Source organism: Epinephelus moara, chromosome 23 (genome assembly GCF_006386435.1).
Source record: "Epinephelus moara isolate mb chromosome 23, YSFRI_EMoa_1.0, whole genome shotgun sequence".
Taxonomy (NCBI): domain Eukaryota; kingdom Metazoa; phylum Chordata; class Actinopteri; order Perciformes; family Serranidae; genus Epinephelus; species Epinephelus moara.
Genome location: NC_065528.1, coordinates 8,139,584 through 8,211,373, shown reverse-complemented (window position 1 = coordinate 8,211,373; position 71,790 = coordinate 8,139,584). Strand labels below are relative to the sequence as shown.

The following is a 71,790-nucleotide window of genomic DNA, read 5'->3' as shown; positions in this document are numbered from 1 at the left end:
TTATTTTATTTATTTATTTTTCATTTGTTGTGTAAGGAATTTCGTTGACAAGTCAGCTTAGATGCTGTGTTCAGTCAGCTTCCTGTTACTTGAGCACTGTGAGAAACCCTGAAGCTTAAGTCCTATTTGTTTTAACAGTATAACATCTAAGAGATTATCGACTGCTGGCTTTGACAATGTTTACAAAGGCGGATGTGGTGGCCAAGAGGGTGTGACATATTTTGTAAGGCACATGAGTTGGGTAAAAGAAAAAAAAGCACATTTTAAACAAGACCTAGGGTATACACATGCATTAATGTAGGGATGTCAAACTGAGAGGCTGCCCATAGACAGTTGGCCAGAGCACTTGGGGTTTCGCTACTAAATTGCACCTCGGCAGCACCCAAGAGGTAAACCGGCACTTCTCTGGCTACTAGTCCACACTCTGTACTCAGTCCTCTTGGGGTGACCCTCCAGTTCCCAAGCCTTGTCCCCATGGACTGAGCTACTGCCGCTTTTCAAAAGTGTCCTTTGAGTTTTAAAAAGGGCAAGGTCAGTGGACCAACATGTTTTGGAAATAAATACATGGCTGATTGTGTCTTCTGTTTGACTGAAGGACAACCTTGTGTGGCAGCTCTCATGCCTGAGGCAGTGTGCTGCAGACTGATGGACTCTTAACACTGGCCTGGAATCAGCCTGCATCCTTGCCTCTGCTGTTCAAGGTTATGGATGGCTGGGCAGGAAGCCTGATCCTGAGTCAGCAGCGAGGGGCTTTGAAAGCCCGGGGATGACATGGTGGCGTGTAGTGAGCTGCGGATTAGCATCAACAAATCAAAATGGGATTGGCAGGTGGCTCCCTCTCATTCAAGCCTTTAAGATGGACTTTACTCACAGTGTCTCACCTCTAAGGAGAGACGGCTCCAACAAGGACAGGAGGAAGGAGGCCAAGAAATAGCTTAATCCAGCTTGAAAGGCAGAAAGTCTTTTACAATGGATAACCATGATGAGCAAGCTTGTACAGGCCCAGGGGCGACTCCATTGCTTTAGAAAATGAGGTTTGATTGAAAATGTTGTGCTGAGTTTGACAACAGACCGTTGACGTATATTTACTTTTTCATTCTCCTCAACTGAATGAATTTCCCTCTTGAAACAGTGCAGCAGGGCCCCATCTGTAATGAAAAGGGGGAGTCGGGGCTCTAAATGAAATGCTCCTCCGACAGGGTAATTAAGTCCAGACACAAAGGGCTCAGCAGGAAGGAGTTTAATAGAGGAGGAGTTAGTATTCTCCAGGGGGAAGTTTGGCCCAGCAGAACCTTTTTGGACTGCAGGGAAGGGGAAAGGCGCAGGAGGTTCACTGGCCCGCAGCCACTTCACACCGCGGGTACTGGGTACACACACACAAAGATATTACTCATCCGTTTCTGTCTGCTCAAGTTATCACATTAAGTGCCTAAAAATAGGGCCAGTTTTTCACATCAGAAGCCTCTCAGATAGATTGTGTTCAGTAGAGTCCTAACTGAGAAGCTTTCAGGTGTAAAATATATCATGCAAATTAAGCTGTCTGAAGGCCGAGCTGTGCTAGAAAAAAATGGTGTCATATGACCTGCCTGCCATGACACAAATGGGGATGACGGTGCACACTTTCGGACAGTCTCGTCTTGAAGGCAGTCATATGCACAAAAAGTGATGGAAGTTGTGTGAAGAATAAAAGACAGCTTGAGAGATAGTTAGAATCTTGATAATGTTTAGCCATGCACAATTGGCCAAATATTGTCCTAAATAGCCAAGTTTGTTGAATTGTTGGTTTAAGAAAGTTACAGAAATTGTTGGACTATGAAAGGTGTTGGGGGGGAGGGGTTTCAGGTGCTTTTATAATATTCGACAAGCACTTTAGATGAAACATACTGACCCCTTACAGGTAAAGTTTGGATTTTTTAAGTGGGCATGTACTGTATGAGGGATTCAATAGTCAATGTATTGCCTACAGTAGATGGTCGTGAGCATGCTCCCAGTTTGGAGAAGCAGACAGAGGTACCACCACAGAAGCTAAGCTGCTGCTAAAACGTATTTTAGCCACCTAAAATAAATCTATATCAGTTAAAGTGTATGCAATATTAAGAATATTTTCACTGTTTTACCATGCCGTCAAACAGTGATTTCTGATAGTAAATTCTGATAGTAAATTGAACTGAAACCGAAACTTATCTATACTTTTTTGACAAAAAAAATGTAATTTTACCTCTCAGAACATGGGAGTTGGTGGGCCTCCACTGCCACGATTGGTTAGATTGTGTTAGTGTGTGACTTTGGTGTTTTAAATGGTTATTTCAGAGTCACCAAAGTCACACAATAGCATAAACAAACTAGCCAGTTGAACAGCGGTAGACCGGCAGCTCCTGTGTTCTGTGAGGTAAAATGATAGTGTTTGCCAGTGGGATCTGGTGGCTTTGAAGGGCGCATCGATGGATGTAACTACTTCAGTTTCCTGTCTAAAAGGACTGTCTGATGGAAAGATAAAGTGGTAAAATGTTTTTTTTTTAGATGGCTAAAATTCGTTTTGCTGCTGCCCCTGTTCACAGGTGTACGTTGCTTAGCTCCTGTGGTGGTACTCCTGCCTGCTTCTCTTAACTGGGGGCCTGCTGACTGTGAGTTATTAAAAGCAGCTAAAAACTATTTAGTACTCAAAAATAAGCTTTCAGGCAATAGTAGATTAGAAATTTGTGTAGTAGAAATGTTTTTCCCTGTGAAAGTCCCTTTGGGTGTCCTGATCTCCAGGCTCAGAGTGGCTGGTTTGATATACAAACAAGGTGGGGGAGGGAAAGCTGAGTGGAGCACATGTCATCTGTAACACATGCTCCAATTGTGCCAGCTTCCAGAGAATTAAATTATGATATAAAACTTAAAATATTAGTTTCTCTGTGGACCCTCCCCCCCCCAAAAAAAACACCTCAAAGACTCCTGGAGGTTCTATAAACGGCACATGGCCGACTTTGGTTTTATTTTTGACTCATGTTTACTGTTTATTCCCCCGACACACGGACAATACCATGTGGTGGAAAATCAAAAGGACATCGCCGCCTGAACATTCTACATTTAACTCATTACATAATGCGTTCTCATTTCTTTTTTGCACTTATGCACGGGTGCTCGCATGCACTGGCGGAGCGCCGCAGGCTGCATGCGTGTGCCACGTGCTGTGTGTGTTGTGATGACGGAGCGTCGTAGAAGTGGATGCGCTCTGCTGTCTGGAATAGAGCTGATCCTCTTAAATGATTACTAGCTGCGACCAGAGAGAGGCGACCTGCATGGGGAACATGCGGACAGATGTCTCACCCCCACCCTCAACAAAACACACACACACAGCATTTATGTTTAGTTCAGGATACAGGGAAGCTCGTACTAGATCCTTTTCCTTTAATAGACTCTGAGTCTATTATACCGCTCATTTGAACTCTGACAAAGGCGGTTCCTTTAATTTATTCGGCACCTTTTCCTGGCAGGAAGTGGATTATGGGTTGAGCACTATAAGGAGAAAACAGGACTCTTAATGAGGACAGTTAGCTATATTAGTTGTGGCGATTTGTTTATATGGATACATCACTTGAAATCGAATTTGTTCAGTTGGAAATGTTCTTAAAAAATATGTCTTTGTGAATCACTAACACAAATTAACACTGTCATCATTTAATTCATTATTTTCTGTTTGTGGTCAGACACTACGTCAACTTTGAAATGATCTTGTGGAAATGCACACAGTACCTGAAATCTGCAGTTTTTAGAAATGAAACATCTGGAAACACCATCTGAAGTTAAGGCTTAAAAATGGCTGAGTCCATTCAGTCTGGAAATAGCAGTTTTCCTGAGGGGATAAAACCTGTGACAAAGTTTTTATTTCACTCATAACGAGAAATACAGGTTAGTCAACCCAAACCTGACCAGGGTCTTTTGTGTACCAGGTTTCTGTGCCTCATTTACTCACTTAATCCTAATGTGGCTTTAGAAATAAAGGAATGGCTCAAATGTGCACCTGAAGACAAGCTAATGTTTGTAGGAAGTAAACTAAAGGGGGAATTGGGGTTCTTGGAGAGTTGTAAATTTCCAATCTGTTCTGTGAACGCAGCTTTCTCAGAGCAGCCAAAAATAACAACAGCTGCAAGAAATCTAAGAACATAATCAGAAACTGGTGCATCTTCTGCATACAAAATCTTGTTTTCTGACAGATGCAGGGAGGTGTTTGAGGAAACTGCGCATTGCAGATGGATTGAAGAAGAGTGCCGGCATTGTCAGACGTCTTTTCTCCGGGCAACCGCTGGGGAATGTGTGTGGTAGTGCTCAGTGTCACAGTGTCGCGCCCTGGCCTTTCCAGCATGCCACTCCCAAGTTCAGCGCCATTATAAAATGTGTTTTGTCTTCGCCTCCCCTCTTTGGCTCTGATTCTCTCGCCCTCCTCTGTGCTTGACATTTCAATGTGTGTGGGTGCCTTTGGTCCCTGTAGGGAGTCACGCTCTCAGGCTTTGCCGGGGCCCCAGATGCACACAACTGGAGTCCAGAGCCAAAGATTTGCCCTTTTGTCCTGTGTTGTTGAGTGCGACCCTTCTCGCACGCCTGCGTGCTGAAAAGAAGCAGAGCCATTCTGGATTGTTTCCCTCCTCTGAAATCCTTAATGTCGTCGTTCCGTCACTTTTTCTAGTTTCTGCATTATAGCCTTGAGGACATTGCTTTAAAAGACTTCAATGGTTCTTTGAAATCATCTCAGGCTCGGGCCTATGCGTCATAAGTCAAGCTTGATAAGTCAGTGATATTTCCATCCTCTTTCCTTTGCGCTTGCAGAATAACGTTTTAAACAAGGGTTATTCTCCTGAATTTCAGTTCCTAAAAACTTCCATTGAACGCAGAGCAAGTTGTGATTTTGATTCTTAATTTCAGTGGTTTGATCTATTGTTCATATTAAGGATGTCAATTTTGGTTAATTTTGCTTTTGATAGCCCCACACCCTTTAACCAGTAACTATCCAGATATTACAGATACAGATACAGAAAAACTTTATTTATCCCCGAAGGGCAATTCAGCTCGGGGATAAATAAAGTTTTTCTGTATCTGTAATATCTGGATAGTTACTGGTATATATTAAGAAAATAAAAATACAAGAGACCTTTCCTTTTTTAGACCGTTGCTCCACAGACTCAGTGAGCTTTAGCACCACATTTCAAAGTGCTATCCATTTAGAGGTAGTGAAATTTAATATGTTGTGGTGTAAATGTCTTGCCTTTATTTAATTTTTTGTTGGCTTTGCTGACAGACAGCCGGCTAGCCATTTTAACATACAGAAACCGAAACATTGCCCAGCCTCCAGTCTCTTAGCCTTGGCCACTCTGCACTGTACACACCTGGTTTGCATGGGAGTCAGCAAGCGGAGCGGCACATTTGCAAATACTGCTGGTAGTGGTCCTGGTGGCAGAATGGCGTGCTTCAGAAATATGTTGCCTACTCTGTCGTGCGCCCACCCCACCCCTCTGGAACCCGTTTAAACCCGTTAAAACGTTGCGTTTTCAGGCACCCAAAACGCCGCTGTCATGTAAATAATCGGCCAAAACGCAACTAAAGTTTACGGTTTTCAGTTGAAATCATATAAACGGGACCTAAGCTGCAAAATGCCCTATAGCATTGCTTAACAATGTTAGCACCACTAGCTGTGTTGACCCTGCTAACGGTGCTAACAGAGCTAGCAGTGATGACGTAGTTAACAATGGTAAAGGTGGGGAGACACAATGGAATGGCCATAATAGAGTGCCCCTGGGATGATGTTCGTTGCCTTTCGGCTGATGTGGAAGTCAGCGTTGCCCTGGTTCATTCGTCCAAAAGCTTATGTGATTCTTTTCATTAGATTTTGGATTATTGCAGAAACTACACTACTATTCTCAGTGGTTAACCAATTAACCGTTAACTGTTGACATCTCTGGTTCAAAACTATGTACCATATACCATGAATAGAAGAGCTTGCGCAGTGGTCTTGAAGACTGTCAAATGTCATTGAAGACTTTAGGCTAGTTTCAGGGATGCACTTGCTCTCATGTTTCTAAGTGTTCGGTCTCATGCATGACTTTGTGCCTCAGGATGGTTGATGTAATATCTAATGCAGTATGTTCACAAAATGAGCCCCGTTACTGGTTCATCTCAGTCAAACAACACTGTCGTCATTAGAACAGAGCGGTCAGAACAGCTGTGGAGAAACCAACATCTGTCAGGAGTAGATAGTATGATGTCATGTGTTCTGTTCTTTGCTTTCTCTTTCTCTGAATTTGCTCTCTCCAAGGCAAACTTGTTGCAACACTTTGCACATGGATGCAGATGTTGTCTCTTGATACTGCCTTGAGAAACCAGAGGAACAAGCTTATTGTTTTCCTTCTTCCTACCCCAAACTTTGTGCTGAGTGCTGGTTTGGGAGGTTGGGGGAGTGCTTTGTTGGGACCAGAGGGAGGCGGGGGATGAAAAGGAAGTGGAGGTAACCCCCTTCCTCACCTCCTCTATCCCATCTCATTCCATTTCATTGCACCCTGGTTGGGGAGTTCCTGGTTTGGTTGCTGGCTCGAAGATGAGAAGTGTGTTTTGTATGTGTGTGTGTGTATGGTGGGGAGGGTGGCAAGCTAACAAAACAATGGAGGCTTTGTGAAAGGGTCCCGCCGTGATAGGATTGTTGGGGGGAAAAGCAGGGGAGGGGGCAGTCAGGGCTTAGCGAAGCGTAGCCACTTCATTAGTCAGGGCTCTCCTTTTGCACCTCCTCCTCCTCCCATCCATCCTCCCTCCCTGTCATTCTCTCGCTGCCTTTCCTTCCCCACTCACTCGTGGAGCCACAGAGGCAGGAGCCGCTCTGAGCGCAGCGCAGGGTTTTTGACTCAGCATTGAGGAGGATGTGCTTTTGAGGCCGATCGCAGTTGTTTGGTGCAGCTTCCTCGCTCAGTACCATACCATTTTTGCTCTGAGGTAAGTTGTCTTGTGTTGTCATCCTTCTTGTCCCATCCCGTCCTTGACCGCTGACTTGCATCTTCTCTCCCCTGAGCTGCAGTTTTGGTGTCGGATGACTGCACTCAGGCCTTTGAAGAACAACTGATGTGATTTTTAGAGGTTGTAAAGGCATTTCTAGATGTGGACGCATAAGTGTTTCTGCTTTCATATCAATTTCATCACTGTGCATGATGACATCAGTGGAAAATACCACTTGTCTAGAAGTTTCATAAACCCATTTTGGGGTAGAACGTTAGGTTTATATGAGGTGATGCTCATGTGTCCGCGGAGGATGGGGGGATGGTGGTTGTAAGGAGACTATTGCCTCAGCTGTGTTGGCCAAATTATCAGTGTTATTAGGATCTAGGTGCTTGTGATTGCTTCTGCCCCCACCCACCGCCTCTCTTTGTCAAACACACACCCTCGGGGACAGTAGAGCATCAGGGTAATCCTTCACATCCTGTGTGGGAGAGGGCAGAGAGGAGCACTCTGACTAACGTCATCACTTCCTCGTGAGAAAGTCTGATCCACTAAAACTCACTGCGCGTTCAGAAAAAACAACAACATCCCGGCTGGTTCGCAGCATCCTGAGTGCCTATTTGCAGCTTATATCCTGTCCAACTGACCTCTTTGATGTTCCTCTATAACTACTTTACCATACACGGGACATCATGGCTTCATGTTCGTCAACTTTCCCAGCTGATTCACCAGGACACTTTGCAAAATTTGAATTTAATGTCTTGTAAATTTGATTACACACTCATTACACAGTGAATTGGAAGAAGACTGTAATTTTCCCTGCTGATAATTGAGGCTTTTTGCAGAGGAATTGGTGCGACAGTGAGGGCGCATGTGTACTGTAGATAGAAGAGCCACATGTCTGAAATTAGTGTAAAAGACTTCATTGACTTGATGGGATAATCAGGGTATGTCCTCCTGATTGAATGACACTTCAAAGGCATTGTGTGGGACCAGTTAGGCTTACAGGTCATTCACAGGGTTTTTTAATGTCTTTCTCTGGTCCCAGGAGTTGGAAGGCTTCAGTGTAGAGCTTGACAATAAACCAAATATATCATTATATATCATTAATCTCTTACTGACCTAACATAACTCTCATGGCAGTTGAGTTTTCAGTAGATAAATTGAAGTTTGTATTCTTGAACTCAATACGAACGTAGATGTGAACATGAGAAAGAACATATTATATACTGATGTATAAGAAAAAAATACTGTACTGTACTCGATCCCACTCCCATGTTAAGTACGGAGCCAGAACTGGCGTGATGAGCTTAGTTCAGCATGGGGAAAGGGCTAACTGGCTCTCTCAAAAGACCTTGTTTTGTCGTGGAGCCACTATTTCCTTACAAACAGACAGTTTATCCTTTCGTTCAGCATTTCTGCTGGTTGTCTGGTAACTCCAAGGTGATGACAAGACTATGAGTAGTCTCAGTGTCTGGCTGTTGTTAGCCAGGTGTGTAGTGCTGCAGTGCTCATAATTTGGTTGAAATTCATTTACATTTAGCCACTTTGTTAATATACAGGTAACGATAATATTAGACATACTAGCTAGAAAAAAAATACTTTGCAGGACTGAGCTGTTCCTTTGCAGTTTTAGGTGAATTGCCAAAGTAGTTGTAGGTTTGTGATATGCCAGTTTCCTTGGCATACCTGGCACTTTGCAAATTTTGAAACTATTCCAGACATTTGACTTTTCAACATCTTGCTAGCGTATCTGTAAGACTGTTGTGGGTAGTCAACTGTCGTAGTTACAAAACTAAGCCTAACACTAAGTCTAAATGTCCTCGTCTGAAAATAACTAATAATTAATGTTCACGCATAGTGAATTATGTTGAATTTACTATTTGGTCATTTATGGGCTATTTGAGATTTCGGGGGTAATGGTATAAAACAGTGGTTCCCAACTGGTCCAGGGGTCTAGATTTCTCCCTAGTCATTAGTTCAAGGTCCACAAATTTTAATAAATTGTGAGTAATACTTGAGTTTGGCGATGTCGTCTAGCAAGTTTGTTGTCTCTGTCAAGTAATTGTCCATTATTCACTTACGCTACAGTAGGAAATGGCACCATTAAATACAGGCTCTACACTGGAAATGTACTGTACTTCAAAATAAAGTGTGTTCTTTACAAACTTGACACATTCTCAACTCACTTGTGGTTCATTCAGAATGGACCAGTGGCCCACTTTTGGACCGACTCACCAGTTGGGAACCACTGGTACAAAAAAGCATAGCATTCAAATACTGATGTAGCCATTGATTGCCATTGCAGTGATATAAGCTTCAAAGCATTTGGGTCAGACCTAAAAGAGAGACAGTAAAAACAAATGGAATGGTCGAACTTGTCATATTGACATTTATGGTGTGTTTGATTTGCTGAGTAATGTGCAAGAAAACATACCATCTTAAAAGTTGCTGGTAGCTGCTGGTGGTAGCCTTTGAGCAGCACAGTGAATTTAATTATTTTTTTCTCTGCTGTTAACTGGTAAAGATGAAAAGGCAGCGAAACACCCTTACATTTTATTGATGCGGTTGACGAATGTATGTAAACCTGCCACTGTAGGAACCGGAGCTCAACCATGCATGTGTCATAGTTGCGCTCAAACAAATAACACTACATCCATGTTCTTCACCAAGAAATAGTTACATTATCCAAATCCCTTGTTTTCCCCTGCTTATAGCCTTTAGTAAAAGCTAAGCTAATCACTATCTGGCTTTACTTGAACACAGACATGACACTGGTATCGATTTTCTTGTCTAACTCTTGGCAAGAAAATAACAAAGGATTTTTTTTAACATCAAACTGTCTCTGTAGAACTGCCTGCCTAGCCCACAATCAGATAACATGAGAAGAAACCCAGAGGCAACAATCTGAACATTCTTATTCACACTGTCTGAACTACAGCTTGAAAGAAGTACGTCTGATATTTTTGATATGATCTTGTTTTGAACCAAGTCTCTGTCTTATCTCTCCACAGAATGAAGAAGTGAATCATCTGTGATCGCAGTCATGGCTGTCCAGACTGGCATCCAGGTAGGTTCATCACCATCTAGACTGGATTAGATGTACTTTGATTGGCCAGAGGAGAAATTTAGTTTTTCAGCCCATTGTGAGCAGAAGAAACCTTCACACAGCTGTGATTTCTTCAAGTCTCAACACAACAGTAGATTAGATTCAAATCTCCACATTGCAGTGGGGCTGAACTTGACTTTGAGTCCTTGTTATGGAGCCTTCTTGTGGTCAATCAGTACCGTTCTTAGTGTCCAGGCAGTGAGTCACCAATCTGTGTGCCAAATTGGGGGAAAGGTTTTGAGACAGTGCTGGAGTTGTTCCACTTAAATAAAGAAGCACAGACATTTGTCTTCAACTCAACAACTGCGGGAGCCCACCTGTGTTACAGCATGCCATCTTGTTTTTGTTATGCATGTCTGACGTTCCTCCCCTCGGACCCCGAGGAGTTTCTCCGCACATTTTTTACGGGGAGTGGGTGGAATGTGCAACACTTTTTCCCTTTCCCTCCCAGCAACGACATCTCAGCCATCCCAAAACCCAAAACAACAAACGTATCGTGTTACAGATTTGTCACATGGCAGCACCTCATTGAGGAGGGCTTTCCTCTGTCATCTGGTTTGGAAAGTCCTGGCTCTCCCCACCCGTCTTGGACTGTGGGTATGCAAAATATGCATCCCAGTGCTGTGCACATAACATGTGGCAGGAAACGTCTCAGACTGATGCCGATGTGTTGACGAGGCTGTGAAGAGCTTCTACAGAGTTGTTGATGAGCTGCGGTTGGATGCTCGAGCTTCAGATGCTCCGGATTAACCCCAAAAGATAGTTTTAATTAGGTTTGTCTGTGCCAGGAGATATTTAGATCGGTTTATATGGTGCATTATCTCTGTAGGTTGCCATATGTTTCCCCAAATCGCTGTTATTTAATCTTAAATATTGGTAAGAGTAGTAACCCCTAAAGGACACTTACTGTTTTTTTTCTTGTCTTTCTTCCCTTTTTTGTTGAACTTGTTTTTACACAAGTACTCCTTATTCCCATTCAATACTAAAGAAATAACAGTGACTGTCTGCAATTGTGCGCACAATTAATGTGTGTTTGAGAAACACATAAAACAAAAGAAGAAATCTAGAACAAAGTGGATGATATTGCCTGTTATCAAAGGCACCCTGTGAGGGTATTGATCCATATCAGTCTGTTGGGATGCTGCAGAGACAGTAACACTGCAGCTACTTCCCCAGCTCAGCTCAGAGCTTCAGTGCCCATGTAGCGCACAGTCACATTCGATAACCGGTCACACTCTGACTGCTCCGTTCACCCATGCTGAAAATGGATGCACTCATGGAAGTATAAGTAGCATATGCGCACATCTATTTAGCAACACTAAAACCCATTGTAATATATAATGTCTGCTGGTTTTGATCTTTTGATCTTGTGGATGTCTGAGAAAACCTTTGAAATCTTTTGTGTTGGCTCCAAATTGTTGCTGTGTGGTTAAAACCTTGTGAAACAAAGCTAAGAAAAAAATCCTTGTTTTTAGTTTGACAGTGTTTCTGAGTTTAGCTGATGCTGTTAAGATTTTGTCAACATGTCATCCTTTAGTTCAAGTTCACAGAGTATATACTAGGGCTGAAAGATATGGAGAAAATCAGCTATCACAATGTTTTTGACCAAATACCTTTTATTGATATTACAGCAATATTGTAATATTGGCACTAAGAGCCAATCCTACAATATTACGGCAATGTCAATAGAGGTATTTGGTCAAAACATTGTGATAGCTGTTTCAGTTAATTTTGCTTTTGTTGGCCCAACACCCATAGCCCATAACTAATCAGATCTTTTTTAAGAAAAAAAAAAAAAGACATGAAATTGGCACTCCTTTGACTCAGTGAGCTTTAGTGCCAAACTTTAAAGCAATTCCCATTTATAGGTGATGAAATTTTTATGTTTGATGTAAATGTCTTGCCTATTTATTTTATTTTCTGTTGGCTTTATTGAAATAGCCCACTAGTACCCAATACCCACCCTCCCGTATCCACTGGCTAGCTTACGTTAGCTTTGGCTGCTCTGCACTGCGCATCACCTGGGTCGGGTGAGAGCTAGCTAGCAGCGCTGCTTATTATTACTGCTGGTAATGTGTTGCGGCAGAAACATGGTAGCCACCCTTCAGTCTCCACCCAGGTCACCGCTATGAGGTAGTGGCCTCATTTTGACCTGCTAAACCCCATTAGCATTGTTAACAATGTTAGCACCACTTGCTGTGCTGACACTGCTAACAGAGCTAACAGTGATAACACATAAAAAGGGGGTTTGCGGCTCAAAATTGAGCTGCTTTACTCACCGGTGTGACCTGGAGGGACACTGGACGGTGGGTACATTATTTCCACAGTGATGCTGCTGAGTCCAGATGACGTTACTAGCGGTAATTGCTGAATGAGCTAGCTTCTACCAGACCTGGGTGGTACACAGTGCTGTAAACTGAAGAGTAGCAAAATTTATTTACAGACTTGACATGCGTAACCTCTCAAAAATATTCTCTATGGTTAGCTGAATAATGGAACCTTTGACATCCCTATTTTACACATTGAAATTTATTGATATATTGCCCAGCCTCAGTTCATACAGATGTGCATCAATGAGCAGGACTGTGGGGGTGGTGTTGTCTCCTTGTAGCGTCTCTTATCAGGTAGCAGTAAAAACTCTCTCTCTCACTCATTCACACACACACACACACACACACACACACACACACACACACACACTTACCAATTCGAATGCCCAAGGAGCTCTCAGTATTTGAAGAGCAACATGACCTCGTTATTTCAGCTTGGCCAAACCAAACAGCTCTGGGTTTAGTGATGACCCTGAAAGGTCAAAGGTAACCACCAGGCCATGGGAAGTCAGAAAATTGGAATAGCTGAAGTAATTGCAAAGATGGAAACAATACTTTATATTTAATAAAGTAGTGGGAGGGCATGCTGGTATCATTTAACTTGTGCTGTGCTGACAAGCTTCATAAACATCATTGACATATGGTGTGACGAACATGTTTTGTACTAATGTGAACATATGATACGGTCATGAGAACAGCTTATATAATGAGGAAGAAGAGAAAATCATAATACTACAAGAAAACCTGACGAATATGTTTATTCTCTAAATGTCAACAGTGGATTTTTGGAATATTACTACATCCTGCTTTGCCCTGTTACCTTCCTGCTATTGACTATTGTTTCAGGGAGTTTAGTCATCCTTGGTGTAAGTGGCTCAGGTTAAGAGTATCAGTTAAACTCCTAAAGCGTAAATAAACATACAGGCCTTTCAGTATGTTGCATTTCACACCAGGATTACCCACATTCCAGCACCTCATGAGGCCAAAGTAGTGAAAGAAAAAAAGATTAATGTAGTGCAGGTTTAAGTTTACAAAACTATTGTGCTGTAAAGCCGAATGTTCTCTGTGAACCTTCATACAGTCAGGTGACAGAGTGAGAGACTGGATTATCTCACTGTTCAGTCATCTTTTACATAACCTCAATATGCTACACTACGCGGCCTTATTTTCTGATTAGCTGGATGTCGAGAAAAACACATATGTTGTTGTGAACCCGACATTCACCGCAGGCAGCTTGCCCTTCTGAACCGTGTTATGTAATGTGCATGTGCGTACAAGTGTCAGTGTGTACGTGTGGGTCAGCTCATCCCTTTTGAAGTGAGGTAACCTTTTCGGTTTCGAACATCAGGTGTTTTATGTGCAGGTTCCCTCAGCCCCTTGTGGGTTCAAAGGTCACCCCAATGGGGACGAGTTTGGAATTTAAAAAAAAAAAAAACTTTCCCAAGGCAGTGATGTCCCCTTTTGACGTTTATTCTAAACATTAGTCCCGAATACTTAGCTAACCAAGTGCCCTGAGGACTTTTCTCCAGACAATCAAATTACACATTGAATTTATTAAATTAGTCAAATGAGTCAAAGTTCCCTCAAGTTGAATGTTAAAGGGGCTTGAAGTTCAGTTTACTTGTCATGATGAGTACAACTCACCCTGGGAAAACGGCCCTATAATGATCATGTCATCATAGTAATCTCGACTTGGGCCGGAGACCTAAATTTTTTAATGAAAAGACTGCTTTATAAGCTAGAGAAGTAGGGTTTGAAAGAAGTGGGTATTTAGGACGTGGACGACTTGAGAATCCCCCAATTTTTATAGAAGTGCAATAATAAGTCATTGGAGTAGCCCCTTGAAGTTAAAATGTCTTCGCTATTTGCAGTTAATCTGTCTCTGTAAAATAAAAACCCCTTATTAGGCTGAAACGTTTAGCTTTAAAGGGTCACCTTGGTATTTTTCAACCTAGACCCAATTTTCCCATGTCTTCGTAACTAAGTGACTAGTGGGAACAACAATTTTTGAAATTTGTCCGATATTGACTCAGACTGCTGCAGCCAGCAGCTGCAAAACAGTAAACACTAAAGGTGCTTGTTTTTGCCACTGACAGGCTCAGATTATTATTCGATAGTATATAGTGTGTATATGCACACACAGTCAAAGCATCACATGCAGTATGTGGGGCGGCTCTGATTATCAGCAACAGTACATTACTGTATAACAGTCTCTCTGTTCGACTAGCCACAAGGTTTCCTGTTTGTTGGCCGAACCAACACTATGACTTTAAGTCCCCAACAAGACGGAGCCTTGTTTTAAGCACAATGGCCCATTCACCACAGTGGATGCAATGTCTCATTATTGCTCGATGACATGTGATGGATGCAAAGATTAAGGGCTGTATCTTAAACAGATGTCAACAAACTGGACGGGAGGAGGGGGTCATCCAGAAGAGAGTTATGTAATGTCTGGACAAGAAGTGCACATCTGCTGCTGGTTTCTAGATTGCCCCTCCTGTCTCCTGCAAACAATTAAAAAGTTGATATGAAACAACATAGCTATTTTGTAAATATAAAGTACATGCATTTTTCGAGGAATAGAAGCCCTTATCATTCAGTATCCCAGTATTATTTTCCACCTCTCCTTCATATCAAAGCCTTAGTGAATTGTCAGTGTAAAAGACAGTGCAGGGCTGGAGTATGAGAGAGAAGGGAATGGGAGGGAAGGGTGTGACAATAGAGATGGATATGATGGGACATCAGTGATCAGCAGCTCGCTCCAGGCACTGAGCTGTGCATTGTGAACCATTGCAAGACACCCATTTAAGCAGTCAAGTGCAAAAGCCTTTAAAAAGGAAAGCAGAGACTGTAGGATTTGCAACGAAAGAAAAAATAATAATGTCTGAGGTAGTGACTCTTACAGTGGACAATGAAAGATGTTAAAAAATATAATAGTGGGGTTAGAGATAAAGCTGAGGCTGTGGTTTTTACTCCGAGTAAACCACAGTGGTTAGCAGGCCCAGTGGCAGTGTTAGAGCGCGCTGCAGAGCATAGAAGTGAAGTGTGGTATGACGGCATCCCTGACACGTCCTCTCTGCATGGATGGGTCACTAAAATTCCTCTGATATTCTCACAGAGCAAAGCTGAGTGGTAACTAGAGTATGATAATGCGTTGGCTCATAGAGACTGCTGCCTGTGGAGAAACTGCAAAGCTATACTCAGGGTTAAATAAAAACCATCCATACCAATATATTCTATAGGTTTGTCAACGTCTGTTGTACAGTGAAGTGAGGACATGCCCAGACTTATCTCACAACGCCTCAGTGAAGAGAGTAAATTGGTTCTGCAAGTATTTCTTTAATATCTTAAAACCATGACTAAGTGAGGGAGTAGCACTCAGATCAGATTAGTGTGGCCGCCCACTTACTGCGACTAATCTGTTCTAAACATTCTGTCAGAGTTTCGGGTTTGTGTTTCTAATCCTTTGAGTCATACAGGGAGATGATGTAGACCGTATTAATTTGATCCTCCTCCGAGATCTTGGTGGTTACTTCCATTTTTTCCCATAGAACACCTTAAAGTTGTCAAATACTACAACTACGACAGTTTTTTGATACCTTGGTTCTAAAAAGATACGATCTCTGTTGATTATACATTTGATAGTATCGAAAGTACCGAAGCTATTTAAAGAAAAGACAGATCAACAATGAGATTTTCAACCTAAGGCTACATCTATGGCTGTTACGTTGTTCTCTTCAGCAACGAACCCACCACCTGACTGGAGGCGTGTGTTCAGTGACTTTTCTGTTAATAAAGAATAAAGAAAGAAAGTGTGCCTAGGACAAGGATTGCATCGAAGTTTAAAATTCTGGTATCATGACAACCCTAGAACACCTTGATTTTTGTTGAATCCATAAACGGTTACCAATCGTCCTTGCTTTTCCCTTCTCGTCTCCAGGTATGGTTCGGCGAGAAGTTCGACGCCCCTTTGCTGAGCCCCAGGAGCCCTCGCAGCCCACTAGCACAGCGGCACGGCCCCGGCCTCGCAGATGTCTTCCAGTACGACCAGTGGCTGGCAGTGCGACATGAGGCCACCCTGGTGCCCATGCAGGAGGACCTGGCCATTTGGCTCACCGGCATGCTGGGTAAGAGCTGCATGTTGGATATGAACTACTGGTTTTGTCCAGGGGCGGAACCAGATGTAAACATTCAGGGCTCAGCCTAAACCAAAGAGGGTCCAGGGGGGATTTTTCTCCCATGAATGCCAGCTATATGCACTATTTTTTAGGATAATTGAATGACTAAAAATCTCTACATAATTTAGGGACAACATGAAAGTTGTCAAGGTAAGAAGTGATCTATATTTTAATGTTTTTTCTATAAACTATAGCACCTTATTTTCATTCAAAATACACAAAAACAATCCCAATGTGAATTGGTTTGTTTTCATTGTGAATTACAAAATGGTCAGCAGGCCACTTGGCACTCAATTGTAGCCCAGATTTGGCTTGGGGCCATAGGTTTTAGGATCAGTGCTGCAGAGCCTACATCCTATTTTGTACCTGTTTGTTCTCCAACTGTCTTCATCATTCTGAACTGTAACACAACAAATGTTAAGGATGTCTAATTTTCACTCGTGCAATCTAAAAAGAGGCAACACTGTTCTTAATGTACATGAAATACGTAGGGTTGGAATTTGGCCCCTCTGACTGCCTGGTATTTTTTCATTTTGACATATTTTGCTGAAGACAAATGTTGATTTTTCTCTTTCTGGTGTATTGTAGTTGCTGTAATGGCAACCTGTGCAAATGTGAATCAACACTGTGCACAGTTTCCCCCTGGAGGCTAGGAAAATACCAAAGCACAATTGACACAGGTCTCCCATGTAATTGGATTTGGATGCTGCCATTTCCAACAGTGCCTTAGCAAACCATAGAAACAAGAGTGGAACAAAATCCCTCATCTCATCCGTCTCTACTATTATACTGACATGTATTGTCCCTTGCCATACAATGGAGCAGTGAGGAAACTGAAGCTGACTGGAAACTGACTCTATTGTCAACTGGTGAAACTGTTTTTTTTTTTTAGAAGCTGAAGTTTTTCTCATGAGGAATGTGGGCAGGTACTAAACACTCAACAAGAGTTATTGGTAGCGTGACCGTGATGACCTGTATCCCACATTTTTTAACTGTCTGACCGATCTGGTCGTCGATCCAGAGGGGCCGGATGCTGCAGAAACAGGTGGCGTGCCGCGGGTAAAGTTTCACGCCCGGAGGCTTGGCTGTTGTAGTTGACAAATAAACTTTTGTGGGGCAATCTTTTGTCACTTAGTGTTATGGCTATTTTGGATTTTGTTCCCAATATGAATTCAGTTCAGATGGCCTTTGTTTAGTTTCCTAGGGCGGTGATTTACAATAAGGGGTCGTGGGAGAGCCATAAGTCCTTAAGGAGTCCTCTGTTGAAAGGCAACTGTTAATGTGCAGTCTTTTTGTAAGGTCTTACGACAAAGGACACTGAAGAAGAAGAAAAACTGCAAAGTGAAGAAGGATTTTTTTTTTTGTTAAATCTGGGCTGTAATTGTATTAATTTATCTTTTAGTTTTGTTAATTTCATCTATTATCTTGCAAATAAAAGGATGATTTTTGCATTTAATTCTGTATCTTTTCACTTTTCCAGGCGAAGAGGTGAGAGCAGAGTTCTTCATGGAGGAGCTGAATAACGGTGTGAAGCTCTGCCAGCTTATCGGTGTGCTGCAGACCAAGATCGCCCAGAGCTGCCCCTCCGCACTCTGCAAGGTGAGTCACACGGCAGCGATGAAAATAGCTAGGACTGTCATCCAAAGGGCAGCTTTCATGCTCACACATGGGGGGGATGTTCGGGGAGGGCTCTGCAGGTCACACTATGAACAAATCTCTGACTGAGTTAACGCGCATTAAATTCCTGCTGTTGTAAATCAAAATGTCATGATGATCTCCCTGCAAGCTCTGTCATTTGTTTTCCATCCTCCATGTGTGCAAACATCTCACATGAACATTAACCTGTCTATATTTTTTGTACATTTTAATCCTCATTTACGTGTTAACTACATGTCCACACTGAGTTTAATGATGAGGATGATTTATAGTTTATTTTTCCCAACAGCTCTTCCCTACACGGAAGATTGCATGTAAACGGGACGCCTCTCCGGGTTCCTTCTTCGCTCGTGACAACACCGCCAACTTCCTGGCCTGGTGCCGCCACATCGGTGTGGAGGAGACTTATCTGTTCGAGTCAGAGGGCCTCGGTAAGAGCTGCAGCAAATATCACTGAAACTATGTAACTTTTTTCATCTTTTCCGGACTAAATGCATCCTTTCTATTGGTATTTTTTATTGCTGTAGATGCACAATGCCTCTCTCTTGTCATGAAAAAAATGGCACAGATGTGTAATCCATTACATCCATTTCAAGTTGTGGTATAATACTCGTCCAATGACAAATGGCCATAGATAGAATTTCAAAAATCTATATTTACAGTCAGCTGGGATTGACTCCAGCCCCCTGTGACCCTGTAAAGGATAAGCGGTTACAGATAATGGATGGAAAAAAGGCCAAATTAGCCCGCAGTGTCTTTTTTCAAATTGACTTTCTATTCAAACTCTCATGTTGGCTTCAGCCTTTCCCTCAGTTCATGTAAAGCAGCTTTAATTTTGTTAAAGTCCAGCTAAATGTGACTGTTTTTTTGAAACAACAACTTTGTTTTCAGCTGATATGACCTGGCAACCCTTTCCTGGTCATGTAGGTATGAATCTCTGTTGTTACAAGCACCCACAGTAACTTATTAAAGTTCTTCTCCTGGTGCTCTGGCAAAGATTTACATAGTTTGACATAATCCTACCGCTTAAACAACCAGATAAAAATTCCCAGTAAAGGGCGCAGTTAGTACTGCAAAGTTGAAGGAATCAAAGTTCAAGTTTTGTTTATCCAAGCAAGCAGAACGAAAAAATGTCACGTTAATCCTCTGGTAAATCTTTTATTTTAGGGGGATCAAAGTGCAACAAAATAGTCCAAATAACTTTGTTACACCTGTCTCACATTGGCCAAGCCATACTTTTGAATTTGAAAACTTTGGAAACTCTATCATGATGAGTTTTCCTGCAGGTGCTTGGCCACCGTTTACCTATTGGAAAATTCTTCCCCTATTTTTCCTCTTCAGCTTTCATTTCTTTAGTGAGCATTGGGTGAGTCCAAGACAGTTTTAAAATCAGGCCAACACCAGAGTGCGGTGCAGTCCTGTGCAAGACCAGACAAATCCTCTAAGGTTCTATATACGGCAGAGCATGGATACAGCAGCAAACCACTATTTGCAATGTAAAGATCATGGACTGTGCAATAAAGATGGACTACATAACAGTTCCCCAAAAGTGAAGCCAAAACATCTTGATCGCCCTTTGGTGTCTGGCTGTAGGATAGGCCATAAACCCTGCCCCCTCCATGTTAGCAGATGAGATCTGAGCCAGACTAACAGATCCAAGCACACTAATGTCTGTTTGTTTGTTGTTTTGATAAGTTCTGGTTTTAACCAGTTATTTGATGCTATAAAAAGGGGTCTGACGTCATGATTGACAGTTGTGTGTGCCAATTGGTGTGCTTGCGACCAATGGTGCTGCTCACAATTAATGGGATGGTTGTATGGTTGGGAACTCGATACTGCAGAGATGGTTATTGCAAAGCAGCAACCCTCCAGTTTCTCCATTCATGCCGTTAGCACTGTTGTCGTTATTAACACTGTTTATGCTGTCAGCACCATTCACATTGTTAACACTGTTATTCTGTTAGCACCATTTACACCATAAGCAGTATTCATGCTATTAGTGCTGTTCACACTGTTAGTGCTGTTCACGCTGTTGGCACTGTTGACACTGTTAGCTCTGTTCAGGCTACTAACACTGTTCACACTGTTAGCACCATTCACACTGCTGGCACCGTTCACGCCGTTAGCAGTGTTCACCCTGTTAGAACTGTTCACGTTCTCAGAACTGTTTATGCTGTTAGCACTGTTAACTGCTAGCCCCCTGCTCTGCCATCTTCATGTTGAGAGCCTTGTGCAGACAACCTCTAAATCATAGATACCCTCTGAATGTTGGAAACAGCTCCTATAAGGAGTTTGTTTAAATATTTGCTAGGATATAGATCTATCTGGATCTCTCTTCTTTTTAATAAGAACACAGGCTAACATGAATTTAATTACCACATGTTTTGGAGCTAATATTGAGCTTTATTTCGAGGATGTTAACTGTGTAAAACAGACAAGACTGTGGCTGTAAGCTCCTCATAACTTTGCAGAGCTCTGTTGTTTAAGCCTTACTTCTTAATGGTTTAATAGGATCTGCTGTGGAGTGCAATCGCCTTGAGTACCCACTATGGGGGATCACTTCATTACAAGTAATGGCTCTCCAAAAAAACGAATTGGAGCGATTTAGAAACAAAGCCATACCTCTCTGTGTGCTGCGATTCTCTTACTCCTCACTATATATTTTTGTTTAATGAATGTCCTTGTGTGACTGTAAAGTTGTGCTGTTCACCCCCAATGCTCTGTTCTCTTCTGCATGAATCACCCAACAGCCCCTCAGGGAATAACTAACTTTATCTTATGTGCTCATAGTGTCACGTTTTAGAAAGTTACACGGGAATTTTGTTGCACCTCATCCTCCGTCCTTGCATTCCAGTTGTGTTTCTGTACAGAAAGCAGAGATGGCAGCTGCTTGTTCTCACTATTTTACTGTTAATTGTTGTGTTTTCTGCCTCAGTGCTGCACAAGGAGCCTCGGCAAGTTTGTCTCTGTCTGTTGGAGATCGGCCGCATCGTTTCCAAGTAAGTCGGAATCAATAAGTGATTGGTTGAATATTTTAGGGCCAAAGGTGCACTTGTAACCTGTGCTATGTGCCTCCCAGGTACGGTGTGGAGCCTCCTGTGCTGGTGAAGCTGGAGAAGGAGATTGAGTTGGAGGAGACTCTGCTGATGACAGAGGAGCCGCCGCCAGCCGTGAAAACCTTCAGCGTTTGCTGCCAGCACGGCGGCCTCTACCAGGCAGGGGTGAGTTCTGACTGACAGCTGGAGCATATGAACAGGAAATAAACACTGCACTGTTTTTAAACATACAGAACATAAAACCTGAAGGTAGGAAGTGTTAGCTGATCCAGTTGCTGCCCCCGAAATACTTCAGATATTGGTGAGCTGTCATCTAACGTCAGTGTAGATGACAGTGTTCACCACACAAACGAGCACAAACGAGCGTCGAAGGGCTACAGCTGATCACGTTAGCATCACATAGGTGGTCCATGTGCGACCCAGTTGAGGCTTCATCGGCGCCCCACAGGGTATGACGCATCACAGCTGACCACGTGACGCTCTGCCGGCGCCCTGTGACTCACTCTCACAGCCACATGGATGCCAAACACAGGGATGAACTCTCTGTTTATGTAGCAGAGTAAATAAACACCTTCTGAATAATTTCTGATGGACACCATCAGCGTTGGGTGGGTTTATTTACTCCCCTGTCCAGATCAGCAGGTAAAACACTGTCAGGGTTGGGGTTTTATTCCCAGAGGAGACAACTGGGCTAAAAATAGCTGCACTCATTGAAGTGGAAGGCAGTTTGGATAAAAGCATCCACTGACTAGAGTATTTATTACCAAATGCATTTTCCCTTTTTTTCAGATACAAATCAGCAGCTGGTAAACTGATGTTTGCAGTTATTTTAGTCCAGTGTGTCTTCATCACTTTGTCACTTTCATCTCATATTTGGAGACAAGTTTTAACAAGACATGTCTCACTGCTCACTTATGCAGCAGCAAAAACTGGAGGTCCTTAAATGCATCGCTGTTTTCCAGCCATTTGAGGTGACGCTGGATCATCTAAAATGAAATAACTACATCATATGTCTATAAAGAGACTCCACTATTTCTGCCAATAAGACCTCCAACATGGCCGCCTTATGATCCCCTATTGTCCTCTTTGTAGGAGCACGGCATGGACGATCCACCCTGCAACTGCGCCAACAGAGTGTCCATTGAGTACCTGTCTGAGGGACGCTACAGACTGGGAGACAAGACCCTCTTTATTCGGGTGAGTGCTCTGAACACACACACACGCGCACACACACACAAATCTCTGCAGTGGGAGCAGACTCATGTGTTGGCTCACTTCAGTACTCCAGACAATCCAGTCAGTCACCAAGCTGTCTCATTCAGAAGTAGCTGCCTGGTCGTGTCCAGGCTTTTGAAGTTCACACATTTTGATGTTGATGTTGCAGTATGCACACAATCAGGACATACTACTACTGCATAAAATACACACAACAACATGTCAGTCTGGTCTAACCACCATGTTCATAACTGTATCTTTTAACGTTAAAGTTAGGGCTAACAATGTCAACACAAATTAACAAGTTTGCCAGTTTTACATATCTCCTTAATCCAAATCAATTGCCAGCCTATCTAGAAGTGATTGTTGTTGTAGTGTGACATCACAGTAAGTCGGTCTATAGTAGTACAACTATAAATACTGTGTTTATATCCTATTAGGATACGTAGTAGGACACACTCTGGCAGCACAAGCTTTGTTGTGTGTGTGTGTGTGTGTGTGTGAGCTCTGGCAGAGATGAAGAGCGCAGGAGTCTTCATTCCATCACCAGAGGCTGTGATTGGACACATATAAGCTCGTTACAGCGCGTAGCGGCGGATTGCATTAGGCGATTACATCATAATTACTCTGCTGTCCATGGTGCCAAGCCTCAGGACAGAGAGGCTCATTTATAGATCCACAGCAGCTATTTTGGGAGGGAATATGTCACTGTTGATTTTTGATCTCCCACATAGATCTGTGATGTTTATGCCTCCACGCCAAAGGCGAAGTGTTTTTGGGTTGTCCGTCTGTCCCATTCTAATGAATGCAATATCTCAAGAACGCCTTAAGGGAATTTCTTTAAAGTTAGCACAAACGTCCGCTTGGACTCAACAATGAAGCCACTACATTTTGCTCGTCACTGTGACCTCACGAGACATGTTTTGGGCATAACTCAAGAATTAATACGCTAATTATGACAAAATTGCACACAAATGTCTAACAGGATATATGATAAAGTGATGACATTTTATATCCAAATTTATTTCCCTCCAGATGCTCCATGGTAAACATGTGATGGTGCGTGTCGGCGGCGGCTGGGACACACTGCGCGGCTTCCTAATGAAATACGACCCTCTGCGAGTGCTGCAGTTCACCACTCTGGAGCAGAAGATCCTGGCCTTCCAGAAAGGCCCCCCCAGCCTGGGAGGTCACCACGGCAACGCAGCCCCACCCCCTCCTCCTGACATGGACCCCCTCGCTGCTGTCAACAACCTCATCTCCTCCTCATCCTCCTCTTCCTCCTCCACCTCATCGTCTTCTTCTTCCTCAGGCTCGGCTTGTAAGCCAGCATCTACAAATGCCGCAGGTCAGACGTGTCGGTCCTACGCCGCCTCCCCGGCCTGCACGCCCACTTTGCCCAGAAAGGGTGCTGCCACAGCACCCAAGAAGAACCTGCAGGCGCCTTCTTCCCCCAGGAAGCCCACCCAGCTGCCCCTGCCCATCACCACCAAAGGTTCCTCCTCTCTGCCTTCTACACCTGTGGGAAGCTCCTCCAAACAGTCTCCCAGCCCGGGGTGTCAGGGTGCGCAGCTCCATCGCAGAGCGCTGACTCCATCTTCGACTCCATCCTCAGCTCCATCACCTGCCCCTGCTGAGCCAAGCACCTCCTCCAAAAAGAAGCTCAGACCGCCACAACGCGGCCCCCTCTCTCAGCCAAGGAGCCCGGTTTGCCCTGAGCCGTCTTCCAAATGCCCCAAACCCTCCAGCCCCTGCACTACCCCCATCGCTGCCTCTGTGCCTCGCCCCGTCACTGCACCAGTACGGGCACCCACCCCTAAAGATGCCCGGCCCCCAACGGGCGCCAGCCAGCGCTCTCGCCTTGCACAGCGCCGCCCCGGCTCCCCAGCCTCGCGCCTCCGTCTAGAGGCAGCCAGGCGGGTGCGGACGGCCGCAAGAGCTGCAGCGACGCCAACTCCCCAAACCCGGACCCCCACACCCAGCTCACGGACAGCCTCCCCGGTGCTGCCAAAACCTACTAGCTCTCTGCCGAAGAGCAAAGAGGTCACAGCCAAAGCCAAGGGGCCGGCCCCGAGCAAGGCGCCGGCTGCTGCCCCTCCACGCGGCACTGCTGCTGTCCCCGGGCGGGTCCCAGGGTGCAACACAGGCCCTTCTCCCGCCAATAAAGCCAATCAGAAAACACCAGCCACAGCTCAGAGGGTGGGGCGAAAGCAAGCAGCAGCCGCCACCACCAACCCCATCAACGGGAAGTCAACTCTAAAACCTGAAGCTACTCCAGGACCAGTCCTGGCCCCTCAGAAAACCAGCCCCAACGTCAAAGCCGTCAAGACCGAGCCGGGCGTCGCCAAGAAGCTCCCACAGTGCAAAGGCAAAAGTGAGGAGCCTTATTTTGAAATGAACAGTCGGAGGAGGCAGAAGACGTAACGGGACGGTCTCTGGAGACGTCGCCAAAGCCAGCAGGCTGGTCACACAGCTTCTTACCACAAAGCAGCACTTGTTGGAACTCAGACTCTTTTTTTTTTAATCACTAACCCTCATTAAAACGCTTCTCACATTTGACCATTATTTTTGTCTTCAAATTAATTTTTGTTGGTTTTTGTATGTTATTTAATAGTCTTTTATTTTTTTTAATCCAAAAGGGTCAAAGATGTTTCTGTACGTGTCGTCGGTGATTTAATGGTTGATTTTTTTTTTTTTTTTTTTTTTGAGAGGCCAGCTAACCTGGTTAACACTTCAACTTGCACAATGTTTACATTTTTATTTTGGATACATGTACAGCTGTTACTAATGACTTTTACAGAACAAAGGATGGAGTTTTATAGTTCAAACACTAACCTCAAAGCTCTTATAGCTCAACATAACATGACAGGATACAGCCATGGTTTAGTAAAACGCACTTAGGTGAACACCTGCAGGACACAGATCAGTTTTTAATTGTAGCAAAGCAGCTCCTGAGTCCTGTTTGCTCCAACAGGTTACCAAAGTTGTGGAATTTCTGGAGTTCAGTGATGAAACTGGAACACAAATCATGGTTTCTGGTGAATTTCTCTCCCTGGTGAGAACATACTTTCCACTGGTGGACAGCCAGACGTAATACTTGTCTGATTTTTGTATAAATGATATCTAGGTGGGAGGTTTGTCTCGATGGCACCAGACAAGGCGTCATCGGGAACAAGCCTTCCTGTCGTGTGCCTTCATCAGAAGTCTCATTTCTGAGCGGCATTAGAATGTATTAGATGATCGGTGGGTGGTGGTGGTGGTGGTGGTGGTGGGGGGGGGGGGGTAATGGTTTTTACTGATGAAAATTGCACAGTGTGTACGAGCACTCATGACTTTGGTTCCTCAGAGAAAGGAATCCAGAGTCGCAGATGAACTACTGATCAAACGCCTCTTTTCTTTTTAACAGACTCTAAAAACCCTTTCAGAGCAGAATCGACTCTGTATAGACGTGTTTTTATATGGTTTCTAATGTTTGTGTGTATTAAAAATCTAGTTTTCTATGTGGTGTTTGTGTATGTGTGAGTATATACAGTATATATATTATCAGTGAGGCTTTTGTTTCTTGTTTGGCACTTTACAGAAACCGCCGTGTTTGTCAGAATTTGAATGTCGATTGTGTCTCTTGTTCCAGCTACCTTTTGTCATTTTGATCAATAAATGGACAAGTGTTTTAAAGGTTATCTCGGCTATGTTGAGTTTGTCTAACACGGTATGCTGTTGCACGTTGTTGCTTCAAATGTTTTTGGAGGATTTGTTTCTAAAGCCTTAAAACTCTTAGCCTGAATACCTAAATAATTCCTCTAAGAATTCAGACTTTGGGGAAAAACAAAGAAAGCAACACAGGTACTTAGCAATATGTAGAGGAATGTGTAATGATGCTAACTACAGGTGACATGCTAATGGCTAACTAGTGTTTACTTGCACACACAGAGGAAAACTGCAACTTTATCGCAAACCTATGCAATAAAAAGCACAGAGTAGGAGTAAGTTGTGCCATGAAGAATAAGAAAAGTACATCAGTGGAACAATTTACATATATCTGGAGATTTAGAGAGTGTAGTTGGTAGGGATTATGTTAGAAAATTGTCAAGGATGATAAAAAAGATTCATATCTTTTTGTTTTAGGCTGCAGACCCAAAAACCAAATACATCTAAGTAATGAAAAATTAAATATGAAAATTAAAAATGAAGCGTTTGTTAGAGGAATTAAAGGAACCCTTAGCCTCCCAAATGATCTTTTGTATATCAGTTGCTCACCCTGTGTTATGCTGAATTCTTGATGAAAACTTTTTTCTAGCATGTGTCATCGGTGAACGAAGAATCCAGAAACTGAGAAAATTCTTAATGAATTGGAGTATAATGGGGGCCATGTTTCAGAGAGGCAAAACTATATCAAAACATCTCTTTACAAACTCTCACACAACTCATGCAGTATAATCCAAGTCTCGTTTATCTAGTCGAATGTTCAGTACTTCCCAAACACATTCATTTTTGCTAAAACCTTCAGCGCAAACAGCGCAGGCATGCTACTTGTCCGTGCCTAAGACTGTCTATGCATAACAGATGTTTTGACATTTTTGCTGTTGGTGAACACAATTCCCTGTGACTTCAATTCATGAAGAATTTTCTGCGTTTCTGGATTTTTTGTTCACTGTGACGGCATGCGGAAAAAAAAAAAAATCTTCACAAATTTAAGGTAACATGGTGGGCCGTTCCAAAACCAGACCCTACCCACTCCCACTCTGTCAAGGAGTGTCACTGCATTTGTAGTCACCTTCACAGCTCATGAAGCTCCCTACATCAAGGTGTTGGGTGTAAACACAGGCAAGCTTTGGGACAAACTTCCTCTCTGAAGCGGTAAGAGGAGCTGTCGTTACATTTGGTCACCATGGAGAAAAGTAAATGACTCCCATTTGATGTTCTTTATGTGTTTCTATCACTCACACCGCTGTTTACCGGAATTTTGATAGTGTATATTATCCTTGTGCCATAAAAGAAATAAGTTAATAAATGAATAAACAATACATAACAGTAAATAAAACATCCCTGAGATTGAATTATATATCTTCACTATGCTGAGTGTGTAAGTGTGTATAAATATACAAATACGTACATGCATCGTGCTACATTACACTGTATAAACTGGTGTTATATCAGAAATATAAAATATGTCTTATGCTATATAATTTGCAACAGTTCCTGTTATATTTTACTATAAAATAAATATGACTACCATTTTATAGACACTACAAAGTTTGTTTATTACAAACCTAACATGTTCATGAGTCAGCTGTGGTCCATTCAGAATGGACCCATGGCCCATTTTTGGACCGCGACCCACCAGTTGGAAACCAGTGATCTATGGATTCATGACTAGAGGAGTCTGATCCTCCTGTGGCAGCTTGATGGGCCTGATGAAAAACATACTTTTCTTTCTTCATGCTTTCACTGAAAAATGAAATAGAGATGATTCAGTATTTCCCTGAAACATCATCATCACTCTTGGCATCCATTCAGGTAGCAAATTATTTTGGAGTGACAGGGATAACATAGACAAGAAGTCAGAACAACTCATCAGAGGACCTTCTGGATTAAACTTTTGTGAAACATATGTTATTGATTCAGTGACGTCACATTACTGCCAGCGTAGCTCTGACCATCATCAACCTGAGCAGAGGTCTAATCAGACAGAATAAGTGAAATCATCTGTGATGGTGTGCAGAGCAGACCCTTTAGTAACACAAGCCCTCCAAACATCACCTGTTGTGCTCTGCTGCACCCTAGTGGCTCTAAAGAAACCCTGCAGCGGGGTTGAGTTAATGATAACTGTGCTCTTTCTGCCATGACAAGTCAAATTGTCTACTGTTGAAACGACCTATTATATACACAATTTATGGAGGCTTATGTATGCCAACGTGACGAAACAAAGATCCTGTAAGTCATTTTAATAAGACACTGCCTCAAGATAATGACTTAATGTCTCAAAACAACGAGACACTTCTTCAAAATAATGAATTATTCATCTCTTCTATAATGATTTAGTATCGCAGCATAATAAAAGATATAATAATGAGAAAGGCTTCCCAAAAATAAAAACGTTGTCTAATAATAATGATAAACTTTCTCAGAATGACTTTGTATTGTTTCTCATTATTTTGAAATATCAAGTCAATCATTAGAGTTGATACCAAGTCATTGTGAGATACTGACTCATTATTTTGTGATATCAAGTCATTATTTTGTTATACCAAGTCACTGTTAGACACCTAGTCATTATTCTGTAATACCAGGTCAGTTTAAGACACTGAGTGTGATACCAAGTCATTATATTGTGATACCAAGTCATTATTTTGTGATACCAAGACATTATATTTTGATACCAAGACATTATATTGATACCAAGTCATTATATTGTGATACCAAGTCATTATTTTGTGATACCAAGACATTATATTGTGATACCAAGACATTATATTGATACCAAGTCATTATATTGTGATACCAAGTCATTATTTTGTGATACCAAGACATTATATTGTGATACCAAGACATTATATTGATACCAAGTCATTATATTGTGATACCAAGTCATTATTTTGTGATACCAAGACATTATATTGTGATACCAAGACATTATATTGATACCAAGTCATTATATTGTGATACCAAGTCATTATTTTGTGATACCAAGACATTATATTGTGATACCAAGACATTATATTGATACCAAGTCATTATATTGTGATACCAAGTCATTATTTTGTGATACCAAGACATTATATTGTGATACCAAGACATTATATTGATACCAAGTCATTATATTGTGATACCAAGTCATTATTTTGTGATACCAAGACATTATATTGTGATACCAAGACATTATATTGATACCAAGTCATTATATTGTGATACCAAGTCATTATTTTGTGATACCAAGACATTATATTGTGATACCAAGACATTATATTGATACCAAGTCATTATATTGTGATACCAAGTCATTATTTTGTGATACCAAGACATTATATTGTGATACCAAGACATTATATTGATACCAAGTCATTATATTGTGATACCAAGTCATTATTTTGTGATACCAAGACATTATATTGTGATACCAAGACATTATATTGATACCAAGTCATTATATTGTGATACCAAGTCATTATTTTGTGATACCAAGACATTATATTGTGATACCAAGACATTATATTGATACCAAGTCATTATATTGTGATACCAAGTCATTATTTTGTGATACCAAGACATTATATTGTGATACCAAGACATTATATTGATACCAAGTCATTATATTGTGATACCAAGTCATTATTTTGTGATACCAAGACATTATATTGTGATACCAAGACATTATATTGATACCAAGTCATTATATTGTGATACCAAGTCATTATTTTGTGATACCAAGACATTATATTGTGATACCAAGACATTATATTGATACCAAGTCATTATATTGTGATACCAAGTCATTATTTTGTGATACCAAGACATTATATTGTGATACCAAGACATTATATTGATACCAAGTCATTATATTGTGATACCAAGTCATTATTTTGTGATACCAAGACATTATATTGTGATACCAAGACATTATATTGATACCAAGTCATTATATTGTGATACCAAGTCATTATTTTGTGATACCAAGACATTATATTGTGATACCAAGACATTATATTGATACCAAGTCATTATATTGTGATACCAAGTCATTATTTTGTGATACCAAGACATTATATTGTGATACCAAGACATTATATTGATACCAAGTCATTATATTGTGATACCAAGTCATTATTTTGTGATACCAAGACATTATATTGTGATACCAAGACATTATATTGATACCAAGTCATTATATTGTGATACCAAGTCATTATTTTGTGATACCAAGACATTATATTGTGATACCAAGACATTATATTGATACCAAGTCATTATATTGTGATACCAAGTCATTATTTTGTGATACCAAGACATTATATTGTGATACCAAGACATTATATTGATACCAAGTCATTATATTGTGATACCAAGTCATTATTTTGTGATACCAAGACATTATATTGTGATACCAAGACATTATATTGATACCAAGTCATTATATTGTGATACCAAGTCATTATTTTGTGATACCAAGACATTATATTGTGATACCAAGACATTATATTGATACCAAGTCATTATATTGTGATACCAAGTCATTATTTTGTGATACCAAGACATTATATTGTGATACCAAGACATTATATTGATACCAAGTCATTATATTGTGATACCAAGTCATTATTTTGTGATACCAAGACATTATATTGTGATACCAAGACATTATATTGATACCAAGTCATTATATTGTGATACCAAGTCATTATTTTGTGATACCAAGACATTATATTGTGATACCAAGACATTATATTGATACCAAGTCATTATATTGTGATACCAAGTCATTATTTTGTGATACCAAGACATTATATTGTGATACCAAGACATTATATTGATACCAAGTCATTATATTGTGATACCAAGTCATTATTTTGTGATACCAAGACATTATATTGTGATACCAAGACATTATATTGATACCAAGTCATTATATTGTGATACCAAGTCATTATTTTGTGATACCAAGACATTATATTGTGATACCAAGACATTATATTGATACCAAGTCATTATATTGTGATACCAAGTCATTATTTTGTGATACCAAGACATTATATTGTGATACCAAGACATTATATTGATACCAAGTCATTATATTGTGATACCAAGTCATTATTTTGTGATACCAAGACATTATATTGTGATACCAAGACATTATATTGATACCAAGTCATTATATTGTGATACCAAGTCATTATTTTGTGATACCAAGACATTATATTGTGATACCAAGACATTATATTGATACCAAGTCATTATATTGTGATACCAAGTCATTATTTTGTGATACCAAGACATTATATTGTGATACCAAGACATTATATTGATACCAAGTCATTATATTGTGATACCAAGTCATTATTTTGTGATACCAAGACATTATATTGTGATACCAAGACATTATATTGATACCAAGTCATTATATTGTGATACCAAGTCATTATTTTGTGATACCAAGACATTATATTGTGATACCAAGACATTATATTGATACCAAGTCATTATATTGTGATACCAAGTCATTATTTTGTGATACCAAGACATTATATTGTGATACCAAGACATTATATTGATACCAAGTCATTATTTTGTGATACCAAGTCATTATTTTGTGATACCAAGACATTATATTGTGATACCAAGACATTATATTGATACCAAGTCATTATATTGTGATACCAAGTCATTATTTTGTGATACCAAGACATTATTTTGTGATACCAAGACATTATATTGATACCAAGTCATTATGTGGTGATACCAAGTCATTATGTGGTGACACCAAGTCATTATTTTGTGATACCAAAACATTATATTGTGATACCAAGACATTATATTGTGATACCAAGTCATTATTTTGTGATACCAAGTCATTATTTAGAAAGACAAAAGTAATTATTATAAGACACCAAGTCCTTATTTCGTGATACCAAGTTATTATTTTGGGGCACTAAGTCGTTATTCTGAGATACAGGATTATTTGTTTTGTCATCACACTGGCAGAAAAGGTCTTCCATAACCAACATCCACATCATAACCAGAAGAGATATCAGAAAGCCTTCGCCTATAGGCATTTATTAAATATCAAAACATGTTCAAATACAAATGACTAGTGACATTATTTATCACAAACATGACAACATATTGTTTTGGCTTTTATTAAAAAGTCACAATACTAGAAAGTGGCTAAATAAAATACTGGCAGACATTTACAGGCTTAAAGTCGCAGGTTTCAGCAGTAGTCTCAGTGCATTGTGGTCTCAAAGCTGTTCATGAAACCCTGAGAAAGAGTCATGGCACACAGGCGGCAGTTTAAAAAACCTTCACAGATTATTAACAGATAATCAATCAGCACCGTTACAGCCAGAAACAATTAAATATATTAAAAAATCCAGTGTGCAAATTACAAAAAGAGACTGACCGGACTGAGAAGTGTGGTCCAGTCAGAGACATGAGTGAGCAAGAGGTGAAAACATCTGTCCTGACACACTGAAGGCAGAGAAAATACTGTGCGTTCCTTATTCTGTGCAAAGGGTTAAAAACTCTGCAATACTGTGTACTTTGTCAGTTTTTGTTTTGTTGCTTGTTTGTGGCCTTTATCCTCAGTGCACTGGCCTGTGTGACCTCAACATGACTGTGACATTCAGGGATAAATGGCACATGTAGAATTTAGTTTGATTTTGAGAGGATCCAGTGTGTTTTAAGTTTTATATCATCTCTAAGGTACACAGTATTCATAATTCAAGTGTGGCCTGAGGGTGCACTTTACAACTACAACAAAATTCAACTCTGAGTGTCCACAGATAAAATGCCTTGCTTTGTTAACTGTTAGTAGTTTGTGATTTTAGTGCAGGAAGCAACAGACACCATAAAGCATCGACAGCTACATTTTAGACATTCAAAGCTAATTCTTAAGTTCATCTTGAACAGCTTCAGTGATTGTTAGGATGTCATTTAAAGGTCCAGTGTGTAGGATTAAGGAGGATCTATTGGCAGAAAAGGGAATATAATATTCACAACTATGTTTTCATTAGTGTACAATCACCTGAAAATAAGAATCTTGTTTTCGTTAGCTTAGAATGAGCACATCATATCTACATAGTCTTCTTCCACGGAGTTAGCCATGTTGCACCTCCATGTTTCTACAGTAGCCCAGAGCGGACAAACCAAACACTGGCTCTACAGAGGGCCTTTTGTGTTTTTACGTCACATGAAGGCCACTGTAGCAAGGGGGGAGTATTCGGAGGGGTATTCAGCTGGTTGCAATCTGCAATTTAACCACTAGATGTCACTGAATCCTACATACTGCTCCTTTAAGTGTAAAATAAAAGTGGCATTCAGGGAAAAAAGTCAGTCTTGTACAAATGCTTTTAAAAATTCTGGTCCACCTTAAGAGTGTCAGTGATATAATCCCTCTTGATGTCATCTGTGCTGCATTTCTACTGAGAATGTCTTTCAATCAGCTGATCTGGGGTCATGTCCCAGCACCAGTTTTAACGGACAGTATTTCTCCGGATCAAAAATGCATCACAGGGATCTCCTAGTCTTTGGTTCAGACCCCGACTGTATGTTTAATCTGCCTTTATAGACAGAGATGGTGAGGGCGACTAAAGGAGCAGAGGTGTGTGTTCTCCAGCCACCTCTGTCTTCTTGGTGAGCTGCTTTGCTCGGGCCAGGAGGCGGCTGGGCAGCGAGGGGAAATGGTGGCTTGGGTCGAGGACGTTGGTCTCGCGGCGCTCGCGCTCCTGCAGCCACATGAGGTACGGGCTCGGTGGGAAGAACGGGCGGGAGCGCTCGCGGTACAGCTGCAGGACGATGCCGCAGACGCCGAGCACCACCCACACCGTGATCATGGCGTAGTCTGATGAAAGGGGAGGAAGAGACAAAAAGACAAGATATGTTAAGATTAAACCCAAACATTTGATAGCGTTAGTGATAGTGTCAGTTGTGAACTCACCAATGGTTTGGAAGGGCACGTCAGTGAACACTGCACTGTAGTTGTTGTTGAGGAAGCGTTTGAGGATGTTCAGCGTGATGAAGGACAGGCTGGTGTAAATGTAGGCGTTGACAGCCAGAACGACAGCATAAGCCCCGATGACGCCACACGTGACGATGTTTCCCTGATGTCAAAGAAACATAAAAAACATCAGACTTAGTCAAGTTAAATAAGAAAAACATTGTTTTGTATTCTTTCTTTTTTATTTCAAATGAGGTGTTTAGTTTGCTGGAAAGCATCTTTGCTTAAGCACAACAAAAAACTCTAATAATGGTCATTTGCAGGCAAATGCTTCAACATAAGACTGCGCTGACAATAACTTTCCCATTACAACAAATGTAACATTCCTACAGTATTTACAGTAGTACGTACAAGCAGTGGTGGGAGGAGGGGCCAAGTTTGAATGCTGCATTTACAAACGTAACCAACAATTCCTGCATCATATACCTTTAAAGGAAAAGTGGATGTACTGTATATCTGACCACCCTTTGATTGTATACAGTTATGTCATGTTATTTCTTCAGTGAAAAAGAGTCTTTCAAGTTTCATCTGCCTATGGGTTCAAGGTACTGTTGAAATTTTATTCACAATTACTTGTGCCCCTTTATGTTCCCACTTTGGTAAAGTTACGGTCAGCAATCCTAATCTAATACATTTTTTTTCAAGTGTCATGTTAGTTGTCTGTCCTCTGTGTGTGTGCTGACACAAAATCTGGTGTTCATACACAACCCTGTCTCTGTAAATGTGAAATAAAGTGACTCGGACAAAGCCACACGACACTATGCTGGCCACCATGACAGTAATAAAATGTAAATAACATCGGAGATTTTACCAGAGCTTCTGGTTAGACAGAAGGGGCATATTGGTTTGGTTGTTGAGTTCACATATCAACAATCTTTCTCCATAATCACTGACTCCATCTTTAAAGTCACCATATGTAGAATCTTTATGTGATTAGACCATATTCCAAATCATTCAGTGTGCTGCCAATCACAGTGTCATTCTTCATTCTACCACTAGATGACGCCAAAATGAAGATCTTGAATCCTACACACACTGGAGTGAGTGGGTTGACATGGTAAATCTGTTACCTCTCTGGGCCAACGCACGAAGATGAGCGGAACCATGAGCATGATGCAGCAGAACGTCACCCAGAAAACCACATCTGAGCGCCTGAACACATCGAGGTCACCTGAACAAAGACACACAGATACATATAAGGAACACACTCAGTATATATTATATAGAACAGTGTTTAAAGCGACAGGTCACCTCAAAGTCAAAAATACATATTCTATCCTTTAACCTGTAGCACTATTTAGCAATCTTGATTATTTTGGTGTGAGCTGCTGTATCACTGTGCAGAAGGAAGTGTGCATCTACTCATGGAAGAGAGGCGCGAGCTTCTGACAACGCAAGATGTAAAGATTAATGGTGTCTGCTTTGACTAAGCTGTAACATTAGCTAGCTCACTGGTGCTAGGTGAGCTAGCAGGACATGTACGCTTCTTCTGCGCGGTGATACAGTTGGCAGGTGTACTTTGGCAGAAAGAAAATAGATCCTACATGAAACTGCTCACAACAAGGTCTGTGGATTATCTTGAGTAACCGGGTCATCTAGAAACAATCTAGACTGAAAACGAATGTATTGTGTAAAAATTTTTATTTTGGGTTTTTATTTTGCCTCTTTAAGAGCCACTGACATCATACCCACAAAAAAAACAAAAACAAGGTTGACTCGGGTCATGTTAGGTGACCAGACAGCATCTGTTACCTACCGAGAGGAGTGAAGAGGACGGTGGAGGCGACAAGGAAGCCAAGCATCAATCCAACCACGACAATGCAGGCCATGACTGAGCCAAAACGCCACCAGCTCATCACCAGGAGGACCCCGCCCACCACGCCGATCACTGCTGACACCGCCAGACAGACTGCAGAGAGAGACAGACACACACATCAGTCCAAAGGATTCCTACTCCAGGATGAAATGTAGCCTGGAGCTTTTTTTTTTCATTTTGAACAAACAGAAAGCCTTGCAAATGATACAAGTGGAAAAAAAACTCACTGTCATAGTCCAGGTCTGTCGTCCTTTTCATCAGCACGAAGAAGAAAAATGCTGCAAAGCTAAATCCCATGCAAAACATCTCTGCATGACAAGAGACAGAAAGGGAGAACACAGAGGAACAGAGAGAGTAAATAAAACACAGTGACACACCACAGGCTTTTATTCAGAGAACCAGGACAGACATGTCTCAGTCTGATCACTCTTCACAAACATCCTCGTGAAAATTCAGCTGCTGGAGGAGGATGAAATAACATGCTCCAGAATAAACACCCTGCATCATATCGTCTGGCTCATTCGCATCTATCAGGAGCTACTGATCGCGGTGGCAGATCACAGTCATGGGTTCACTTTGGAACAAATACATTTCTGCATCACATGCCAGGGAGGCCACATGAGAGACGCCACACCCGATGAACTGAGTTTTACTTTACAAAAACTACATGGGATTAAGTGAAAGTATCCACACCTCTTTGTCGTGCTGTTTCAGCACCACACCAGACCTTTGCTTCCCGAGTCATTTTTCTGTTCCTGTGAGGAAGTTCCAGACTCACAAACATGACCTCTGACCTCACTAATCTATCCTGCTGACCCTACAGTGAACTGTGTCTGGAAAAGTTCAGGAGAGACATAACTTTTAGTTTCAATCACAACAGAGGGTTGCTGCCCCATGTACAGAGGCTCGGACCTCGCTGCAGCAGCCTGGGTTTGATTCAGGCTTGCGGCTCTATGCTGCATGTCATTCCCCCTATCTCTCTCCCCCCTTCACGCTTAGCTGTCCTGTCCACTAAAGGCAAAAAGCCTGAAAAAATAATCTTAAGTAAAGTAAAGTAAAAATCAGTGTTTCTCCAACACTGTTTAGCACAGCAGGGTCTGGAGCCAAGCTGCTGCTACCGTTTTCTTAGCTTGTTTATCTGATAACTGAAGATCCAGACATCTGATTGCTAAAATCCTTCAACCAGTTACAACATATAGTTAAAAATAACCAAGATCTAAAAAGTGTATTGTGTAAATTTGGCTTAAAACTGGATGAAAAGTCAATTTATGACAGCTTCTGGCAGATAACCACAACCCTGACACAGAAGGTAAAGGTATACGATGCCACTGACAGGCGACAGCGACCAAATGACACCGACTGTGTCTTTAATTGAAATAACAGATTCTAGACATTTTAATGGGGAAATGTTACATATTATATTTTTAAGCATAAGGTGCTCGATTCTTGGACTTCAAATGACCTCTGAGTAAATCACATTTATAGATTCCACTACTGTGTCTGTATTGTTGGATAAAAAAACAACTATATCACAAATAAAGTAAAGCTAACATCACCACAATTTTAATTCACTCTGGTTAAGCATAATAATGAGATATTTGTCACATAAAGGGATGTCAAACTACTCACCACATTTGAAGAACCGATGCCCAAAGAAGCAGACGAACAGGCCTGCCAAGCCAGCAATGGTGAAGAAAACCTTTGTAGATACTTTTCCTGAAAAATAAATAACAATATGAATCATTTAATGTGTTCAAAGCAGAGTAGCTAAAGGTCAAACCTTCTCTCATAGCATTCCCTGCCTCTGCAATACGTTTCCTGCTAGTTCTGTATTTATCTGGAGCCCACACTGCCAACAACCTACCTAACTCAACTCGCCTTTTTTGGGAGATTTCTTGCTGTTCTTAACTTGAAGATTTGAATAATACAATATGATTTATCAATCAATTTGTTAAATGAATTCTTCACCCTCGAAATAATCATTTGTATATAAATAACTCATCCCATGTTACGTTAAATTCATAAAGAAAACTTCATTTATCTCACGTGCCTTCATGGTGAACAAAGAATACAAAAACTGAGAGCATTTTTGTTTAGTGCATGATGAAAGCAAAGAAATGAATAAACCCAACTAATGCAATGAACCCGTAACAGGTCTGGAGAATAACACGTTCAGTATCTGGCCCACACAGGAGCTCACCAAGGGTTTGACAGCCGTCCAAAGTGGAAGCAAAGCTGCAGGCGTAGGTGTGGACGGGGACGTAGGAGGCAGAGGTGTTCAACACCGGGTCTCTGACGATGACTGAGTAGATGACGCCCTGACCGGGGATTGAGTTGAACATTGCCATGGTCTTCTCTGAAGATGACAGCATCATGACCTGCAAGGAGACAGGAGATGAAGAGTTAGCAAGCAGCACACAAGCTGTTGTATTTCTGTTATTTGTCATTACCACCTTAAACGTGTTTTTCTCATGTAGCACCTAAACATGGAACATAAGCACTTAAAAAAAAAGTAAATGACTGGGTTCTTGGTGCCCCACCCGTTTGCCGTTCTCCATCATGCCCCGAATGTCGGCCACAGCCTGAATGCCACTGAACAGGCTGCGCTCCGATAGGTCATTCTCAGGCAGGAAGTACTGATAGATGTCGTACCGCAGCCGCCAACGCGTGTTGGTGTCTGTTGATTTGTCACAGGCTGGTGGAGCTTCTCCCCTGATGGAGAGCAAGGACAGTCAGGACAAATCAAACTACCTATCTGTTAGATTCAGTTAGAATAATAATTTGTCTGAGACTCTTCTCTAGTGTGATTTACAGTAAATGAAAGTCTTAGTGCCTTTGAGATACTCAGTGAGATAACAACAGTCCTGGCTTTGGTAACCAAGTATCTCTACTGTGCATGGAAACTTCATCTAAAGATATTCAAGGTTAAATTTCATTTAACCCACACACTGAATAGAGTCAGAGAGGTGAGACAGAACACGCATAAGAAGAGCGAGACATTGAAAGTGCTCAGAGTGAGAGAGCAAGTGTGAAGACACTCAAACCGAAACCTGACATAATCGGATAATGTCCGTGTCATTCTTTGTAACTCTGTGGTTTATCGGTGCCCTATGTGAGCTGCCATTGTGGACTGAATGTGTGAATGCTGACAACCAGAGACTGAGCGCTGACAGAGCAGAGGTACACACCTGCTGAAGCAAGATGCATGCATCTGTTAAGAGTTGGACCAAAATAGTATTTATTTATTTCTTTTTTTTAATAAACGTGTTTACAGCCTAGTACAAAAATTTGGTTTTGATTCCATAGCTAATTTCAACATTCATAATTCTTTTAATAACCCCGTTTACAGTTTATTAAGGCTTAAGGTTAGAGGCTTCGAAAAGTGGCAACACAAGATCTTCTGATGTAACTAATGGGTCTACCCAATTTATTTAGTCATAGCTCAGTTGTTATGAACAAACATCTGTATCTGAAGGTCTGCAGTCTATAAGTTACACAGAAATTTGTTTTGTTCACTCACAAAACAACCCTGCACATGAGACTTATATCTTGTTATCTGCAGGGACAGATGAGCAGACAGAATATGACACCAATTACAGTGATTGTCATCGTCGCTCGAACGTTTCCATGGCAACAAGTAAAACAGTCTCGAAGGCTGTCTATCAGTGGCTTGTGGTCTCTGCCCTCGCAGACTTAACGTGATGACGATGAACTCATCACAAAACGTACAACTGAAGTCTGCATGGCTCAGTCCTCAAGTCCAGAGGGTGGATATTTGGATGCAGCTGTAGTCACTTCTGGCTCCAGAGAACCAAGACTGCGACAGATGAAATGCCAAACTCGAGGCTTCAAAAACAGCACTCCACAAACCAATGGGTGACGTCATGGTAGCTACAACAGCACTCCACAAACCAATGGGTGACGTCATGGTAGCTACAACCACTATTTTATACAGTCTATCAGAATTATAGACTGAGCTGCAAACAAGGTCAATTATTACTGTGATTTTTTTTTTAAGATATCTATTTTAATCCATTTATATTTGTGTCCTCAAAAAGTTGAAAGTGTCTCTGCACACAGGGGTCACCCAATAATCACAGGGTGGGCAGCTCAATCCCAAGATTATATGATATAATAATAGAGCGATATTAATATAAATGCAGCCATTCAACTAAATACCATCAGGTACATTGAAGGAAAGCACATTTTCATTACAAATCTACAACTTCTTGAAGGTATCTTCTCTGAGCATGCTTAATTTTGTCACTTTTTCAGTGTAGATACATATGACTGTTACATTTTGTATGGACTGTGCAAGTGTAACACAGCTCAGGTTTGGAAATCAGAAAGCGTGGCAGGTGTGGTCATCATGTGGAATCCTTATCTGATGTAATAACACATGACACCAGCCAGACACGTCAAACAACTCCAGTTTTAACTGAAATTAACTGACTGGCAACCAAAGACAATCAACAAAGTCACTAGTATTTGTCCAAACCAATGTTGGAAATGAGCTGAAAATGTAATTTGCCACATTTTATGCATGCAGTTTGGTATTTGGTATAAATCATCGTATTCTGGCACAATATCCCTGAAGCTATTTCTTCCCAAACCACAACAGTAACTGTGATAAAGAACTGAAAACTGCGAGCAGAAAGCTTTTCTTCCTCAAAAGTATTAACCACTCAGATAAAACCTGACTAGAGTTTTCTAAACAGAGGAGTCTGTGCTGCCACAGACTGGCAGGTAATGACACAACAGGAAATGATTTAACAAGTGAACGAGTCCTCTGTTTCTCTGCCCCGAGACGGCTTTGTGAGACATAACAGACATTCTTGAGAAAATGAAGCGAGTACTACCAGCCACAGCGGAGGAGGAGGAGGTTGTGTGTGTATGTGTGTGTGACAGGGAGAGCACAAGGGCATCTCCAAACAAATAAACAGCGAGGCAGTTTTATTACTGGTTCTGGCAGATGCGATGTGAGCACTGAGTTGCTGCTGCCTACAGTTAAACAGGCTGAACAGGAAGTTGAGCAGGCAATACTAATCAGTCTAATGTGTTACCTCTCATATCCTAAGTTTGCTGGTCCAAAACTGATTGTGGTCTCGTAGAGGTTGTAGTGGATATAGACGTTTGGGTCAATGTCCAGGTTGGACTCCATGTTACAAGCTCCAGGGACCGGATCTAAAAGAGGACAGATTTATTTATTAGGAGCTGTATCGACATGTTCAGCCAAGAGAAGACAAAAAACACTCCCCTGCGGGTTTAATGGCACCCTGCCATGTCAGGATGACTGGCGACTGGCTGTGAGGGTGTTTTAACACCCTTGAAAGGCATATGAGAAACCACACACAATCAACGCCTGTGCTCACTCGTCGTCAGCATGAGCTTCCTCAAGACGAAATCACGTTCAGATGAGTGTTTTTTTAGCCTGTGGCGAAAGTTACTGTGCAGAAACAGTTTTAACTAACAGAAGCTGCAACTTCCCTGTTTCTGACTTCTCATGCAACATTCAGGCCGAGGCAAATCAGAAGAGAAGAAAACGGACATGTCTTTTAATGGCCTTACGTAATCACACAGAAGAGGGTTAAAGAAGAAGTACCGGTGCTGGAGTACAGCAGGATGACCCCAGTGCCCGACACATTGTCACCATCAGGAGAAGAGAGGAACAAGGAGAGGGACGCTTGGCCCGGCTGGAGAGCCGACAGGATGCCCGAGTCCACTGCTGTCAGAGAGAGACCCAGGCCTGGCATCTAAACCAAACACAAACAACATTTTGTCAGTGGAACATACACAAGAAAATAAACATAAACATAAAAACGGTACAATCAAAATCACTTAAACCCCTTTTACGCCACCAGTGTCCTTGGGTGACATTACTGTCCTTTAGAGGCTGTAGTGGGATCAGTTTTGAGTTTAAAGATGTCATGAAGGGGGCTAAAAAACACCCCAAAGTAAGGGCTAAATTTTGAAAGGAAAAACTGTAATGGCCATTTTCATAGAGGTCCCTTGGCCTCTCACCTAAAGATATCTGAATGAAAATGGGTTTTTTGAGTACCCATGAGTTTCCCCTTTACAGACATGCCCACTTAATGCTTGTCCTATGCGTTTTTGGGCAAAAACCATGCCGTTTTTCAAATGCAGTACAAAGGTAATATTTTCATTTCTTGTAGTTGAATATTTCTCAAACCCAAACACAATGCTTATTACAGATTTATGACTTAACAAAATTGACACACTGTCCTGAGCTGATCTCAAATAAATTCTCAGGTTCTCAGCTTTCAAATGATGTATACCACTTTGATGTGGCATCCACTGTTGACCTGCTATCTCCCCATAAACATCCCCTGCCCCCCCCTAAAAAAAGACAAAAATGGGTCCACAGTAGAGAGGGGTAAAGCAGAGGCTAGCATGGCAACATGGTCTCAGTGACAATGCTAATATGCAGACCTGTAGTAGCCGGTGTAATGTTTCCCATGTTCACCATCTTAGTTTGGCAGTCTAGCATGCTAACAGCTAGTGCTAATTAGCGCTAAACTGAAAGTACAGCTGAGGTCGAAGGAAATGTCACAGGAACGGACAAATTGAGGAATCGCCAAAGATAATACAATTCATCCTGAGGGGGACATCGACGCTCTGACAAATTTCACCATAATGTATCCAATAGTAGCCACAAATGTCAAGCTCATGGTGGCACCAGAGGAGAAGTCAGGGCATCAGTAGGCTGCTTCTTCCTTTCAGGACCATAAATATCTGTACAAAACTTCACAGCAATCGAGACAAAAGTGGGTGAGATATTCAGTCTGGACAAAAATGGCGAGACAATCTTCTGCCAACCAGTGATTACACAAAAATATTTTCTCTTCTGAAAACATCACAACACACTTGGTCCTTTGTTCCATGAATTATTGTGTTATTAACACATTAAGACAGTAACATTTCCATGGCTGAGCTTATGATAAGGATCATGAGACTGTGGTGACCAAAAGTCAACAAAATGCTTGTGACTGTGTTTGGAAAGTGTCCTTAACTCAAGACTCGCTCTCTATAATACTTGGAAACCTTCTTTGGAACAAACTGCATTAGCTGCTAATAAACTCAATGAAACTGGATTAATTCTTTTCAAGTGAGGAGTTCAAATTAGGCCAGAGGTTCACAGATTGCTCACAGATCAGTCCGGAGATGAATATTTTTCGTCAACAAATCCAATGAAAAGCCGACACCAACAATGAATGTATCAACTAACAAGTATATCTTAATATCTTCATGTCATAATATCTTATTCCTCTGTGCCATAGAGCTCCATTACTGTCCAAAAACGTATCCTTTTCTGACATTGGGTGAGAGGTGGGGTACACCCTGGACAGGTCACTATACTCTCACAGGGCTGACACACAGAGATAACCATTCATGCCTACGGCCAATTTAGAGTCACCAATCAACCTAACCTGCTTGTCTTTGGACTGTGGGAGGAAGCTGGAGTACCTGGAGAAAACCCATACTGACACAGGGAGAGCTGACATACAGAGTGGCTTCCCTACCCCAGGGTTTGAACCCCTCACCCCACGCACAAACCAGGAACCTTCTGGCTGCGAGTCGACAATGTTAACCACTGCACCACCTTGGACAACATTTAGCAATTCAACCAAATTTGTTTCTGTGTTGACAGCAGAATGAGTCAATCATTGAAGTGCGTGACAGTCCACCACATCCTGAACTGGTAAACTCACAGTTCACATGAAATAGTTGGCCAGCAACAATAGGATGTGTGTCACAAAATGGAAAAAATGACAATGGTACTTCACAGAGATCTAAATGCAAAAAAAAAAAACCGAACATGTATCCCCACTAGTTTTACAAACCCTAATGAAGAACAAGAGGGTTTTTTACCTTTGGTGCTATATGTCCTATTTTTGTTCACATTATAGAGGCAGAGTTTGGTTTTGTTGTAAGTGTTGCACATCTGTCAGGGTATCAACACATCTGTATTTTCTTTACCATGGAAATATTTTACTAATGTGAACACTTAAGGCTTGTACATACTTTAGGGACTGAACGTCTGCAGAGGTTACACGGATGTGAACGTGCACGGGGTTCTATTCACTGTACAACTGACGGCCGGCTTCAGATCCAGGCAGTAAACGGGGCGGCTGGGAGGTGAGCTTACTGTCCTTCTACTGCCAGCGTCCAGTGAAAGTAAAACTAAGAAGATGCTGCTGGGTCCGGAGTGACAGTCTGTGGAACATCTAACTTAAAATTAACTTCACAGTGGTGAGTGCAGGTGGCTCGACAGCAGTGTTTTGGATTGGACTGGAGCACGAGATCAGAGCATGCGCAGTTGGCGTGCTTTCTATGCTTACAGTCCACATGGTCACAAAAAGCAGTGCACCCTTTATGACTCTCACTGTTTTATAGGCTCGTGCTCTTCATTTACACTAGTGACATGTTCTTATGTTGGAGTGGAAGAGCCAAATGGCTATTGATAGATTTAAAAAAATGCTACCTAGTTGTCAGGGGTTTAAACTTTTTTCTTTTTTTGTTTTGCTTCACATGGTATCTAGAATGACACTTTTTTTCATCATGACCTCTCACAGTCAGGACGAGTTTGGTAGATGGAGGGTTAAACAGGACATTGTGGCTAACTGTACCATGGAGAAATAACAGCTGGGATTGGTAAGGTCAGATCTGTGACACTGTGACAGACAGCAAAGGGCAATGTTTCGGGGAGTAAACCGTATATTTAGCCAAATATTTTTCAGTGAGTAAATGTTGAATTACTGTAGTGTGAGGAGAGCTGGTTGCATCGAAGCGCTGTGCCCACATTGTATAACTCTCAGTCCAACTGCTCATACAATGACTCCATTGTACTACACTCGTCCTGTTGTTGTCAGACAGTGCTGGAGTGGGCAGAGAAACTCCATTCGATGTGGTTTTTACTGGATTTATCTAATATGCCACAGTGTTAGAGCAACTTCAAACCACTATAATCACAAGTGTGTAAAGGATTTTGCAGCTTAATGTGACTTCTCATTAATCACCAACAGTATTCACACACAACAGTGATTCAGCCAAGCATACTGTGTGTTCACTTCATAAAAGCATTGCCAGCTTCCATATGCTGAAGTTTGTGGTAGAGAAGGAGAAATGGATGATCAGCATGCGCAGCAATAACCACACTAGCTGATAAAACAGATAACGACAAACATAAAAAAAAGGATCTTGTGGTTTATGACTTGCAGTGAGTGAGTGATTAGAATAAAGAGAAAAGGAAATGAGTGAGGAAGATAACAATATAAAGGAAAGTGTGTTGTGTGTGTGCATGTTCACTCTTCATTAAACTTTCTGTTTGAAAACACACTTCCTGTTTTCTCTGTGAATTTCCTTTCCAAAAAAAATAAAGCCAAACTACATTAGTCTCTCCGCTTGTCTGTGCAGCGTGGACCCAAACCGAGCCATCCCCTGAGACTTCTGGGACCGACGCCAGAAGGTTTCCCCCCTAGGGCCGCCCTGTCTGCTGCTCATGACCAGTGGACTGTACGTCAGCTGACTGCTACTTCTCTCAGTGGGTCAGACGACCTCTCGCTCACAAAGCCTCATTCATTAATCGCGGGGAGAAGTAACTGCTTGCTCATACAGTGCGAAGCAAACCTTTAATTTTACACTTTAGTTGACATTTTTACTGTAACCACATAGAGGACGACTTGACTGAGGATGCGGAGAAACTCGGCAAAATGATTAGGCACTTTATTTGCTTATTTTACAGCACTGAGCTTTCATCCTGCGAATGGCCTCTACTGCCTCTATTCCATATATCTTCAGAAGCCACTTTTAGTGTCATGCTCAGTTATCTGTACCATGAAGAACACGTCAGCAAGACCAGCGGTGGCAAATGCAAAGCTAGAGGTAACAAGACTGGAAACAATGAGCTGCATATCAGCTGACTGAAACCATGATTCTCATCACATTTTAACCATTTTTTTTCTGCCAACTTTCAGGTTCATTGCTACAATCCATTAAGCAGAGTGCAAAATTAACTTTTTCTGTCGGGCAGCCAAATGGCGAGCAAATGTTCAAATTTTACCAGCCATTGCCTTTGGCTGGTGAGTTAAGCAAATCCACCGGGATTAGGCTACTGGATAGGGTTAATTTTGCAACCCGACCTAAAAATAAATAAATATTTACCTACAGCAACTCAGAAATCTGGGGAGAAACATGCAACCATTCATCTTAAAGATGAAGAGAATATGTCCTGTACATTGACTGTAAAAAATAATGGCCATAGCTACCATGTCGTTCATTGGTTTATGGAGTTTGGCATTTTTTGGCTGTCAATATTTTAGAATTTTGGAGCCATATTAGAATGTGACTGCAATAATCAAAGCTGTAAAGTGTACGTCAGCGCTTTCTCACCCTGGTGTAGGAGAGAGTGGCGTTGCGGTGCTGCGTGTGGAACTGCAGAGTAATGAAGGCGACCTCCGCCGGGATCCTGGACACCACTGCCTGCACCGTCTCATTCTGGGAGAGGCTCACATTCTGGAACGTTCCCGGAAGGAAAATCACCCGGTCTGTGACGGAGAAGGAAAAGTCTGATTGATCACATGATTTTATTGCAATAGATTGATTGTAGTGTGCTGCTTATAAATTTATCTGCCACAGTGTCCCCATATACCCTGAGCCAGACAGGCTCAGGTAAGATAAGATACAGTGTGCGCTGTATAAAGGTTGTAATTCTTTGACCACAAATATTACAAGGTGAGATAACAAGTATTTAATGCTAGAAAATTATTGGGATAGTCAAGTAATTAGTTCTGTCTTTTCCTCCAAGTTCACAAGAGCACAATCACATCACTACTCAGCCTATGGATGTACATAAAATTAAACACATTAAGTTTGTTTTCTTGTTTCAGTCAATGTAAGTTGAGGTGGAGAACAACAACCACTGACTGTGGTGGACACCAGGCAACGTAGAGTAAACTGTAAACAGCCTGACATCAGAGACAGCAGCTTCTACAATTGGTGCTAAGCCAAGTAGGCGACCTAAAACCAGGTCAGCAGCACATCAAGGAGGGATCTCCCAGAAAAGGCTGAATGAAGAAGTACGCTCTGTGTTGAGCAATGATGAGCTACTATACTGAAACACTGAAGCATGCTACCATTTGTTTGAGTGCTTGAAAGAAATCTAACACTGCGGTATAAACTTCCTCAACCTCCATTTTGCTGTGGGCTACAATTATTTTACCTGATTTATCTTTAAAATTCTGGTCTATAAAGCTACTAGAGTAACAGGAAACATGTCAGGTGATTATTTCTTGTTAGCTAAAAGTCAAAATCACTAAATACAAATTACAAAACAACTGTAAGATTCAATTTAAATGATCAAATGAAAGTTATTTGTCAACTTTTATCTGAAAACCTGTGCACATTATCCTCTGATCATGGGTTTATGCCACTGCTTTTTTTCCTCTGCAAATAAAACAGTAATAATTGATCAACTATGGATGCATTAACTCTTAAGTGACCATTAACTATCTGCCTGAGTGGAATGTGCAGAAAAGCACTGAATCTTGATGTGCTGTGTGATACCATGACAACTTCAGATGATCAAACTGCAACAGCAACGAGGTTAGATCTGAGAAGCACGTGTCGTTTGACCAATACATTAAAAAAAAAAAAAAATCTATGGCAAGCAGTTCTGCAGTAGGTATTTAACTGACAATGTCGTTCTAAATCATCTGTCCAAAGTAAACATTACAGTTCACAGAAGCAACTTAAACAGAACTCTGGAACATGTAGTCCTCAGCCCTACCTGCACTGCTAGTCTTCAACTCAATGTGTGACTGTGAGAGTGAACTTTATCTGATTGATTTCAGTGAGCCTCAAAATTTGAGGAAGTGTCTGCTGATAGCTGCTTCTAATGTTGATCGTCCCTACTTGCAATGTGCACAGCACTTGCATAACATGACCCACAACCTTTTCGAAATAGCTGGAACCCAATTTTACATGTGCCACTGCCTGTAACCATCGACTTCTATCAGATTCACACTTCATTAGTACTTAATTTAAGTACTTGTCTGAAGACTTAAACAAAAACATTTTCAGCAATATAATACTGAGCGCTACACGGCTTGGATCACATGCATGCATGGTCTTATGGTATTTGTATGTTTGTTGCCACTTGTTTGTCTCTCATACAAAATGGAAGAATGTCAAGTATGAAAACTAAAGCTGTGTAGATTTGTTGCAGGTCACACGTGCTGCCTTATCCATACTGACTATTTGCAGGTCAGACTCCAGCTCAGGAGTGACCTGCTGCCTTGATTTTTTTTGACACGTGAGCCAAAGGGACAGAGTGAGACAGAGAGGGCTTGTGTGATGTAGAAACCATACTCCAGGATATATACCTGACTTTATTTTACAGTTGTTCTGATACCGATACTGGTATCAGAAATGCCTCTGAAACTGCCTTTCCTAGACTGAGTATGTGAGTCTATGCACAGATCTGACACCACATGATTTCATTAATTTTGAAGCAGTTTCACATCTGAATAAAACAGCAGTTTAACGTAAGGGAAAAAGGCAATATTTCACATCCAGACAGGGTCAGTAGGGTCAGTAGTGTACAGCTGTTAATTTTTTTTTAAATGCAACGGCATCAGATCGGTACCTGGTATCAGCTGACACTCATGTTCAGGTATCGGAATTGGTATCAGGAAGGAAAATAGCATCTAAATGTCTCTCATGTACTTTATAATAAAAATGTATGTTGCTTTACTGTAAATAAAAATATTAAATATGAGATATTCTACTGTATAATGTGCACAGCGAACACCCTAAAGATTCCACTCAGATCTGACTACTTTGCTCATTTTACTCATTCTTTCAACTGTTCAGGTTTTTCTCATAACTTCATGCCTTATTCAAAGCTAGTCGTATTACATTTCTTTCTTGAATGGTTGTATTTGGTGCTTTTAGGAGCTGCTAAAAATATTTCTTTAGTTCCAGCGGAGAGTTTGGTGTCCCACAAGGGGCTAAATGCTATTTCAGAGGCTTTTCCACCCTGACAAAATGAAAAAGTAGGAGCAGAAACACTGAATACTTAATCAAATTCGAAATAATTTAATATGGACATAATTCACTTGTTACTTGAGCCTTGAAGCTGCAATCTGTGACTTCTACATGTTGTCAAACTACAACAGAGATGGCAGATGATCAAGTCAGCTTATTTCATCTCAACTTGCCACTACTGTGTTCTTATATAAAGAAAAGGGTTTATTTACCTGTCAGAGTAAATACTGTGACTCTGTTTGTTTTCACTACCCCTTTTTCATAACACCCACCATTTGTTTGGATTCAAAGGTCTCAAAGGTTTGACAGTGTTAGATGAACTTTGACTTTTCTTTTTAACTTATAGCAGATAGATCACATTTGTTTTCACATGCTGAATTTTGCCGACATCTCATGCTACTGTTGTTATACTGTAATACATGTCAGTAGGATACTGTCTGAGTGTGATTTCAAAGCTATGATATTCAGCTATATGAATATCAAGGGAATAACACTTATTGAAAACAGTTTTTGTTAGCATTGCTCTGTGATAACCACAATTCCTTACAGTATCCTCTTTAAACGTGTAAAATGTCAACTCTCTTCTCAAACCCCCATACATAACTGAATTAAGTTCACTATGGTAGGAAGGTTTGAGGGGTTGAGATATATACACTGGACTAAATAAATATCTGTCCCAGAGTCTGTCTGTGAGAAGATATGATATTAACAGCTAGCTAATGTTAGCTAAAACCACCAACAGTAACAAGTTAAGCCTGGTGACACTGTGATTTACATTCAGTATTAAACAGCCACAAAGCGGCCTTTTAACTGTTCTGCACGGTTAGCTAATATATATATAACCCCATACCTATCGAGTTAAAGATTGAAACAGATAAATAACGCCGCTGAAAACGCAAGTAAAGATAACTGCTGTCTCTGGTGCGATAACTCACTTTCCTCTTGAGCTTGAACTTCACCACCCAGGAGAAGCAGCAGCAGCAGCAGGAGGAGCGGGCACCAAATCCGACGACGCATTTCCCTCTGCTTCAACACACTTCTATATGCTGGTCACTAAAAATCATTGGTAACCTCGCATTCTCCTGTGTTTGGGTAGTAGGAGTCCCTGCAAACGAAAAAGCGACATGCTTGTTTGGACAGAGAGATTCAGCGGGACAGCCTTCTCCTGCCGCTCTGACGGCTGAACGATGCCTCCGCGAGAATCTCGCCCTAGATCCCGCGATAGCTCCTCCTCCCTCTCCAGACAGAGATGAATAGCTAATGAGCAAAAACATGTGATGGATAATAGACATTTCTAGGAGCCTCTTACTTGATTTAGATCAGTTTTTTTATGTCTAGTCATAACTGGTGGGTTGTCTTATATGATAACATTACATCACCAAGGGCAAGCTCAAATAAAACTTGACAAAGGCTTCAAAATGATGTTTGTGGATACTGGAAATAATAGTGGCAGAGAGGGAGCTCTTTGTAGTGGTGATCCTAGACTCTATGGGGCAAAGAAGCCCATACAGTAGGTGGAAGGGCCACCACTAGAGGGTTTTGTGGGGGGGTAGCAGTGGTACACTGTACAGCAACTTTATGAGACGTTCAAGTGGGTTTATAGTTGCTATTGCTATTTGTGGAGCCATCAGGAGCCCATTTTACACCTTTTTATGTGCACCAAAATTGTTTAAAAGTAGTTAAAAAGGTTACTGTTCTTGATTAGTTACAGTTAAATAAATATTCTGCTGTTGATATACAAACCATAATGTTGGAGGACAGCTTTTCAACATTACTCCTCTGCTTTGTTGCAGTTCTGCAGCAGAAGGGGGAAGTTGGATATTACACCAGATCCTGTATGTTGAATGTTTCTATTCCTGCTTTAAAGCTGCCGATGACAATACGCTACAACAACATGGATAGTGAAATTGAGAAAATGCCCACACAGACCACCAAGCAGAACCAAGAACATGGTTTGAAAGTAAAATAAGATCCACATCAATCCAGCAGAGACAATTTCATGTTTACAGATTTATTATAACTCAAGCCCTTCTTTTACCCATTCACACATTAAAACCTTGCAGGCACCACAGACTCATGCATGCTGGCAAAATTAGCAATCATAACGTAAGTACCAATGGAAAAAAAGAAGACAAAGATGTGTGTTCACACTGCTTGTGTCTGAATCACCAGACGGGGATGCAGCTCTGCAGCATCACGCTGTAAATGCTCTAGGAGAAGGGAGAGGATCGTTGAGAGGATGTGTAGGGTAAGAGATGACGTGGTGTGTGGCAATAGACTGTACACAGTAGTGGCAGCAGCAGGAAGGAGGTGTGGGGGGGAGGGGTGTCACCACGGGCTCTCTAACTCTTCCGTAAGCTGCCTTCGGCGCTGGTCAGCAATGGCGACAGTGATGTGCTCTCTGATGCGTCTTCTCTCTTCAGAACCAGGAAAGCCTCGCGACTGATTCCCAGCAGCTCTCGGAGTCCAGTGTTCTCCAGCTAGAATACAGAAACAGGAATGTACAGCCATACATTCAGATGAAATACTGCTACTACTACAGTACTATCACTACAAATGTGTACCTGGCTTTTCATGGAATGCTAAATCAGGAACATTTGCATGTTGGTGGCTTCAAATCAGTCACATCACCACATATACCATCCAAATTATGCACTAATAATGTTACATATCTGACGCACAGTACATCTATGGTCTGGTTTAAGTTGATGGCACGATTTCCATGCATGCTGATCTTACTACTGTATATCTGGAATGAAGGGGCCTCTGTGATTTTAATCTGTGCTGCCTGTTGATGGTTTTGGTCACACATTGCTCACAATTTCATGTTCTCTCAGTTAGCTTTCTTACTGCTACTAAAGCTGTCAACTTTCTCTGGACCTCCATGTGTCATGTTAGCTGGCTAGAACCAACATACGTCGGTCAAAAAAGTAGTTGCTTAGGATTTTCTATCAATTTCAGTGCCTAGTACTTCCAGCATAATTTTATTTGGACAACCTTTGGAAGTGTGTGTGGAACAAAGTAGGACATTTTCTTTTACCTCTAGCTGTTTAATCCTCTCCTCGTCTTCACATATTCGTCCCTCGTCCACCTCTATGGCCTTCCTCATCACAGAGGCCATCTCGTTGATCTTGTCTATGTGTGCTTGCATTTCCTACAAAAGATGAAAAACAAAAATAGAAATAAAAGGCAGTAGAGTTGGGAAAGCACGTACATACATATCAAAAATATTTAAAAATAGTTTACAATCGACTGAGGTAAAAAAATTTACGTGTATACCTAATATTCCCAAAATTACCAGGCAATTGAAGTAACAAGTGAGCCTCACTGACCGTGGTGTGCTGCTCCTTCAGCTGGGTCACGATAGCTGGGTCGTCCCTCTTGCTGGCCATGAGGAGCCTGAACACTTGTTCCCTGTATTTGGTCATGATGAGCTCTAACGCAGACTGGTGTTCCTCTAACGATGTCCGTAGCTCTGCAGGGAGAGTGAACACAGAGAACAATGCTGCAGAAAACCTCTACAAGAACATCTGTCAGCTTCATGTTACCTTGCTGTGATTAACAACCAAACCTCCATGTGGTTGTGACCAACAGGAGTCCACTCCAAAAACTGCATGATTAATTAAAAAAAGTATCTATTTCCTTCGTCATGTTTTCCTACAAACGGACCACAAAGCAGCCATCCCATAACAAGAGTAACAAATTAACTGCCTACCTTTGTTTTCCTGCTGGAGTTCTCTGATCTGACGGTTTTCCTGTTGGATTCCCAGGACCAGACTGGAACGAGGACGATGTCGGGCTACTTGGTTTAATGAGTCAATCTCTTCCTGGTACTGCCAGCAAAAAATACATCTCCCATTACACTACTGAAAGACTTCAATCTAAAATTTTAGATGGCCCATAACTGCAAAAGAGTGCTGGGCTAGAACCATTGTCAAAATATGTTTTTTGTATTGAAGCATCTATAAACAGAACATTCATATTTAAGTGGCAGCATCATATTGTGACACCATACCTGTTGCATGGCCTCCACTCGCTTGTTGAGTGATGTTGTCTGTTCAATTAACATCTCTGCAGCGTTGTCATGGTTACGAAGCCTCTCCACTAAAGATTTGGCATCTGCCAGGACCTTCTCTAAGGTACAGTTCATGCCTGAGGAAATATAAGTCATAATTACAAGGGAACTATGAAGATTTAATGACTACAGCATTGTAATTTTGATAGAGAAGAGTAGATTCCTCAATTTATAATTAGACAATGTTGAAATTTAGTAGAGTTGTTTCGATACCAATAACAGCTTTGGACATGCCTCTGGTACTGCCTAAAAAGCTGGATTGGATTGCTGCACCAGTCTGATACCATGGAATTTATTATAAACTTCAATGAAGTTGATGATGTCGTATGAGAGATTAAAGTACTCTATTTACTACTTTTAAAATATCTCTCTGGTCGAGAAAATTACTTTAACTGGCCTCTACTTTGTCTTTTGTTATTTAGCTTCTAGAATGGGTATGGATCAGTACACTGTATCAGCCTCTATGCAAGTTAAGGTATCGGAATTGATATCGGGAAGGAAAAAATGGTATTGGAGCATCTCTACAATTTAGAGATGGGAGATATTTCAGTGTAATAAATACCAGGTAAGCCTATGATAAGTAATCAATAAAATCTTAAACTGTGTTGACAGTGAATGCCTCTACCTGATGACTGGTTCAAAGTTCTTGCAAGTAAATGGGCCATATCACGTAAGGGAAACATTAACCTGAATGTAATACAATATAATATAACATAATATCAGTCTTAATTGATCTTCAGAGGGTAAACTCAGATGTTGCGACAGCACAAATACATAAATACGTAGAAATACAGAGGTAAAAAATAAGAATAAGAATGAATAAACCAGGAGGTATACAGAACTAGCATAAGAGTATAAGTAAAAAATGACAGACAGATGAAAGACAAAGTTATGAGTTAAGGTGACACCATATGAATAATGGCAGCAAGTCTACACCATACACCAGAATAATATATACTGCGATTAAGTAATCATACTTAGTGTGTTGTCTGTATCAATATAGCAAAAATAGAATTAAAATACTGCATATGATGAGTAAGACAGTATTAACTCTATAGCATGATATAGGACAGTTTTGTATTGTTTGAGGTATAACATACAGGCTAATATAAGGTAATAATAATGATAACAATATTAAACATAATAACATTGTATAGTATCATATACTGATACTAGTATAGTATACCATAGTGTTGCACGGCATACCGGTACTAAAATAGTACCGTGGTACTAGAGTATTCCAAACGGTACTATACTGCATTTGGAAAATACCGGTACTTTTTAAATTGATTCAATTCATTCATTTATTTAATTCATTTATGCACACAAACGCCTTTCTTGTTCCTACTGGTGCACAGATTGCACAAGTGGTGTGTATGACAACACCTGTATCAACATTCGCAGCTTGCGTACGTGAAAAAAGACAAGAGAAAGTCTGCCTCGCAAAGGGAGACAACACGAGACAACACCAACAGACAACACCAACTTGGTGGAACATTTGAGCAACCAAACTGTGACGTCCGTACCGAGGTACTTACCAAACCATGATTTTTTGGTACCATTACACCCCTACTATTTATTGTTCTAAAGGTTTTTAGCCAAAAGGACTTTTCCTTAGGAAAAAGTACCGAAGAGTATCGAAAAGTATCGAAATTCATATTGGTATGGGTACCGAAACAAAGATTTTGGTACCGTGACAACACTAGTATAGCATAATATAGTATAACATTTAAACAGGATATCAGATATGATATGGTGTGGTATGGTCTTGTATAGTAATATAAATATATTGTGAAATTTGAATATCACTTGCCAAGCCCTCATTATTGCCTTTTACAAGTCTGTACTTTGCATTTTTATCAGATTATTATCTGGGGCAATAAATTGGGCCAGATAAAGCAAATTATGTCTTCTCAACCTATTCATGACATCATTTGTACCTCCCCACCTCAGGTGAGGGGTCATACTAACAGAAACTGATGCCCCCCATGTGTAACTACATTAAGTAAATAAAACTAACATTAACTGCACAAGACACCGACTACAATAAAATAAAATACATAAAATATAAAGCACAATGAATTTAGCTCGTTGCTAACCCTGCCCTTCTTCTTCTCGTCCCACCTTGGATGACAGCTGCTGTGTCAGCTAATTAGCCCAAGCTAACATTACCATGTTGTAAGTGACAAATTTAGTTACTGGTGCGCCACATTTATCTTAGCTGTAGTTAATGCGGAATCAGGCACGCACACCATTTCTCTGCTTCAGTTAACGTTAACTGACTAGGAATAACATATTATCAGCAGCACAACTAAAAGTCTTTGCTAACTTATTAGCTGACTTGCTACCCACACTCAAACTGTCATGCATTTAGGGCTCATATTACAAACATTTTCTAACTGGTAGACTTGCATTTAAAATAGTTCTTCCTAACTAACGTTAGAAAATTGATTAAATAAGAAAATGTCTTACCTGGAGAGCTCACAGTGCAAGACATTTGTGTTTAGCTAGTCTGTTACTTCCTGTTGATGTTTAGTAGCTAATATTAGCTACAGGCTAACATTAGTCTCCATCCAGGAGCAACAAGTAGAGGTTCTGGTGCAGCGCTATTACTTTTTAAAACACACGGAGATGTCAGTAGACACGAACTGTTAACTTAATTTAAACAAACGTTTGCTGTAAAGTTAGCCTTGAGATGACTTAAGTGGCTACAGCTAACCTATACGATAATATGCTAACCAAAGCTTCCAAAATAACGTCCACATCTCGCGATATGTTTTAATGTCAGAAAATTCTCGCGACAATGCAGCGGGATTTTATTGTATTACAGAAAAGATGGCGGACAGGCTAACTCAACTTCAAGACGCTGTCAATTCGGTAAGGCAATTTAGGAGTTTTTAGACGAAAAAAGTGACAAATCACTGTATTTTGACTGGTTATACAACGTAAAGGTGGTTGCTAAGCAGTACCCCTTTTTCTTTTCAGTTATTTGTCAACCTAGCTCTATCACTGTGTAGCTAACGACCAGGGGCCTGAAACGTTACTATGAACAAGTCTAGCTTCATGTTAAATTTCACACAGAAACATTTGCTACAGTATTGTAGAGATAACACATTAGAACCTCAAAGTAACCCATATTTAGTATTAAGTCTAGGTACTAAGAATGCTGAGTCGCAAACGAGTGGCTGACTGACAGCTTTCATATCTCCCTGCTTGAAAGAAAGTGTAATCCAATCGATGTTGTTTTGTATGTCCAGCTTGCAGATCAGTTTTGCAATGCAATCGGCGTCCTGCAACAATGTGCGCCTCCTGCCTCCTTCAGTAACATCCAAACAGCTATCAACAGAGATCAGCCAGCAAACCCAACCGAAGGTAATCTATATGTCTTTGTTACTTTACTTTTGTTGCTCCTTGGTTTACTCCTCTCCTACTGATCTCGCCTCTCATCACTCCCTGGTTTACATTATTGATGTGCCAATCCAATAATGATCATATTAATTAACACATTGATCGTGTGTTGCCAGATGTGACTAATACACAACACATAACAAACTGTTACTGACCAGTCACTGACACCATTTGCAACACATTTTTATCCCACACTGTCTTCTTCCTACATATATCTCTCTCTCCTCAATGTTACCAGTCTTATCTGTTTGCTAATGACTTGCAGGATGGAGAAACATGATTTGTTCAACATGTGGATGACATTTTTTTTAATCTCTTCAGAGTATGCCCAGCTGTTTGCAGCCCTGATCGCCAGAACAGCCAAAGATGTGGATGTATTAATAGACTCTCTGCCCAGTGAGGAGTCCACAGCAGCTCTGCAGGTTGGCACCTTCATAAGTACTTTTGAGACATGCAGATTCCATGATAAACAAATCCAAAATCCCACTTAGTACTTCTAGCTACCGGTCAGCAGAGGGAGCCAGGTGAATGCTTGTACAGCTGCTGTGTACACTGACAGCTCAAGACTCTGACAAAGAAAATTATGTCTGCTCATGGGTATAAAACAAATAACCAAATTATTGCAGTCAGTTTTCAGGCCGCTCCTCTGGTTATTAACCGTGAGAAGCCTAGAGGCTGCTAATAAACTCTTGAATAAACATTTTTTAATTTTTGACACATGCACACTCGTTTATCAGTTACGTACTACATATAGTTTGAGGTTTGATCATTTAAAGAGACTCAGATCAGTGCACATTCTGAAAATGTACTGCATTTACCTTTGAAATTCAGATCCAACATCTTAACAGAAGAGTATTTCTTACCTTTTTCAGGGTCAGTGAGTTTTTATGAATGGCTTTTTAAGTAAATTCATTATCTTCTCATAAGTGGAAATAGAGAGGAAGGGTTGCTGCTATTTCTGTGTTGATTGCGTTGCTGAAACTAGAAGGATATTTTTGATGAAACTCTTGATTTCTTGAACTCTTGAACTCAATGATAGTTAGATCAAGTTAGACCAACTTGAGTCTTCAGCAGCTAAAATACACAGACTCTAAGTGAGTAATAGGAACAATCATTTTTGAAACTGGTCCAGTACTGAGTGGGAGGTCTGCAGCTGGCAGCAGCAAACCAGGCTGCAGTGTAACCAGTTGGGCAGTTATGCACTGTCAATTTATGTCTACTAAACATGCCTGCTTTTGCCACTGACAGGCTCAGATTATTATTCTAAGTGTCTGACAACATTAGAAAATGATCCGTACAGAGACTGACCCTTTGTTAAAGAGTAGGAAAACCCTTTGTTTAACCAGAAACAGCCCTAAAATTGCTATTGCCAGAGTCACCAGACTACATTTAAATATACAATTTTAGTGTGTGCACAGCCAGTATATTTTCATATGTAACTGAATGAATTAAAGGTTTATTTCAACCAAACCAGAGTCAGTGATCGTTGGAACAAAGTTTTATTTTGTTTCTGTCGACTGAACAAAAATGAGTACTTTGATAATCCCTGTAGGAAATTGATGCCAAGTCACAAACAAACAACACAAGGAGACTCGAAGAAGTAGAAAATAAAATTAAATAGAACATAAATTACTAAAACTATATCCAGAAACTAAACCAAAACTGTAAAGAGAGTAGTGTGACAGTGAGCCAGCATGTTCAATACAACCCTTAAACTGAAGCAGCTAAACAGAATTCAGCAATCATTTATTTTATGATGTATGTTTGTGCTCTTCCTAATGTGACATGTCAAAATGTTTAAATGTCTTACGGCCTATAAGATTTTAATGCCATAATTCAACAGCCTTACAACCATGAAACTGTAATATCTCATCCTCTTTAATGGAGACATTATAAATTCACAATTTTTGTTCAAACCAATAACTAACATGTAAAGCCAATGTAGATCTAATGGTTTTGCAATATACCTTGACAGGGTATGTATTGGTTTGACCAATGTAAAAGACAATGACTTGTGCCTGGGGCTGTCATGTATCTGGCCCTAGAGTTTCATTTTCATGTTCTAAAATGAGATACTGCCTCTAAAACATTTTTAGGAGGCTTTTTTTCTTCTTTGGGTTAACCATCCTTTAAGCCAGTTATGTTTTCTTGTTTATCCATGTATCCTTACATTGAATCTGATTGGCTGTGACCTCTTGTCAGGCAGCCAGTCTGCGGCAGCTGGAGGAGGAGAACCATGAGGCAGCAGCCCGTCTAGAGGAGGTGGTTTACCGCGGGGATATGCTGCTGGAGAAGATCCAGAGCGCGCTGGCTGACATTGCTCAGTCTCAACTCCGCACCCGCAACGGAGCACCGAGCCAGCCCTCACCAGCCGAATCCTGACCCACAATGGACATAATGCAGCTCTGGACAATTTTCAGTCATGTCCCACTCATGTTGACCTTTTAGTTTTGCTCTCAGACATCAGCTGGAAGCCTCAAAGCATCAGAAGGTGCTGAATATGTTTGTAAAGGAAATGTGAGGTGCCATACAGTCAATGAAACATCAGCTGGAGTGTTACTGTCACACAGCAGCCGCTGGTCTCAAGGCAGAGACACTGAAAAATGTGTGAAACACTAGATGGCAGCTGAAGATGTCGTCACATACACACTGTTTTCTACACTGAGCTTTTTGCTGATACAAAAAGCTTTTGAGAAATACAACCGTGGGGTCAAATCGACTCTGGTCTGAATGTGTGAGGGGTCACCCTGTTATGATTTTTTATGTTTTATGTCTGTGTTGTATGTTGATAAATCGTTTTTTGTAGATATGTCTGAATAAAATTGTTTAAATTCTCATTTTTGGAGTGTCTTTACTGAAAAACCTCAACACTCTTCAGACAAGTAAACAAACCCACTCAACTCACTGTAACTCTGACATCTTTCTCTGTTGAAATAAAGCTTGAACAAACACTGGAGACTTCATCTGTTTAAACTATTTGTATCTTTATTGATGGATTTCCTTTTTGACAAAATTGTTTTCATGTTTATCTATTATAGCACTTAGTGCTCACTAATTATGTTCCCCTCACATATTTATTTGTAAAATAACTAAATTTATATCTGAAATATGCTCAGCCATGCTCAAACAGCAGTGATGGAGGTGACAGCACTGATGCTGGACCCTCCCTCACCACCACACAGGCTGTTGAGAGTGAGGAAAGTGTAGGCCTGGAAGATTTGAGCTTGGAGGTGAAATTAGTAGGTATTTCAAAATTATTAAACCTTATAAATGGAACCATGTGTTAGATTTATAGGGCTTTAGCAATCAGTGTTTCTCCTAAGCTGTTTGGCACATCACAGACAGCGCTCTCGCCCAGCCCCTGCTAATGTGTCTTTGTACTGTGTCTTTTTTCTGATCCAGATATTGAGGGTTATTTATTTATTATTTTGACTGCAAGCAAGTTATCCAGAGGTATCTACCTAACAAACAGACACGGTAATTTAAATGGGAAAAAACAGTATTAGAGCAGTTTCACGTTCAATTAAAGCTGCAAGCGGCGTTTATCGAGGTCCAAGCAGATTTGAATGTTTGGTATCTTTTTTTAACTGACAAAAAGCAAAATATTTGATGTTACGTTCAGTGAAAATGTGTATTTCTTGACTACATTTGTACTAGCTTTTTATATTTATATTTACCTTGTGTTTAGATAAGAATAAAAAACTAACAAAAACAACATTATGGCTCCAACAACAGTGTTAGGTCTGTTAACTTAAAGCTTTGTGGGAATACAATCTAAAATGATGCAGTGAACACTGTCTTTGTTCAAGTATACCGAATAAATGTAAAATGCATCAATGTTAAATCTGAATACTTTAACTGTAATATCATATTATACATGTGTGTATATGTGTCCTACATGTCTGTATTATATTTAAATGATTCATAGTTACATTTATTTTTATAGACTCTCACTTAGGTTTTTCAGTGATGTCTTATTTGTGTCCTTTTCTGTTTGTGACAGTTCCACTGTGACGAGACATCAAATCCATCATCTTCTAACAACTGCCTCATCATTTAATATCTTCTCTACTTCCTGTACTCCATAACAACAGTGAACATCACTCTGTGTAAATCCACATAAACCTGAACACTTGTGTACGCCATACTGTAAGCAGAGCTACTTTACAATATACACAGAGTTGTACACACCGGTCAGATTCAAAAAGGCGCTGACAGCTTCCTGTGTGTGTTTGTGCGTGCGTGTGAGGAGCGCCACGAATCCACCAGCACAGAAGAAGCAGACATTAACAGCGTCCTCTGAGCTGGTAGGGACGGGGCACTCCTCATTGTTTCCTCCAGTGGATGAAGAGGGTGGTGTCCTGGGTCAGGGTGGAGGGGCGTCCTGGACTCACTCGAGAGCTGAGAGGGGTTCAGTGATCTGCTGTGGCGCTGGGTCTTCCTGGGATGACTGACATCCACTCTCAGCTGCTCCAGGAGTGCCAAAACCTCAGAGGAGTCTTGTCCTATAAAACAGAAACACAAGTAATGAACACTTTTGAACTTGACTATACATGGAGCGATATTAAGAAGGCTCCTGTAATAAAAAATAATTCACATATGTAAAGTTAACGTTATCTGAGCACAACTTTGTGTCAGTATGGTACTTTGAAGTCTTAGTGAGGGGACTACTTACTGAGCCCACTGATCAAAGGCGCCCATCATCCTGTAGTCATCCGTCCTTCTCATCTGGTCTTGTAGTCATCTGCCCTCTCATCTGGTCCTGTCTTGCTCTTCCACGTTGCCGCTTCCTGTGTGGGGGGGTCACTGACTATCTGATAAGGGGAGAGAACACCATTATTGCTCTGAGAGATGCAGGTGAAACTTTGAGTGATGGGCTGACCATAGCCATGATACTGGGTGGGCTACCAGAATGTAACACAAAATGAAGATAAAGTTACATTCACAGTAGTGTTGTCACGGTACCAAAATTGGGACCCACGGTACGATACCAGTGAAAGTATCACGGCTCTGAATAGTATCAGCAAAAATGAGGCAGATGTGCCTTTTGTCATTTTATAAAAAGATAAATCACTTTTCTATAATACACCAATGATATTTCAATGGAATAAATTACTTATTGACTTATTCATACTTCAAAAACAGCATCAATAAGTGATTAACATGTAATTATAACTACTTGCAGTAAAAATGAAGAGACCTCACACCAGTCTTGTCTGTTAACTTATTTAACACTTTAACACTTAAATACAGTGGAAAACAAATCACTGTAGCATATACAGTATAAACAAATCTAGCCTACAAGTAAAAAGAAATAAATAATAACTTTCACTGCTTAAAGATACTCAGTAGCTCAGCTAATGCCTGACATGTCACTGAAAAACAAACCACTTTAGCAGAACAAATGTAGCACTTAAATACAGTGGAAACAAAGCACTGTAGCATATTAAACAAACAAATCTAGCCTACAAGTAAAAAAAAAAAAATGTCACTGGAAAACAAACCACTGTAGCAGCTTATTGAACAAATCTGGCCTAGAAGGCTTAGGCTATGAAAAAAAAAAACTTTCAGTGCTTATATTCATCAGCTCAGCTAATACAAGTGCATTTATAATTCAATTCCTTTCACTTCAGGAAAACAAGGCACACATATGTAAATGTTTAAATAGGGTAACCTGATATACTCAGCAGCTCAGATGCAAGAGTGTTAACAGCCTTCAACCCCTTTATACTTCAGGTAGGCTACATTTTTTCTTCTTTTTCTCCACCAATTAAGTGGGCTGTCCTCAGCACCAATCTCCTCCATTTTGCAATAGATTTAGATCTCATTCTGAAGTTTTTCCCTGGGTCCAAGCGTAGAGGTCTCACCGACTGACATCTGAGTGCTGTCTTCTTTTCTTTTTTGACTTGATGCTCAAAAGAAGTCCTCCCATGTCTGACTTGGCCCGTTTGCTGGCTTGTTTGCTGCTCTCTGGCTCTGTATCTCCCTCAGGTTGTCGGGTGGTCTCTCTGGAGTCCTGGAGAGTACGTGCTTGCTCCAGCAGCATGTCTTTGACCTCCTGTTCCATTGAACCAAATGAATCTTTAAATCGAGGATCAAGAAATGTGGCACAGTTTAATACTTGTTGTAGTTCCCTGTCTTGGTATCTGTTTTGTAGATCAGCACTTAATTTCTCTTTCATGTCACGTGCCAGGTTGCTGTCAGATTCAGAGACTGTAAGACATGACTGTATCTCCCACACAAGTGGCTGGACTGCAGAGACAGTGGGGTGTTGCTCTCCGCTCAGTGCATCTGTAAATCTTCTCAATGGGCCAAGCACCTCTTTAATGGTTTCAATAAAGCTGGGTCTCTGTGTCTGTCTGTCTCCACTTCTCCACTCTCTCTTCTGCTGGGTCTGTCTGTCTGTTTGTCTCCACTTCTGCCTTCTGAAGGTTGCAAATAACAACATGGACCAATCAATGTAAACTAATCTCCCATTTTAAAGATGACACAGTAAATCATTTCTCTAATGTAGGTTGTACTGTCAGACACACATACCTGTCCTCTCTCTTTCCTCTCCTGTCCTCTCCTCGGTCTCTGTGTCTGTGTCTGTCTGTCTCCACTTCTCCCTTCCAATTATAAAACGTTGCAAATAACAACATGGACCAATTAATGTAAACTTATCTCCCATTTTAATGTTGACACAGTAGATCATTTTTGCTTTTACATAACATGTCTAATGTAGGCTGTACTGTCCGACACACAGTCAGACAAATACCTGTCCTCTCTCTCCCATCTCCTCTCCCCGTCTCTGTGTCTGTCTGTCTGTCTCCACTTCTCCACTCTCTCCTCTGCTGGGCAGGGTTCTGTCACTGTGGTGAACCATGATTTACCTGACTGGTTGCCCCTTGGGCTCTGCCCCCTGGGCACTTCCAAGCCCCCGGACACATGCCCAGTTTGCCCGTATGATAATCCGCTCATGAGCACTAGGCAGCGTTGCCAGGTGTACGATAATTATCGTATTTGTACGATAATTTGGCCCTCTGTACGATGTACGATCAATAATCCCAAACAAGGCCAAATGTACGATAATTTGACCATTTCATGAATGTGTGGCTGTAATCAGTATGCCAGAGTTTTTATGTGAGCCCTGAAGGCATCTGTTCCCATGTGACATGTTTCCAGTCAATTGCACTTTGCTTAGCGTGAGATACGGGTGACGTTTGTCTCTGAACAATGAGCACGATTGGCTGAATGGTCAGCTGTACCTGCCCCACGAGGCGCTAGGACCCGTCAGGAAGTTGAGCGACAATGAGATTCAAAACAGAAGAAGAAGAGGAAAAACAGAAGCAAGGAAAATGGAAAAAAAAAGTAAACCAAAAAAGTAAACACTAGAGTGACTATATTTGCCTATAGTGCATCAGTAGGATTGTTATTTTGGTTTTGACGGATGTACGATAATTTCCCTCACAATACGATAATTTTTTTTTGGGGCGTCGGTGGCTTAATGGGAGAGCAGGAGCCCCATGTACAAGGCTGTTTCCGCAGCGGCCCGGGTTCAACTCCAGCCTGTGGCCCTTTGCTGCATGTCACTCCCTCTCTCTCTCCCCCCCCCCCCCTTCACGCTCATCTGTCCTATCAATTAAAGGCTTAAAAATGCCCGAAAAAATATCTTTAAAAAAAAAAAACTATAATTTTGAGTCTCTGGTACGATAATCATACATTTCCCACCTGGCAACGCTGGCACTAGGCTAGTGTTAGCTAGCGTTTGCAGCAAGCTAACTAGCTAAACACAAAGACATGGCTTAGTGACGCGTGCTGTTGTTAGCTAGAACTAGGCTAGTGCTAGCTAACGTTAGCAACTGCGGTCTTTCAAAGTTTCAGAATCCCTGTTATTGTATTGACACAATAAGAAAATATCTTAGCTAATTCGTCCTATAACAAAAAAGGTATAATACTAACCTCACTCTCACTTTGAGTCTTCTTTAATTCCACCGCTTGCTCTGGGTGCGTCACATTTAGGTGTTTAAAGAGGTTCAATATATTTCTCCCCTTGGCTGGTATGCTTTAAGTCATTTGGGTTTTCCGTCGTCAACCTGCTTGTTGTGCTCGTCGGCCAAAAACCCCAAATAATTCCAAATTAAACTTTTGGAATTTGCTTTCCTCAGTAATGTCGGTGGCGCGGCAGCACCAGAGCTCGTCTCACCCCCTTCTGCCATGTTTAACGTTACCTCACACACCTCACATGCTTGAAAGCAGGTGCCAGGTGGCCAGTGCGCGCCATTATTGGACGGCGCATGGACACTCACCCTCTTGCGATTGGACTTTGAACTTATCCCACAATAGTGGTACTGTGAGGTACCGTGGTACTACAGTACTCCAACATTATAGTATCATATGTACCGTGGTGTTTTAGTACTGCGGTCTACCGTTGGTACCAGTAGACTGTGCAACACTAATTCACAGACTTTAAAAGAAGACTATGGGTCTATGAAGAAGCGGAAAAAATAAACACGGCAGAGTCTACAGATAATGTGATGAAAACACATGTAAGGCAAGGTCGAGGCCACACTAAGACACACGCTAGCAACAGAAAAGATGAAGATACCAGCGTGACATGTTACAAGTGTGGAATGAAAGGGCACAAAGCAAGAAAATGCTTTCAAAAAGTGTGGTGTGGTTATTGCAAAAATAATATATGCCAAGAATCCCTTTGCAAGAAAAAGGGGGAAAGGGGAAAAGAATGAAAGGCTGCCAGACAACTTAAAGATGAAAGGCATCATGGTGGATGCAGGAGCAATATCCCACATCGTGAACGACATTGGAAAGTTTAAATGCTTCGATAATTTGTTCCAGCCTGAGACGCATTCAGTGGAGTTAGCCGATGGAACCAAATGCAGCGGAATAGCTCAATGGAGAGGAACAGCGAGGATATTTCTGCTGGACAGTGCTGGACGACAACACAGTGCACAGCTACGAGATGTACTGTACATGCCTTCTTACCCTCATGACATCTTCTCGGTGGCAAGAGCAACAAACGGAGAAACAACAATCACTATCAAGAAAGGGGACAGTCACATTGTTACCAAAGACAGGTTTGACATCCACGAGAGTGGAAATTTGTATTACTTGCCAACTGTTGAAGAAAATGTTGATCAATGTAAAGTGTGTCACGATATTCAAACATGGCATGAAATTTTGGGTCATTGTAACTACGAAGATGTACAAAAGTTACAAGGTGTAGTGAAAGGCATGGGGATAAAAGGGAATGCAGTCAAACCAACTCAGTTATGTGAAGTGTGTACACAGGGCAAATTCCCCCAGACAAGAAATAGGGAGCCAGACAGAAAGGCTAAGAAACCCCTACAACTAGTCTACAAATATGCAGTCTTTTACAGACGACTACTCAGGTACCATGTTGGTGTATTTCTTAAGGTCCAAAAGTGATACCGTGCAGGCTACAGAAGGGTTCTTAGCAGATATAGCACCTTATGGAGAAGTCAAGTGTATCCGTTCAGACAACGGCACTGAGTTTACAAGCCGTGACTTCCAGGCACTGTTAACCAAGAATAAGATTAGACACAAGACATTGGCACCCTACTCGGCCCACCAAAACTGGACTGCAGAGAGAGGTTGGAGAACTCTCTATGATATGAGTAGATGCTTACTGTTAGAAAGCCAGTTACCAGATATACTATGGAACTACGCCATGCAAACAGCAGCTTATGTGAGAAACAGGTGCTACAGTAGGCGCACAAAGAAAACGCCATACGAGCTATTCACAGGCAAGTAACCAAACATATCCAAGCTCCAGAAATTTGGTTTAATGTGTTTTGCCTACAAACAAGAAAAACACACTCTAGGTGTGAAGAAGGTGTTTTCATTGGCTATGACAAAAATAGCCCAGCTTACATAGTGTATTACCCAGATACAGAGACGGTTCAATAACACAGGTTGGTGAAATTCGCAGCCAAGACAACCAAAGAAAGAGAAACACAAATATCTGAGTCATATGCAGAGTACGATGATATGGATCTACATCCCAGGGTTAATGACGATGAAGAAAATGTTGTTAATGAAAATGTGGAAAATGTACCTGGTCAGGGTATTCAAAGTGCTGTGTCTGATATTCTGCCTGAACAGACTGAACACACACAGCCAGGTAAAGCCACTGAGACTGTGATCAGAAGGAACCCACCAAGAACCAAGAGAAAACCAGCTCACCTACAGGAATTTGAGACTGAGGATGCGGAGGACAAACTGCAAACAACTGGACTCATGTTACAGAGCAGTGTGCGACATTCCTCAAACTTACCAGGACGCCATAGCATCGACCAAGTCAAGGCACTGGAAAAATGCCATGAACGAGGAGATGCAATCACTGAAGGAGAACGAGACCTTCAGCCTCACCCGTTTGCTACCAGGAAAACAGGCAGTGGGGGGCAGATGGGTCTTCGCACTCAAAAGTGACATTGATGGATCAGATAAATACAAGGCGAGATTCGTAGCAAAAGGCGACAGCCAAAAACCAGGAATTGACTATGAGGAGACATTCTCACCCACAGCTGACATGACAAGTAGAGTGGTCATGCAAAAGGCAGTGCAGGAGAACCTAGTCTTACACCAAATGGACGTTAAGACAGCCTATTTGCACGCACCAAGTGATTGTGAACTCTATATAGAGCAGCCAGAAGGCTATGAGAAAAAGTCAGAGGCAGGTGAAAAACTAGTGTGTCAAAGTCTCTATGGCTTAAAGCAGTCAGGGCGAAACTGGAATGCTATGTTACATACATATCTGTGTGAAAACAGTTTTGTACAGAACCCTGCAGACCATTGTGTGTATACAAAAGAGAAACACAACGAAAAGGTAATCTTGCTAATATGGGTTGACGATCTGATCATAGCAGCCAGTAACGAGGACGTACTGATAAGTGTCAAAAGGATGCTTACTGAAAGGTTCAACATGAAAGATTTGGGAAAGTTGAGACATTTTCTGGGCAGAGATTTTGACCAAGCAGAAGGTGAAATCAAAATGTCACAGAAAAGATATGTGACTAAAATATTGGAGAGGTTTGAAATGCTGCACTGCAGGTCCAGAGAGACCCCATGTGAACCAAAACTTGACAACCAAGGTACGATAGCACTGGCCAGAAACCCTGTTAACAGGCAACGGTGCAAGCACATTGATATTAAGTACCCCTTCATAAGGGAAACTGTAAATAATGGAAAGGTAATCTTGGAATATTGTCCTACTGAACAAGTGATTGCTGATGTAATGACAAAGCCAGCCACAAAGCTAAAACTGAAGAGGTTTGCACAGGACATGTTTGGCACTTGAAAGGCAGAGTGTGTTCATACTGCTAAGGTAAAGGGAGAAACCTTAGTTTTGTTGTTTTGTTTTTTCATGTAGCCTATGAGCTAAAAGCAAGTGGGGGTGTTAAGTGTTCTCACTAGGTGGCGCCTTTGCTCACTACACTGTTGTTACATATGTGACATCATCACGTTCAACACGACTCTATGTTGTTATTCACGCAACAGAAGTGTTACGCACTCCGGCTTTACACTTCTCCTCTAATGCTGACAATGACAACAGAGGTTTTCCTGACGATGGACATTACTCCCTGCAGGAGTTAACAGACTCACTTAGCATGTCTAAACTTTGACTAATCACAACTCTGTTTGATTAACACTGTTATTGATAAGTAAGGTCAACATACTTGACTACATGTATGTACACGTATATATTGTCACACACGGTCACACGGTCAGCAGAGTGTTATGAGTGTTAGTGTGCTAATGCTATTGATATTAGCATCTGTGTTTATAGGATGATTAGTTTGATTATTGTTGCTTTAAGTTCTCCCCTGTTAGTAACTGTAGCAGTATCATAACTCAGAGTACAATTACTGCTAAGCTCTGTATTCATTATCAGCAAAGCCTAGTTATTTTGTTTGTAGTTATTAATAACCTGATGTGTGTGTGTGTGTTTTATTTTCTATGTGTTTCAGACCACACACCTGCATTCTATACATGCCATAACTAGGTCTGCTGTACTGCTGTGTCGTATCAAGGATAAATCAGTCACTAAATGATTAAATCCACATCCTGTCTCCTGTCTGTGTGTTCTGACCGACACCCCAGAGTGAGCGCAATCCTAAATATTCCTTAACAAGTCCCTCCTATATTTCAGCTATATACTGCTACAGGGATGATTTTTTTGGGTAGACTGACACGGAAGTTAGCTTTGCTCTGGTTCCCTCGTCAAAAAGACACAGGATTTTTCCATTGAATTTTGGATTACTGCCAAAAATAAGCTCTGCAGCAAACAAAGGTTTATGATACTTACAAATTTTGTTCAGCAAGATAATCTTTTCTCGAGCAAAATAAAGTAAAAGTTTCCTACTGATCCTGACAGGTGGGCTAACTAATGACAAAAAGATGGAAACCATTTTATATATTTCCCAAAGTCCTTTAGCAAAGAAGGCCTACAATAGGATTTAGCGTAGACCTTTACAGCAGTGAAAGTCAGAGACTGTGTGATTACCTCAAAGAAACCCTTTCCATGATAAATTATTATTCAATTCAAATACACCTGTCAAATGTCCCATTACATTTCAATCAGGAGAGAGGAATGAAGTTAAGATAATATTTAATACAGAATATGAGTGTGCAGATTAACAGATGATTTGTGAAGATTAAGATTTAACAGAAGTCTTTGGTGTTTGGACACCAGAGGGCGATATTTTGTGATGGAGGGACATCTGGGCAGCGGGATAAATCCCCCATGGCGTTCAGACACTGGTGGTGGTGGTGGTTGCTGACTCTGAGGCTGCTGACTGCTGAGGCGGATGAGGCTAATAAATCCTTAAAGACTAGGTGGTCATCGGGCAGTGGAGGGCATGCACGACGGCAGCAAGAAAGAACTGCGGCAGAGAAAGAACCACATTTAAAATGAGGAGCAGTAACATGATAGGCTGACAGAGAAAGTGTGTCGCTGTGCTTTTGGTTGATTGTGAATCAGCTGAAGATCAGCAGATGATTCAACTGACCTACCCAGACAATGACACCTAGAGACCGTGGGTGAGCATGTGTGCAAGGAGTGAATGGCAGGGTGAGAAAGAAATTTACAGCCTGGGCATGAAAAGTATTGTCTTCCTGACTGAACTTTCACAAGAGCTTCATTTCTTAAACTGTGTATGTGAGGTTAACCCCTCTTCTCTGTTTGGGTAATAATGTAGAGGACGCAACCAGCTTGAGCTAACAGACCATTAACTGGGTGAATGATACAAACAGTTAACGTCATCAGTTTGTAATAAAATAATCTCAGCTCTGATCTCTTCAAACCACAAACAGCCTTAATTCTAAAAAAAAAAACCCGTCACCCCTGGAGCAGTCTATAGTTGAAAAATAGGTGGGTTGGTTAAGGAATATTTAGGATTGGCATGTTGGACATTTGACAGGTGTATATGAACTAAAAAATAATTTGTCATGGAAAGGTTTTTTTTGAAGTAATCACACAGTCTTTGCCTGACTTTTACTGCAATAAAGTTCTACACTAAAGCCTGTTGTAGGCCTTCTTTGTTAAAGAACTTGGTAAATACACTGCTCAAAACAATTAAGGGAACACTTCGTCACAGTATAACACCAAGTCAATTAAACTTCAGTTTTCTTAGAACCATATGAGAATGATATAATTACGAGTTTTTATTTCTGGTGGAATTCATTTACATTTTAGTGTGCCTTCAGCTTATTAATAGCATTTTAACCTAAACAAAGAGAAGTGTAAAATTTCCAGAAGGGTAAGTGTTGCTTTATGATACTATATGTATGTGACAATAATCAATAATGTTAGCAAAGGAGAGAGAGAGAGAGAAGGAGAGAAGGGACTCAGTTATAGGTGATGTATTATAGGAGGTCCCCTGGCAGACTAGGCCTATGTCAGCCTAACTAGGGGCTGGTCCAAAACAAGCCTGAACCAGCCCTAACTGCACCTCCCAATTTTGACAATTTTTTTTTTTTGGAGGAACCAATTACTATCACTGAATTAAATGCTGCAAATTACATCCTTACAANTCAGCCTAACTAGGGGCTGGTCCAAAACAAGCCTGAACCAGCCCTAACTGCACCTCCCAATTTTGACAATTTTTTTTTGATGGTTTGGATATTCCTTCTATTGAACAAGCTGTTGCTGAGAAATTGGAGGAACCAATTACTATCACTGAATTAAATGCTGCAAATTACATCCTTACAATGTGGGAAGAGCCCAGGTGCAGGTGGTTATCCATCTGAGTTTTCCAAGAAATTTTGGCAACACAGACAATAAAGCCTCCACAAAAATAGCAATAGCACAAGTCTTGTGTGTAATTTATCCTTTAGGGATTTATAGTTTGGGATATATCCTGGCATCATATGAGCAGAGGAAATCTCTGCTTGTTGCTAGGCTAATTTACGCAATGTAAAATGTCATGGGCTTGTGCTAATAATGTTGGCATGTTACATTTGTTTGGAAAACGTGTTCAGTATAAGGCAGTTGTTTTGTCAGTGAACCTTGTGAATTGTAACAGAGCTGAAGTATGTACCGTTACCTTTGTTAAATGTTGCCTTTGTCCCTGGTTTAATATGAGAAGAGGAAAAGATTGCCAGCTGCTAGGCTAATTTATACAATGTAAAATGCCATAGGCTCCTGCTAATAACATTAGAATGTTACATTTGTTTGGGAAACTTGTTTAGTACAAGACAGTTGTTTTGTCAGTGGACCTTTTGAGTTGGATTGGAGCAAAATTATGTACTGTTACTTTTGTAAAATGTTGCTGTTGTCCCTGCTTTAATATGAGAAGAGGAAAAGATTGACAGCTGCTAGGCTAATTTATACAATGTAAAATGCCATAGGCCTGTGCTAATAACATTAGCATGTTGTATTTGTGGGTAAAATGTGTCCAGATAAAGACAAGTGTTTGCCTGTGAATGCTGCGAGTTATAGTGAAGCCAACTTGTGTACTTGTGTTTGAAATAGTCTCTGTTAAGCCATATTTAATGTGTGTTTTTTGTGTGTTTTGAATCAACTAAACTTTACAGCACTTCACAGAAACCCTCCCACCAACCAGTGTTTTGGAGGTGTAACTGCAGAGTGACACAGACACACCACCGCACAAGTATAAATGCTCACAACGGCGTGGGCGACGTGTGGCTACACGTTCAAAAACAGAAATGGTTGTAAATAAGGACTGTAACTC

General features: G+C 41.1%; 4 protein-coding genes across 5 annotated transcripts in view; 2 read left to right on the top strand and 2 right to left on the bottom strand.

The window, feature by feature from the left end:
* Nucleotides 1-26,184, top strand: part of gas2l3 (growth arrest-specific 2 like 3) — a 31,420-nt gene extending 5,236 nt beyond the window's left edge. Inside the window, exons 1-9 of one of the 2 annotated variants that reach the window (XM_050036194.1) lie at nt 6,820-6,960; nt 9,975-10,030; nt 16,340-16,526; nt 18,058-18,176; nt 18,523-18,664; nt 21,169-21,232; nt 21,313-21,454; nt 22,382-22,486; nt 23,540-26,184. In XM_050036194.1, coding sequence (XP_049892151.1) covers nt 10,007-10,030; nt 16,340-16,526; nt 18,058-18,176; nt 18,523-18,664; nt 21,169-21,232; nt 21,313-21,454; nt 22,382-22,486; nt 23,540-24,928 — 2,172 coding nt within the window. In that variant the 5' untranslated portion in view covers nt 6,820-6,960; nt 9,975-10,006 and the 3' untranslated portion in view covers nt 24,929-26,184. Of the gene's footprint in view, nt 1-6,819; nt 6,961-9,974; nt 10,031-16,339; nt 16,527-18,057; nt 18,177-18,522; nt 18,665-21,168; nt 21,233-21,312; nt 21,455-22,381; nt 22,487-23,539 lie in introns of those variants that run through there. The other variant, XM_050036195.1, reaches the window with a different exon arrangement.
* A 6,060-nt stretch (nt 26,185-32,244) lies between these two features.
* tm7sf3 (transmembrane 7 superfamily member 3) lies at nt 32,245-50,299 on the bottom strand. The gene is made up of 12 exons (XM_050036211.1): nt 50,031-50,299; nt 46,441-46,595; nt 41,633-41,783; nt 41,094-41,214; nt 38,571-38,742; nt 38,231-38,408; nt 37,660-37,746; nt 36,258-36,338; nt 35,971-36,123; nt 35,285-35,385; nt 34,155-34,317; nt 32,245-34,058 (listed from the first exon to the last, which is right to left on the bottom strand). The coding sequence occupies exons 1-12, from the start codon at nt 50,110-50,112 to the stop codon at nt 33,805-33,807; spliced, it is 1,698 nt and encodes a 565-aa protein (XP_049892168.1). The 5' UTR covers nt 50,113-50,299; the 3' UTR covers nt 32,245-33,804.
* Nucleotides 50,300-51,090: 791 nt separating this feature from the next.
* fgfr1op2 (FGFR1 oncogene partner 2) lies at nt 51,091-55,781 on the bottom strand. Its single transcript, XM_050036214.1, has 6 exons — nt 55,643-55,781; nt 53,111-53,247; nt 52,811-52,928; nt 52,428-52,570; nt 52,136-52,249; nt 51,091-51,575 (listed from the first exon to the last, which is right to left on the bottom strand). Exons 1-6 carry the CDS (start codon nt 55,665-55,667, stop codon nt 51,438-51,440), a joined length of 675 nt encoding a protein of 224 aa, XP_049892171.1. The 5' UTR covers nt 55,668-55,781; the 3' UTR covers nt 51,091-51,437.
* Nucleotides 55,782-55,939: 158 nt separating this feature from the next.
* med21 (mediator complex subunit 21) lies at nt 55,940-59,534 on the top strand. The gene is made up of 4 exons (XM_050036215.1): nt 55,940-56,047; nt 56,428-56,542; nt 56,900-57,000; nt 58,781-59,534. The coding sequence occupies exons 1-4, from the start codon at nt 55,952-55,954 to the stop codon at nt 58,958-58,960; spliced, it is 492 nt and encodes a 163-aa protein (XP_049892172.1). The 5' UTR covers nt 55,940-55,951; the 3' UTR covers nt 58,961-59,534.
* The last annotated feature ends 12,256 nt before the right edge of the window (nt 59,535-71,790 follow it).

What these genes read in the sequence shown, in the direction of transcription:
- fgfr1op2 (XM_050036214.1), bottom strand. Translation starts at nt 55,667, where the DNA reads ATGTCTTGCACTGTGAGCTCTCCAG. An exon ending in TTGCACTGTGAGCTCTCCAG is followed by an intron (nt 53,248 to 55,642) that starts GTAAGACATTTT and finishes ATATTTCCTCAG; the next exon opens with GCATGAACTGTACCTTAGAG. An exon ending in TGAAGGAGCAGCACACCACG is followed by an intron (nt 52,250 to 52,427) that starts GTCAGTGAGGCT and finishes CATCTTTTGTAG; the next exon opens with GAAATGCAAGCACACATAGA.
- med21 (XM_050036215.1), top strand. Translation starts at nt 55,952, where the DNA reads ATGTCAGAAAATTCTCGCGACAATGCAGCGGGATTTTATTGTATTACA. An exon ending in TTCAAGACGCTGTCAATTCG is followed by an intron (nt 56,048 to 56,427) that starts GTAAGGCAATTT and finishes TTGTATGTCCAG; the next exon opens with CTTGCAGATCAGTTTTGCAA. An exon ending in GCCAGCAAACCCAACCGAAG is followed by an intron (nt 56,543 to 56,899) that starts GTAATCTATATG and finishes TAATCTCTTCAG; the next exon opens with AGTATGCCCAGCTGTTTGCA.
- tm7sf3 (XM_050036211.1), bottom strand. Translation starts at nt 50,112, where the DNA reads ATGCGTCGTCGGATTTGGTGCCCGCTCCTCCTGCTGCTGCTGCTGCTT. An exon ending in AGTTCAAGCTCAAGAGGAAA is followed by an intron (nt 46,596 to 50,030) that starts GTGAGTTATCGC and finishes TCTCCGTCACAG; the next exon opens with ACCGGGTGATTTTCCTTCCG. An exon ending in CGTGCCCTTCCAAACCATTG is followed by an intron (nt 34,059 to 34,154) that starts GTGAGTTCACAA and finishes CCCTTTCATCAG; the next exon opens with ACTACGCCATGATCACGGTG.